The 62,744-nt window shown below is 44.9% G+C and overlaps 6 protein-coding genes across 6 annotated transcripts in view; 2 read left to right on the forward strand and 4 right to left on the reverse strand.

Moving 5' to 3' along the window:
- Nucleotides 1-12,435: 12,435 nt before the first annotated feature.
- On the reverse strand, nt 12,436-13,050 carry LOC123116561 (PAMP-induced secreted peptide 1-like). The gene has a single exon (XM_044537501.1). It carries the CDS (start codon nt 12,922-12,924, stop codon nt 12,682-12,684), a length of 243 nt encoding a protein of 80 aa, XP_044393436.1. The 5' UTR covers nt 12,925-13,050; the 3' UTR covers nt 12,436-12,681.
- Nucleotides 13,051-17,836: 4,786 nt separating this feature from the next.
- LOC123112706 (pentatricopeptide repeat-containing protein At1g71060, mitochondrial) lies at nt 17,837-19,890 on the reverse strand. Its single transcript, XM_044533775.1, has one exon. The coding sequence runs from the start codon at nt 19,631-19,633 to the stop codon at nt 17,936-17,938; it is 1,698 nt and encodes a 565-aa protein (XP_044389710.1). The 5' UTR covers nt 19,634-19,890; the 3' UTR covers nt 17,837-17,935.
- A 26,274-nt stretch (nt 19,891-46,164) lies between these two features.
- On the forward strand, nt 46,165-51,541 carry LOC123112707 (RNA polymerase II transcriptional coactivator KIWI). The gene is made up of 4 exons (XM_044533776.1): nt 46,165-46,405; nt 46,502-46,607; nt 50,812-50,834; nt 51,278-51,541. The coding sequence occupies exons 1-4, from the start codon at nt 46,280-46,282 to the stop codon at nt 51,335-51,337; spliced, it is 315 nt and encodes a 104-aa protein (XP_044389711.1). The 5' UTR covers nt 46,165-46,279; the 3' UTR covers nt 51,338-51,541.
- A 2,219-nt stretch (nt 51,542-53,760) lies between these two features.
- Nucleotides 53,761-57,966, forward strand: LOC123112708 (disease resistance protein RPM1). The gene is made up of 3 exons (XM_044533777.1): nt 53,761-54,014; nt 54,389-57,213; nt 57,639-57,966. The coding sequence occupies exon 2, from the start codon at nt 54,450-54,452 to the stop codon at nt 56,955-56,957; it is 2,508 nt and encodes an 835-aa protein (XP_044389712.1). The 5' UTR covers nt 53,761-54,014; nt 54,389-54,449; the 3' UTR covers nt 56,958-57,213; nt 57,639-57,966.
- A 539-nt stretch (nt 57,967-58,505) lies between these two features.
- LOC123112709 (pentatricopeptide repeat-containing protein At1g05750, chloroplastic) lies at nt 58,506-60,631 on the reverse strand. Its single transcript, XM_044533778.1, has 2 exons — nt 59,183-60,631; nt 58,506-58,967 (listed from the first exon to the last, which is right to left on the reverse strand). Exon 1 carries the CDS (start codon nt 60,615-60,617, stop codon nt 59,235-59,237), a length of 1,383 nt encoding a protein of 460 aa, XP_044389713.1. The 5' UTR covers nt 60,618-60,631; the 3' UTR covers nt 58,506-58,967; nt 59,183-59,234.
- A 721-nt stretch (nt 60,632-61,352) lies between these two features.
- The window catches only part of LOC123112710 (GTPase-activating protein gyp1), a 4,219-nt gene continuing 2,827 nt past the window's right edge, over nt 61,353-62,744 (reverse strand). Inside the window, exons 8-11 of the mRNA XM_044533779.1 lie at nt 62,396-62,667; nt 62,052-62,137; nt 61,876-61,977; nt 61,353-61,733 (exon numbers count right to left, since the gene is read on the reverse strand). Of these exons, the coding sequence (XP_044389714.1) occupies nt 61,572-61,733; nt 61,876-61,977; nt 62,052-62,137; nt 62,396-62,667 (622 nt within the window). The 3' untranslated portion in view covers nt 61,353-61,571. The remainder of the gene's footprint in view (nt 61,734-61,875; nt 61,978-62,051; nt 62,138-62,395; nt 62,668-62,744) is intronic.

Here is a 62,744-nt window from a genome sequence, read left to right on the forward strand (position 1 = left end):
TAATGGTACATAGGATCTGGGTCGTTGGTTCTTTTGGATGAATTGGTAGGACCTGGGATTAATCTACGAATTTAACAAATTGTTTATAAACAGAATGATCTTGCTTTTGGAGAGTTGAATCAGCTCACCTTCACGTAGGAAAAAAAATGATGTGTTACAATCTACAGAGCTCCCCTCGACTATAGAATCCAATTCACTGGCCTCGATCGCTCTGTCGCAGTTCCAACAACCCATCAACAGTGAGCTCTAACAGAGTAACATGGAAATAATCAGACCGGGTGCTTTTCTTCGAGTGATGATGATGACACCATAGTAAAATTGGTTTTTATCAATACTGCAAAAGAGGGGGTACTTCTTGTGCGTGTAGAAGTTTTCAGATAGCAAGCATAAGTGCAAAAGGGTAATGATCAAGGAGGGCATGCAGTCTTGTGGAGGTGATAGAGCTTACTCATCGTGAGAGCTTGGATCCAAACAATGCTTCAACTTGCGATTAGCATGCATCATTTCCTTCATACCAGGTAGATGAAGCTGGTTAACCTGCATATACACATGTTGAAATAATAGAGGCAATGTCAAAGGTACTGATAACGGCATAAATGCTTAAATACCCTCCTAACCAGTGACATATGTTCAACCAAGTACCACCTTGGTTAATCTTTTTTTGTAACACAGAGTGTTCATGTAGACCGGTGAAATGAAACACATAGCTAAAGAACAATTATTGGTTGGACTTTACATGATTATGTTATAAACTGTATTGTGCCAAGCTAGGTAAACATTCTTACCAGGTGATTGATTGTGCTGAATATCTTAAAAAACTGTTCGACCAGACAAACAAAGTGTTGCCTTGAAAAAACACTTTGCAATTATCTATAGTAGCATCATGAAACACAGAGTTCCGACAAATTAAGGTCATAAAGATAAACATTAATTGAAGATTAATCATATTATTTATAACTTAAGCTACCTGTCCAGGAGTATATAGAAGAGGTGCATCAGTCAACATCATTGTCTCAACATGAGAATTTGCAGTTTGATCCAATCCTACAATACAAACATCTGATGCATAAGAGGGCAAAAATTTCTACGCTGGTGTCAGCCCACCGAGCAAAAGTTCCAATGCAAATTCTAAAAAACAAATAGAACTACGCCTAACCAGGAACTGTAGATCGATTGCATCGGAACATTAGAAGGGAAGAAATTTGCATCAAATTGCAGGATGTGCAAACACCTCCTGGTTTGCACGACCTAAAAGTCAGAAATTTGCAAACGAAATTTGTAAGGAAGGATAATTGGAATACCAGTGGATAATCCAAATCGACCTCCGCCATCGCCGTCGGGTGCGTGCAGCATCCGTCACCTTCCAGCCTCCCCGTCCGGTGCGTGCCGCCTCCTCGTGCCGTCGCCTTCTAGCCTCCCCGTCCGATGCGTGCGGCCTCCCGCCATCACCGTGCTGGCATCCCTGTCGGCTGGGTGCGGCCTCCCGCCGTCCCCATCCGGCCTCCCCATCCGGTGCATGCAGCCTCCGTCATCGCTGTCTGGCCTTAGGTGTGTGCGGCCTCCGTCGTCCCTGTCCGGCCTCAGGTGCGTGCGGCCTCTGTCGTCACTGTCCGGCCTCATGTGCGTGCGACCTCCGCCGTCCGACCTCCCCGTCGGGTGCGGCCTCCGCCGCCCGGTCTCTGGTGCGCGCGTGCGTGCGGCCTCCCCCGTCCATGCGCAGGAGTGAAGGGGCGGCGGGGCCGAGCGGGTGGCGGAGTGAAGGAGCGCGGCGGCGCTGGCGGCGAGAAGGGACGGCGGGGATGAGCGGCGGGTGAGGGGGAGCGAAAGATGGTACGGGGGAGAGAAGACGCACGATATGTGTGAGCGGTTAGTGGGGGCGACAGAGGACGTGCGGAGAGAGATGAAGGGATTAGCGTTTCATAAGTGTGTGGTTGGTAGCGTTAAACACAGAAGGATCATGGGCCATTAGATCTTGTTAATGGATGGATCTAATTGTTTGGATCTGCCCCTCTCTTTCTTTTATAGTGGTAGTAGATAGAGTGCATGTGTTGAACCGTTGCTTCGTTTTGAGTGTGCTCTATATGAAACTTGCTTGTTTTTGCATGAAGTTTCATATTATCATGTTGCATTCTTGTTTTGAGGTGTTTGCTTGATGTTTGGATGCATTTAGCATCAATGCCATGTTTAACTTGTTTTGCTCATATCTTCTAGGTCGTAGCTCTGAACTAAATGAACTTTATATGTAACTTGACTAGATTTTCGTGTAGATCCTCTTGGTGCTCTTTAACTTGCTGTTTAACAACTTGAACATAAGGTTTATTCAGTTCTGGACCCATTTCTAAATTTGCATATGAGGACTTACCGGAATTGTTATATGTTGTTTCCGGCCTCGTTTAAACTTGCTTTGATGTGTTGCTCTTGTATGCATCATCTCTTGCCATGAGTAGCTTCATATAGCTTTGTCATGCATCATGCCTAGTTGAACATCATGCCTTGTTCATGTGGTGTGTTTACCATGTTGTGTGCTTCTTTTCGATAGTTCCTGTTTCGTTGCGATCGTGAGGATTCGTTCGTCTACGCTTGGTTCGGCTTCATCCGTTCGTCTTCTTCATGGACTCGTTCTTCTTCCTAGCGGGATTTCAGGCAAGATGACCGCTACCCTGGATCTCACTACTATCATTGCTATGCTAGTTGCTTCGTTCTATCGCTAAGATGTGCTTCCTATCACTTGTTCTTCAAGCCTCCCAAATTGCCATGAACCTCTAACCTTTTTCACCCATCCTAGCAAACCATTGCTTGGCTATGTTACTGCTTTGCTCAGCCCCTCTTATAGCGTTGTTAGTTGCAAGTGAAGTTGAATATTGCTCCATGATGGACAGGATTTTGTTGGGATATCACAATATCTCTTATTTAATTAATGCATCTATATACTTGGTAAAGGGTGGAAGACTCAGCCTTATGCCTGGTGTTTTGTTCCACTCTTGCCGCCCTAGTTTCCGTCATACCGGTGTTATGTTCCTGGATTTTGCGTTCCTTACGCGGTTGGGTGATTTATGGGACCCCCTTGACAGTTCGCTTTGAATAAAACTCCTCCAGCAAGGCCCAACCTTGGTTTTACCATTTGCCTCACCTAGCCCTTTTTTCCCTTGGGTTTCCGGAGCCCGAGGGTCATCTTTATTTAACCCCCCCAGGCCAGTGCTCCTTCGAGTGTTGGTCTGAACTGAGCTGCCTGCGGGGCCACCTCGGGGAAACTCGAAGTCTGGTTTTACTCGTAGCTAGTCTCATCCGGTGTTGCCCTGAAAACGAGGTACGTGCGACTCCTATTGGGATTTGTCGGCACATCGGGCGGCTTTGCTGGTCTTGTTTTACCATTGTCGAAATGTCTTCTAAACCGGGATTCCGAGACTGATCGGGTCTTCCTGGGAGAAGGAATATCCTTCGTTGACTGTGAGAGCTTGTGATGGGCTAAGTTGGGACACCCCTGCAGGGTTTAAACTTTCGAGAGTCATGCCTGTGGTTTTGTGGCAGATGGGAATTTGTTAATGTCCGGTTGTAGAAACTTGACACCAGATACGAATTAAAACGCATCAACCGTGTGTGTAGCCGTGATGGTCTCTTTTCGGCGGAGTCCGGGAAGTGAACACGGTTTTGGGTTATGTTTGACGTAAGTAGGAGTTCAGGATCACCTCTTGATCATTGCTAGCTTCACGACCGTTCCTTTGCTCTCTTCTCGCTCTTATTTGCGTATGTTAGCCACCATATATGCTTAGTCACTACTGCAACCTCACCATTTTACCCCTTCCTTTCCCATTAAGCTTTGCTAGTCTTGATACCCATGGTAATGGGATTGCTAAGTCCTCGTGGCTCACAGATTACTACAACAACAGTTGCAGGTATAGGTTATGCGATGATCATGACGCGAGAGCGATGTTTGCTTGTTTTGGAGTCATTCTTCTGCCTCTTCTTCGATCAGGGGATAGGTTCCAGGTCGGCAGCCTGGGCTAGTAGGGTGGATGTCGTTTGAGCTTCTGTTTGTGTTTCATCCATAGTTGGATGTTGCTCTTATGTATGATGTATTGTTGTATTTGTGTGGCATTGTACTTCCTCTGTCCGAAAATACTTGTCATCAAAATGGACAAAAAAGGATGTATCTAGAACTAAAATACATCTAGATACATTCCCTTTTATTTATTTTGATGACAAGTATTTCCGGACGGAGGGAGTATGACTTATGTATGTATCCCTATCTATTATGTAATGTTGATGTAATGATATCCACCTTGCAAAAGCATCTTCAAGATGCGCTTCTATCCTTGGTGGGACCTTCGAGTTCCTTTAGGATAGGGTTGCATCTTGGGTGTGACAAATATGGTGGAACGGGGCACCGCACACGGCTAAGGAACAATCACGAAGATCAACTTGTGTGTCTATGGGGTGCCCCCCTCCTCCGTATATAAAGGGGGGAGGAGGAGGGGGCCGGCCAAGGGGAGAGGCGCGCCCTAGGAGGGGCAATCCTACTCCAAGTAGGTTTGCCCCCCCCCCTTTCCTATTAGGAGTAGGAGAGGGAAGGAAGAGAGGGGAGGGAAGAAGGAAAGGGGGGGCCGGGCCCCCTCCCAATTCGGATTGGGCTTGGGGGGGCGCGCCCCTCCTTTGCTCCTTCTCCCTCCTTTCCACTAAGGCCCAATAAGGCCCATATACCTATCGGGGGGTTCCGGTAACCTCCCGGAGCTCCGGTATAGTCCCAATCTCACCTGGAACCTTTCTGGTGTCCAAATATAGTCGTCCAATATATCAATCTTTATGTCTCGACCATTTCGAGACTCCTCGTCATGTCCATGATCACATCCGGGACTCCGAACAACCTTCGGTACATCAAAACTCATAAACTCATAATATAACTGTCATCGTAACGTTAAGCATGCGGACCCTACGGGTTCGAGAACTATGTAGACATGACCTAGAACTGTTTCCGGTCAATAACCATTAGCGGAACCTAGATGCTCATATTGGCTCCTACATATTCTACGAAGATCTTTATCGGTCAAACCGCATAACAACATACGTTGTTCCCTTTGTCATCGGTATGTTACTTGCTCGAGATTCTATCGTCGGTATCTCAATACCTAGTTCAATCTCATTACCGGCAAGTCTCTTTACTCGTTACGTAATGCATCATTCCGTAACTAACTCATTAGCCACATTGCTTGCAAGGCTTATAGTGATGTGCATTACCGAGAGGGCCCAGAGATACCTTTCCGACAATCGGAGTGACAAATCCTAATTTTGAAATACGTCAACTCAACAAGTACCTTTGGAGACACCTGTAGAGCACCTTTATAATCACCTAGTTATGTTGTGACGTTTGGTAGCACACAAAGTGTTCCTCCGGTAAACGGGAGTTACATAATCTCATAGTCATAGGAACATATATAAGTCATGAAGAAAGCAATAGCAACATACTAAACGATCAAGTGCTAAGCTAACGGAATGGGTCAAGTCAATCACATCATTCTCCTAATGATGTTATCCCGTTAATCAAATGACAACTCATGTCTATGGTTAGGAAACTTAACCATCTTTGATTAACAAGCTAGTCAAGTAGAGGCATACTAGTGACACTATGTTTGTCTATGTATTCACACATGTATTATGTTTCCGGTTAATACAATTCTAGCATGAATAATAAACATTTATCATGAAATAAGGAAATAAATAATAACTTTATTATTGCCTCTAGGGCATATTTCCTTCATCGACTACTGTTACTCCACACATCGACCGCTATCCAGCATGCATCTAGAGTATTAAGTTCATAAGAACAGTGTAACGCATTAAAAAAGATGACATGATGTAGAGGGATAAACTCATGAAATATGGTATAAACCCCATCTTTTTATCCTCGATGGCAACAATACAATACGTGCCTTGCAACCTCTGCTGTCACTGGGTAAGGACACCGCAAGATTGAACCCAAAGCTAAGCACTTCTCTCATGGCAAGAAAGATCAATCTAGTAGGCCAAACCAAACTTATAATTTGAAGAGACTTGCAAAGATAACTCAATCATACATAAAAGAATTCTAAGGAGATTCAAATATTTCTCATTGATAAACTTGATCATAAACCCACAATTCATTGGATCTCGACAAACACACCGCAAAAAGAGTTACATCAAATAGATCTCCACAAGAGAGGGGGAGAACATGGTATTGAGATCCGAAAAGAGAGAAGAAGCCATCTAGCTAATAACTATGGATCCGAAGGTCTATGGTAAACTACTCACAACTCATCGGAGGGGCTATGGTGTTGATGTAGAAGCCCTCCGTGGTCGATTCCCCCTCCGGCGGAGCGCCGACGAAGGCTCCAAGATGGGATCTCGCGGATACAGAAGGTTATGGCGGTGGAAATTGTTTTTCGTTGGCTACCTGGATGTTCTTGGGGTACGTGGGTATATATAGGAGGAAGAAGTAGGTCGGTGGCCGCCCGAGGGACCCACGAGATAGGGGGCGCGCCTTGTAGGGGTGGGCGCGCCCTCCACCCTCGTGGCCGCCTCGGCTACTTCTTGGCTTGCACTCCAAGTCCTCTGTATCACGTTTGTTCCAAAAGTCATGCTCCCGAAGGTTTCATTCCATTTGGACTCCGTTTGATATTCCTTTTCTTCGAAATACTGAAATAGGAAAAAAAACAGCAATACGGGCTGGGCCTCCGGTTAGTAGGTTAGTCCCAAAAATGATATAAATGTGTAAAATAAAGCCCATAAACATCCAAAAGGGATAATATAATAGCATGGAACAATCAAAAATTATAGATACGTTGGAGACGTATCAACGCCAAACAGGCAGAATTTAGGGATGGGGTCGCACGTTTGTTCGTTTGGGCCAAAACGGACACACATGGACCAGATGGGGTCATTGGAGTTGGCTTGACTCAGCTTTCGTTGTCAAGGCATCTCAAACGCGGACCCTCGAAACGCGTCCAGATCAAACCGGCCGGACCCTTCAAATCATCCAACACGGCACATTATCGATTCATAAATTCGGAAATCACGCAATCCGGACGCAAATCAAGGGAAGGTTTGTGGGTGTCTAGACTCACCGCCACATACGTGCTTGACCACCATCACATATGCGTCCGACCTCTCGGTCCCATCTAAAAATATCTCCCGCATGATCGCACCTCCGCTCCCTAAGCTGCATTCATGTCAGGCCAGGCTGGACGCGTCCGGTCATTGGAAGCGGCTCGCCGGCCAAGACTGTCGACCGTGTCGCGTCCCAGTCTCTATATTGTTTCAATGTTGGAGAAACGTGACCGGACAGGACAACTCTCTACCGCACTCCACTACAGGAAAATACTTGTAAGTTGATTATCACAAATACTCGGTGAATGACCTTTAGACCTCAACTGTTGGTAAGTTGAGTGTTGCGCTCGGCTTACGCTGGTCAGCTTAGATAATATAGAAAATTCAGTGTAAGCCAAGATCTTTTTCATGGGGACTCGGCTTACCTATAAGTCGAGCTCAAAACCCTGGCTCTCGACAACACAAAGGCACATGACAGTCACCCAATAGAATGGAGGTGCCACGTGGACCCTCTGTAAGCCGAGTGCCCCTCTTGGCTTCATTTTCCTGCTTGGAGCAATCACGTGTCGCCACGTGCCCAAGAATAAGCCGAGTGTATTTCCATTCATGCACGGCTTATAGGTAAGCTGAGATCCTCCATCCATGCACGACTTGAACATAAGTCGTGTGTCGTGCTCGGCTTTATTTCCCTGCCTGGAGCAACCACTTGCCTCTGTGTGCACATATAATTTGAGGTTCCCTCTCGGCTTATACCTGGCATTTGGTCCTGGGAGTTCCTAGGAGCTGACACGTGTCTAATAACCCGAGGTTTTATGCTTGGTTTACATGTGTGATCCGAGTATAATACTCAACTTATATCCTGAAATGTTTTTTTGTTGGGACAACCCTGCAATTCAGACAACATATATGGAGCCATTAAGAACTTGCCAATATATAAGAAGTTCAGAACCTAAAGCATGAGTCCAAGGTCACAACCAAGCATGAGTTCCAAGTTCATAAGTAAACAATCATACAAGTCCATATATTAGCATAAGTTCACAACCAAGCACGAGTTCCAAGTTCACAAATAAGAATAAGTAAGATATGAAGTTCAAGAACAACAAGCACCACACACGCTCAGACTAGGATGATCTTCGTGGACACTAGCTCTTAGATATGCTCTGTCATAGCATTCATATTTTTCCGAGAGCATTTGCAAAAGAATCACAACAAACAATTTCATCAGATAATGGTGTTGGTTATGTCTTATAGAAAAGAAGTAGCATTCGCTCCTTTGTACTAACCATAGAAACGATAACATAAACACCATAATAACGACGAACTAGACGAAGATTATTAAATTCTTTAGCCCACCAAACCCGATTTATCCTACACCAATGCCTACTCCAACATTGCTCTTCGCTTTGAGCATGAACTTAATGTAAGAATCATCTGCCTCATGCGTAGTCTTAAACCCTTGAAAGGAGTTGTTTTTGTAACCAGACATACATTCATGGCATGTCTGCCATGGATCGTATGCTCTTGGACACCTCCCTATGTGCACCACATACCACTTCAATCAAGACAGAAGAACAAGATTTGAACAAGCAGGAGGAACAACACAAGGTTAGAAGAACACATGGAACATAAGCAACGTTGATGATTCATATACCCAAAAGCATCACAAGTTCTACTCATGTTCAACTCCGAGTCGACATCAGCAGCTACATTCACTACATAGACTTCAAAGTATCTAGTTAGGCTACTATGAGAATGGAGCTCTACCCAGACTGGTAGTCGGTGAAGCCGGTGATCATGGAGTCAGACCAGGTGGGCATCTCCCACTCAGTGGAAGACCCATAATCCTCGACACTAGCGTATAGTGAACTCAGCGGGATCGGGTCATCGCTCTCGTCTGGCGGTGCTTTTTTTTGTCGAGCTCCTTGAAAAACTTCTGCTACTCAGCATGAAGGCAGGCCATCATCTAGCAAATACCCTTGGCTTTCCACTCGTCCTTGAGGGACTCGTAGACCGCATGGTTCTCGGCGAGGAGCTGCGGGTTCGCTTGAACGAGCGTGGCCAAGTAGTCCTCAATGGCACACTCGGTCATGACATGCGTCGTGTGGTCCACCTCCTCCTTGACTAGGGAGTCGGACCTAAAGGAAGGAGAGTCATCGGGCGGCGCCATGTCCTCGAGGTTAGTGCTAACAACTAACAATTCATTAACAAAATTCACATCACAACATTCTTGTAGAGCCGAGTCTATGACGCCTGATATCATGTTGCACTCATGTGCAATTCCTACAAAACCATTAAGTTGGTGTCTGAACTTTGAAGTAGTATCACAGAAGCGATGAACATTTTGGGTGACAGGCATCCACACAAAATAAGGAGGTGGGGATTGTACCTTCAGACCTCTGAATATCATGACACTTGGTCAATAGCAGCGTGCTTCTTACGAGGACTACGTTTTATTACCAAAAAACCATTTGAAACAAATAGGTAAGAACTCCGACGATGATTGTATCTAACAACTCAAGCTCATGACAAAAAATGTAATTCCCCTATGGTACAATACCAGAGGAGAACCATAGATTGAGATTTAACAAATGAATTAGATTGTCGGCTGGTTAGCAAATGATAACATTGATGATGGAGGGTAATCAAAAGTTTTTGTTAATGGTCTAATATGAAATGAAAATGAACAAAACAAACACTTCACTAAAAAGTTCAGAACAATTGTCATTGTCTAGTTGACACATAGAGCTACCTTTGGATTTCCAGTATGCTAGGAGCATACGAACTATATTATTGCTTGTTTTCAGTGGTTGTCACGGCTATGTGGAGTACTGTTCAATGCCCTTGTTCTGGATATTAGAAATGTAGAGGGACTAAAACATAATTTGTACATTGTATATATAGGGACATGAATTGATAGGCTGAAGCAGCCATCGAATCTTCATGATGGTGGAGGTTGAACACATACACCTTTTCCTTTTTAGATGAACCCTAATGCAATGTGAAAAACTTGATACATCAGTATGTCATTAGAACCATAGGAGAGATCTCACAACGGTCATTGTGTTCGATGGTCGTGGGTTATTGCGGAGGCGTGTATCAATTTTGTGAATGTGCCGGCAGTGGGTGAGGTGGTGATTTGACTACTGAGGTCGCCCAACGCAACAAGGAGAATGATTGCTGGGAGTGTTAGAAGGTCAGAGAAGAGGAACAACTACAGGAGCACTTGGTGGAGAGATATGTGAAACTTGGCTGTAGTACGGAAGGGTGTTGGCTTGGAGACTCATGCAGCTTTCCAGAAAGTGTGTAGTAATGGTGAGCGGAAGTAAGTTATCAGAAGGGAACAGTAACCATGGATGATAACGTTGATGCTCCAGCAATACAGGGCAGCTTGTCATAGTATTGCGGTCCTCGTCCTCTAACATCAAATAGTTTCATTGTTTATACTAAACTTTTTTACTTGTTATCTTTTTTCTAGCCATAAGATAAAATTTCGTAAAAAATATCAGCATACATTATTGAATGTTACAAAGTTCTAACATCTATCAGTGCAAGTAGATTTACATGGATTAGAACCACATTTTTGCAACATGGTTTATGTTATTAATTTCATACATTGCCCTTAAATAAAACATATAATCCAGTTGAATTCTCCAAGATAGACGAAATGTTAAAATCTGCAAAATTTGTATTGTTTGGTAGATTAGGTTGAGTAACTTACATAGATTGTAGTATAGCTATACGCGCTAATATTTAAAAATATCTTTGTAAAGAAACCTATAACATATATGCATAAAATGTATCTCGAGAGATATTTCTAATCATCTTAAGATTGACGAAGTCATCATAGACATCTTCTCCCACTGAATGAACATCACCGAAAAGGCTGAAATAAATACAGAAAAATGCAAGCATCAATGTCAAGTCTAAGACTTGACCCTGGTGGGCTGGTTTCACCATAAAGAATCTAACCACCTGAGCCAGCCTGAGTATATCCCAAGGTCTTTTTCTCGTTCGCCTCCCACCTTTTCACATTTTCCATCATCAAATGCTGCAAACTTCAGAAAAGACCGTTCTTTTTTTAGTTAATCAAAAGAATGGTGTAAGAGACGAAGAACCATGTTTCTCAGCCAAGGAAATTATGGGCTTTAACGTACGGTTTGGGCTGTCGTAGTTCCATCGACCAAAGACATGTTAATGTATTTTACTTCCCTGGGGACAAGTTGTAACATTAACATACTCTTCATCAGCAGCGGTTACTGTTATGGTGCGTTAATTCTATGGACTGTCTATTACAAAAAGTTTTGTCTGGCTCCAGCGAGGGAGGAACGATGACGGCGGCGCGCCTTCGACTCGCTTTAGTGCTTGTAATCGTCGCTAGATGGTCTACGAATTTGGATGTAACTTTTATTATTTCTGGTGTTCGTTGTACTGTCATGATTGAACGTGAATAGACCGGAAGATTTTTACAAAAAATATTGCGGTCACTGAAGTCTTAAGTCTTTTCGCAAAGAGAAAAAGGTCTTAGTCTTGACGTGGAGACACTATGTTGCATGTTGGCACGTGGTGTGAGCAAACCTATCCAAACGGGCCGGTCTTGTCGGGCCAGCACGATAGTCCGTGTGCCTGGCCCGTCACGGGCCGGCACGGCACGTCGTTTAGTGGGCCGTGCCTGGCACGTGGCCCGGCTAGGGCCGTGCCTGGGCTGCCTTGCCAGGCACGCGTGCCAGCCCGGCACGGCACGACTAGCGAGCGGGGAGGAGTGTCTCGTACAATCGACAGGCAAGTCTAGCGGAAGGAGGATTGTTTTGTCTAAAAAAAGACTAGCGAGCGGTGGGAGCGGCGCTTCGTACGATCGATCGAATTCATGCGCTAGTGCGCTCCCTTTTTTTCTTTGAGGCAACGCTAGTGCGCTCCTGGCAACGAGCAGTCGAGGGCGTCCCATGCTTGCGTGCCTACCGGGCCAGCGTGCCAGCACGTTTAAGTCAGGGGCCGTGCCTGGGCCTCGGATGTCAGCACGCGTGCCGGCCCGGCACGGCCCGTGTACTAAGCGTGCCTGGCCGGGCCGTGCCTTGCCTGGCCCGTGTAGCTCAGGCCGGGCCGTGCCGTGCCGGGCCGGCCCATTTGGCCAGGTATGGGTGTGAGGAAGTGACAAACATGCGAGTTCAGACTTTGACAGTTTCAGAGTTTAACAGCCTCAGCAATGTCGATATATACAGGGTATGCGTCCGATTATGAGACGTATGGCTGGCAGGTAACATCAGGCAGCAAAGCAGATAATAACACGTATAACATGAACATTGAGCAAGTTTCTACCGTCAACAGCCACAACTCATCAAGCGCGACCTAGGTGCCAATTAGTGAGTTCAAACAAGACCGAGTGTGCCGCTCTAGGGTCATACTCCATATACAATCTTGAATCTTCGTATCAACAATTTCCAAAAAGAAAAGGTAAAACAAGAAGAAAAGTATCAAAGAATCATCATACTATGTAGTATGTGAAATTAGTATAACCTTCGTGTGTCTATGTACCCTGAACTATTCACAGGCAGATGAGACCAATCGATCGATCAGCCCGACAGCGACGCCCTTGCCGTCCGTGCGTAGCTAGTGGCCGGGGCCCTTGGGGCTGGGCCCAGCCGGCAGCCTCGCCATGAGCATCTCCACCGTCTCCCTCGCCCTGTCCGCCACCACCACCGCGGCCGGGTACACCGCCGAGTACATCGCGCCGTCCCCGCTCCTCTCCGCCGGTGCCGGCCGCGCCGCGCCAGCAAGGCCCGCTCCGGCGACCAGAAAGACGACCACGAGCGCTGCCAGAGCCACCGCGCGCCGACCCGAAGACGATGCCATCACAGAGAACTGCCGAGAAGCCGAGAATCGAAGACGCTGCTTCTGCGGAGTGCGCCTGAACTCTGAAGAAACTACTAGCGCGTCTGCTTTAGGACGGTTGACTGATTGGTTGGTGTGGTTCGTCGGGTGCGCGAGCGTGTATTTATAGAGTGGCGGTGATAGGGTCGGGTCGGTGAGGTTGACTGACGTGTTTGCTGAGCTCGCAGTCGCAGAATGTATAAACTTGGTGGAAAGGGAGGAGATTCCAATGGCGCGTGTACATCTGCTGACCAATCGATCGGCATGGAGAAAAGGTGTAGGGGCTGCCGAGTGACCGACCGACGAGCTGAGAATTCCTGCCTCTTCTTGGCCTGCAAGTCAAGGAGACCCGGCATTTCCAGCCGATGGTGTCACGGCTGGCGGTGTGCAAATATGATACGTGTACCGCTAGCTCATGGGAAAATGGATGGTCAGATTCGAGGGCTCGGATTATTTTACGTACAAGGAAGAAAGTGCATACGTATGTAGTAGTATATGTGTGAATACGATCACCGGGCTTGGCTGGATGGCTTTGCCGTTGGCTTTTGCAGAATTGAGATTCTTTTCTTTCTTTGCACCATGCAAAAAAAAAAAAGATTCTTTTCTTTGCCTAGGTCCTGAACCGTAGGGTGGCGCGCGTGCGAACCAGAGAGACCAAGTCGTTGGTAGTATCATGCAATGATGCAACCAGAGACTGACCTTCTTCCTGAGGTGGTACCGAAAGTTCCAGGTGCCTGCCCGGTTGCGGACCATGCGTCCTCACTCTGGCTCAGGTTTTTCGTTATAAAAGAGTCATGGTTTAGAGCATTTTCAATAAATGATGTATATTTTGATGCTCCAAATTGGTGATGTAAGAATTTACATCACCAAAAAGTGCTTCTTACATCTTTGAAAAAGACTCAACTCCAAGAGGTGGTCCAAAATGGAGATGTAAAAAAGCAACTCCAACAGATGGTTCAAAACGAAGATGTAAAATTCTGAAAATGACCAACTACTACTTGGTCTCAACATAGTTCAAACATCAAATTCAAACATAGATGACATAAACTTAAACTAGCAGAACTACTCGTCGTCCGAGGGCATCCAGTACGACTCTTCGGAGTCATCCGAGAGCCCCCAGAAGCCGGCCTCGTCCTCCTTCTTCTTCTCCTCGGCATCACGCTTCCAGTAGAACTTCTGCTCGGCCTAGACGTACTCGGGATGCTCCCGCGCAAACCGAGCCATCGCCGCCTCGTCGCTCTCGTTGGGAGTGACAACAACTGCCGGTCTCTTCTTCTTCTTCTTCGTCGGCATCTCCTCCATCCGGATTCCCTGCGGCACGAGCCACTCTGTCGATCTCCGGGAAGTTGAGGTCCGTCTTCGGCCGTCCGGCACGCCACACCGCCACGTCATAGGCACGCGCGGCCTCGTCGACGGTGGGATACGTGCCGAGCCACCAACACCGCCCGACGTCGGAGAACTCAACTCCGAAGTTCCCGAAGGGCTTCGCCCTCACGCCGAAGAAACCCGACTTGCCCTTCGGCATCTTCTTCGGCGCCATCGGGTGGCGGCGGCGGTAGGTGGAGAGAGGTCGGGGCGGCGGCCGAGCGGAGAGCGGGTGGCGGCGTGTGCCGGCGAGGGTGGGTGGGGGCGGGTGGAGGCCGGAGTGGGGCACAGGCGGGCGGGGCCGGGATGGGGCTGAGGCGGCCGAGGCGACACGGTGCAGGGCGGCGACGGCCCGATCCGCTCGTACAACGGCGGGCGGCGGCCCAAGCGGGGTGGAATCGGCGACGGGGGTAGTGGCGGGGCTGGATCTGCGCACGCGTGGGGGGGGGGGGGGGGAGCTGCGGCGGGCGGGAAATGAACTGAAGAGCGGTTGGGCGTCCGCGCGAGGCCTCAGTTTTTACATCTCCTGCCTCCGGCGATGTAAATTTGCACCGCGAGGTGTGGTATTTTACATCTCTAGGAGGCGGAGATGTAATTTTTCTGGCATATGAATCATTAGTTGGATAGCTGTTTTTTGCCTCGGATGATTCAAAAGTTGATTATTTTTACATGTGGACGGTCTATTTGAGAGAAACTCCATATCGAGTCGTGGGTCGAGGGCAGAAATGGAGGGTTGCCGGTTGGATTGGTGTCTGCGCTCGTTCATGCTTGCCGTATCGATCATGGATAAAACATGTTTCTTTTTTGCCTTGGATCATCCAACTGCTCTTCTCGTCAACAAATTAATACTTGGACGCAGAGGAACCGAGTGACGGCTCAACAAGTCCAACATGGGATCGGGACGTACGACGGTTAACTAACAAACAACGGTCAATGGCTCAACAAGTCAGACATGCATCATTGGGTCAGCAACTCGATACCGCTGCAGGGAGGGTCAGAATCGAGGGCTCTCGTTTCAAAACAAAAAAAATCGAGGGCTCAAACTCTGTCGCGGTGTGCTGTACGGGGAGATCGACGAGGAAAGTGCATGCGTATACGTGCGTGTGAACGGTGACCACCGCCCGTTCGCCTCGATGGCTTTTGTACCAACTGAGAGGTTCTTTTCTTCAGATCGCCTGAGGGAATCTGAGACACCGTAAAGTTTTTCAGGAGCCAAGCCTGCGGAAAGTACTTCACTCTAGCTGCCAGGTTCGGTGTCATTAATAAATAAACGAAACGAAAAGAAACATAGCTTCACTCTTGACGTACGTACGTGTTCCCACTGTCCAACCCAGCAACGCGCTTGCTAAGCTACGAGCTTTAGTCATGTTTTAGCATTAGTACTTGGGATCGAGTGAACGAACCCTCCACAGCAGAAAGGGAGCACATGGGGTTCTCAGCCATCGAATCCTTGGCTGTATTGTTGCCGGTTGGATTCAGTTTAGTCTTTTGCGGACTGCGGTCATGCTTCACTTGTGTATCATCGACTAACACATGGTGTTTTTGCTCTTTGGACCATCCAACTACTTTTTTTTTCAAGTGGAAAAGGGTTTTATTCCGTTATAATAGGGTTACAATCCAGAGGCAGAAGTTCCTCTAACAGTGGTCCAACTGCTCTTCTCGTCAACAGATTATAATTAAGACACAAACGCAACGAGACGGCTAACTAACAAGCAACAGGCAAAAAAAAACTCTGTTGCACGTTTTCCACGTATGTGGTATGAGGCTAGGGTGCTACACACACACACACACACAACAACGAATCATCTAGAAATCACTGCATAACCTAGGATTCATTAATCTGTTCTTTGTATACAATCGAAACACGTTAGTACATGCAACCAAATTATTTTTCTAATAATGTTTAGACCAAACCAGGAGCCCATTTTTTCAGTTGGAACCTGAGTATGTTTTAGCACGAATAGGATGAAGACAGTATAGAAGACTCGCGGGTATTAGATCAAAGGTGACCACCTCAGGTTGTGAAACATGGATAACAATAACCTGAAAACAAAAGCATACGCATATGAATATGGACGGCAATAACCTCTGATAGGAGGTAGGACAACACTTAACCATGCATTGCGGAGAAACCTCTATCAGGCCATCGTCCACTCATTACTGTATAAACGATAGCTTGATTGCACAGAATTAGCTCACGAAAAGCAAGATGGCAGCAACGGAAATAAAGTTGTATCACTTCATATACACCAAAAGAAACAGAAATAAGTAACGAGACCAGATTCAGTTGGCTGAACAGATCAAGCAGAGATGGGGCCTAATATTTTAGCTCACCTTCTGGCCAGTACCCCCACAGATGCAGCAAAGACCCCTGACGCTCCTCCTGTCCTCCAAGCAGCAAGGTCACGACTGACAGCAGCGACACACAGAAGGACCTGTGCATGGCAAAGAAAGTGAGTAAAGCAGCCTGGACATTGGCCTGCACCAACCCAACCAAAGAAATGTGGCCAGCGAATCAAGGCAGAACGAACAGTGAGCTTCTTTTACTGATAAGTTAGATTGAACACCGTTAGAAAAAAAATCTTAAAAATCATATCAAAGCAATAAAGGGAGGTGCTTCAGTACTGGCTTCTATCTGAACTCTAAACATGGGAACACCGAACTTCATGTGAAAACTAAACGGAAGGCACAGTATGTAAGGTTTTGACACTCTACAAACTATAGTGATGATCTGCTGATTACGACGGGCATCGATATAAAATGCTTATCTATTCCATGAAAACCTAAAGGCACCGCCACCAACAGTGGCAGGATAATGCTGGTTAAGTACAGTGTGATTCTAATGGTAGCGAAAAAACAGGGAAGAATAAGAAGGAAAGCAATTGACGGAAAGTTTGCAACCTGACTGATAAAATAATACGCATGGATGCTTATATGAGATAATGGCTAAATGAACTTTGCTCAAGGACTTTGTTAAGCTGAAGGGATTCATTGGCCAATATAACATAAATGAAGTTGTCATGCACTTCAAATTTCGACCAAGCAAAAGTAAGGTGTACATGAAGCTGAAATGAGAAAGTCAACAACTCATGATAAATTATCTACCATTAGACCATATTCTTGATGAACAAAAACAGAAATCCAACCAGATACAGTTTTTTCTTAGTTACCAGTTTGAAGAATGTGCTCCTGCTTTGCTGTATATCCCAGCCTCTTGTCATTTTTGTGTGTATTGTCAATGCAAATAATCTAAGAGCAACCCGACCTGTTGTTAATCTGTTCCAGACCATGGTTCGTCTATCTATGGTTGTAGTTGCTAATGAGAAGAATAATAAGCGTTGCACAATTTTTTACCCTGCATTTTGTAAAGGATTTGGTTATCTCATCACACCACCTTAGCTGAGCTTGTTCAATGCAAATGGATTTAACCGCGTAACTCTCTCACCCTACATTGATGCTACTGAAACTAAATTGGCCTTCATAAAATACTATAAAATTGAATGGAAATGTTAATGTTGAAGATCAGCAATTCTGAAGTTTTCTTTGTTACCACAATTTTGACTGAGCTACATCGTATTCTAATAGCCAAAAGCCATATGCTGCTGCAACAGATCATTTGCATGATTCCTCAACGACGCATAGGTGTTTTCCGTAATCCATCCAACTTCAAAGCCATCTCCTGTGCCAGACTAATTCTTCCTCCCTCAATAAGAGCTTCCTTCAAATTACTGAAAAGCTGACCAGGTGGCCTGATCCCTTTGTCCAACATCTCCTGGAAATATACGCAAGCTTCTTCCAGCCTGTTCTCAAAGCATAGCCCATTGATCAATGCAGAAAACATGTGCATACATGGCAGAACACCCTTCTCCTTCATTTGGTTCCACACCTTCAAGGCCACATCAACCCTTTCATTACTGCAGAACATACTAACCATCATTGTATATGTGTTGAGCTGAGGTTCACAACCATCCTTGCCCATTCCCTGGAACACATTATAAGCCTCTTCTATCTTCTGAGACTTTATAAGATGGTGAAGAATAATATCATAAGTCCGGGAATTTGGACCGATTCCACTCTTTCTCATCTCATCAACCATCTTGAAGGCATGCTGGAATTTTGAGGCTCTGCAGTAAGCCCCAACAACTGCATTACATGTAGGTACCTCCATGGGAAACCCACTGGCCTTAGAAAGCTCAAAATACTTCAAAGCCTCATCCAGCCTCTCCTCTGAGCCAAGCCCATTGATAAGCATGCAATACACATGAGGGCTCGGCATGCAACCAGTGGCTTCCATCTCACAGAACACCTTGATGGCCTCATCACATTTGCCAGACTTGCAAAAGGAACTAATGAGCATCCCGTATGCCACGACATCAGGCTTCAGGCCTGCATCAAGCATTTCTTGGTACACCGACTTAAGCATCAGCAAGTCCTTCTCATGGCCCCAACCTTCCATGAGGACGGTGTAGGTCTTCAAATCGGGAACAAACTTTCCGTTCCTCTTCATCTCCTTGAAGATGGCTTGCGCCTTCTTGACTTGCTTGGATTTGCTCAGCACATCAATCAACCAGTTGTAATCTGATAGGTCTGCTTTGAGCCCAAAGCCGGCCATCTTCTCGAACGTCTCGACAGCTTCCTTGACCTTCCTTGCCCTGGCGTACCTCCTGACGATGAGCCTGAACGTGTCCTTGGAAAGCAAGCCGCGGCACCGCATGGCCTCCACCAGGCTCCAGACCAGCCTGAACTGCTTGATCTTGCCGAGCGCTTCGATGAGGTTGTGGAAGCTCTCCGCCGTGTACACGAAGCCTTGCTGCCTCTCCGCCCACCGGAAGAAGGCGAGGGCGAGGATGCCAGCGTTGCTCAGGTTCTTGAGCACCTCTGCCACGAGCTGAGGCGACACGGAGGCCCCGAGCGCGTCGAGGGCCAACGCCACCCTCGGCTCGGGCACGGTGGACAGCACGCGGCAGACCCTCTCCGCCTCCTCAGAGACATCGAGGCCCGGGCCAGGCACCACAGTGAAGTCCTGGTCCACGGCGAGATCGTGGGCGCCGGTGAGCCCCGCCGCCTCAGAGACATCGAGGCCTGGGCCGGGCACCACGGTGAAGTTCTGGTCCACGGCGAGGTCGGGGGCGCCGGTGGACCCCGACGCCGTGCAGAGCCACTGGCCGCGCATTCCTCCGAGCAGGTGGTGGGCGCGCGCGCTACACGGGAAGGCGGCAGGCGGCGGAGGCGTCTGTTCGAGGGCCATGCGAGCGTGCTTGGAGGGGCCGCTCCTCGTGGAGCGGAGCAGGTGGGCGGCCGCGCCCGCGCGGCGGAGGCAGCGCATCCTGCCTGGACGTGGAGCGTGGCGGCGACGAGAGATGTTTTGGTGGGGAACGATTTCGGAGGAGAGGGGAGGCGATCGACCTGGCCGGCAGCTGGGACCCCGGATGGATGTTTTGGCGAGTTGTAAACTCCCGCAGCCGCAGGGCGGATGACGGACGATGCGGCGGCGAGCCTGGGCGGGAGCTACACGGCGGCGAATCCTGTCGGTGAAGTGAAGAGCCGAGCCCGTCGAGGTGTATGCTGGAGCGTTTGCTATACGGACAGACTTACTTCGTGTATGCAGTACAGATTTTCTTAAAATTTAAACTTATATGATCAAAATTATCGAGAAAAATATTTGTAACTTGAAACCAGGCTTTCACCCAAAAATGCTGAGGCTGGTTGTAATGGGGAGTATCATATACCATGCACATGATACTAGTGTATGATACTACATCTGTAGTGCATAGTATCATATGTTAGTATCATAGGATAGTTTGGCTGAATTTGAGACCCAACGCGATCGTGATCGCGTGTGGGACGGATCACCATGGCATGTGAGCAAGCATGCTGTGATTCTTACTGAATTTAAGGAGAGTATGCAGCCGTTAGAGCTGCAGTTTGACAAACTTCAGATCTGGGCTAGGGTTTTAAACCTCGTGTTCAATCAGAGGAGCAATGCAAGGGGCAAAGCAGTGGCAAGGCAAATAGATGAGAACGCATCTGCTGTCCAGTTCGATCCCGTTGGGGGCTACCTGCGAGCAAGGGTGACCATTGACGTCAGGAAACCGTTGCGCAGGTGGATCTTGATTGACTCTGCGGCGAGAGGCAGCAGGGACTGGTACGACATTCAGTATGAACAGGTACCCAATTTCTGCTTCTCATGTGGACGTTTGGGTCAGTCTAACCTTCATTGTCCGACGCCTGGTTCGAGGGATGAGAATGTTGATTTACCGTTCAAGACTAGTCTGAGAGCGTCGGAAGAGAAGAAGAAAGCAGTGTCCAGTGAGGGCTCGTCGGAGGAGCAGCAATCCAGTCAGAATAGCAACAAGGAGGCTCGCAGACAAATGCAAAAACAGATACTTATCCCGAGGTTGTTTCCCTCCCAAGAAAAACAATCATAAGAACAAGAGAAAGGGACGTCCTCAGAGACAGAAGCAAGTGTATAGGCAAATAGCACTGCCACCGGTTTCTACCGAAGAGCAGGTGCAAGATAAAGTGGCCACCGATGCCATGGTGGTGTTCAGGGCTGGAGAGCATAAGTCGGTGGGCGAGGATAGAGATGTCGTGTCTGAACCGGATCCAAAGAAGAAGAAACCTACGCCTACCAGTTCTCATAACTCGGAGGGATCGGCGGCGGCGGCGGAGCAGCCCCGCCAGGATCAATGAGTTGTTTAAGCTGGAACTGCTGGGGGCTTGGGAACCCCGCGGCAGTTCATGAGCTTCACAACATTGTGAAGCGGGAAGGGCCCGATCTCCTGTTTGTTATGGAGACGAAAATTTCTGCACAAAGAGTGGAAGGTTTAAAACTCCTACTAGGGTTTGCAGGCTGCTTTGCAGTTAGCAGCGTTGGCCTAAGTGGGGGAATTGGCATGTTCTAGTCCGGGGAACTGGACGTGGATTTGAAGAGCTATAGTTTCGACCATATTGATCTTATGGTGCAAAAGAAAAGTGATGTTACGAAGCAATGGCGAGTGACGGGTTTCTATGGAGCCCCCAAAGTTGAAGATCGTCATCTCAGTTGGAGGTTCATGAGGACTCTACATATGGTTTAACATGATGCGTGGATGTGTATTGGAGACTTCAACGAGACTTTGTGTGGTTCGAAGCACTTTTCAAGGAGCCGCAGGCCAGAGTGGCAAATGCGGGATTTTAGGGAGGTGACGGACGAGTGCTCTCTTATTGACTTGGGCTGGTCGGGGACTGAATATACATGGGGTAACATGCAACCCGGGGGATCGAATGTGAAAGCCCGGCTAGACCGAGCGTTTGGTAATTCTGCTCTTATACAGATGTTCTCAGACATCAAGGTGAGACACATTGTAACAACAGAGTCGGATCATTGCTTTGTGTTTGTGGATTTCCGCGAGCACTTGGGGACGGCAGTGCCTAGAGGGCCTAAACCATTTAGATATGAGGACATGTGGCAAACACAGTGGACTATGACAAACTGGTTCTCGATTCTTGGCAAAAGGGTGCGGGCCGAGCAGGTTTACAGGGTGTGGTCCAAGCTCTTACAGCGCTACAGGGCAACCTTGCAGCGTGGGGAGCGAAGGAATTTGGATGTTTGACACGCGAGATTAGGAAGCTGCATGAGCAGCTTTCCCGTCTGCGCGCTGCATCTTTGCGAAGGGGGCCATCAGACGAAGAGAAGGCAGTGGCTAAGAAACTGAAGATAGCCCTGCACCGAGAAGAAATTTGGCTCCCTCAACGATCACGTGTTCCATGGCTGCGGGAGGGGGACCAAAACACTGGCTATTTTCACGCTCAGGCCGCCCAATGCAAGCGCATGAATAAGATAGAAAATCTTGTCCGTAGTGATGGTACGGTATGCAGTAACCTGGATGAAGATCGAGTGGAGGTCCAGCAATTTTATGAGCAGCTATATACATCGCAAGGTTTCCATCAGATGGAGGAGTTGTTAGATGTTGTACCGCCCCGGGTAACCCCTCTCATGAATAATGAACTTGGCAAGCCTTTTACAGAAGAGGAGGTGCGCCAAGCCCTCTTCTAGATGGCTCCATCGAAAGCCCCGGGGGTGGATGGTTTTACGACGGGTTTCTTTCAGCACCATTGGAGTCTGCTCAAAGATGATATTGTTCCAGCGGTGCTTGACTTTCTTAATGGAGGAGAACTACCCACGGGGATGAACGATACTTCTATTACTTTGATCCCCAAGGTATGCTTCCCACAAAATATTACTCAATATCAACCTATTTCTCTTTGTACGTTTCTGTACAAGATTGCCTCCAAGGCCATTGCTAACCATATTCGAGAGTTCTTGGATGATACTGCCACTGTTGAATAGAGTGCATTTGTCCCTGGTCACCTGATTACTGACAATGTAGTAATTGCACATGAGAGTGTGCATGCCATGAGAAGAAGGAAGAAGGGGGGAATGATGTCTGTGCCATCAAAATGGACATGATGAAAGCATATGACCGTGTAGAATGGCACTACTTGCAAGCAATCATGATGAAGCTTGGTTTCTGTGTGGAGTTTGTTCGCCTAGTCATGAAGTGTGTTACTTCTATCAGATTCTCAATTCGTGTCAATGGTGAACTTCTTCCTTTTTTCACTCCCTCAAGGGGGCTACGACGGGGTTGCCTGGCATCTTTGTATCTTTTCCTACTATGTGCGGAAGGATTGACTTCACTCCTGAATCATTTTGGTGGAGGGAGAGTGGACAAAGGCATTCGAGTCAGCTATCGATCTCCGTGGATTAATCACCTCCTATTCACGGATGATAGTCTTATATTTATGCAAGCAAAGGTGGGAAATGCTCAAAGGCTCAACGAGATACTGAGAATCTTTGAGAGAGGTTCTGGGCAGGTTGCTAACAAGGAGAAAAGTTCAGTTTATTTCAGCACGAATACCTCTGCTCCGGACAAGCTGCTGATGAAGCAAATTTTGAACATTTCTGTTGAAGCTTTTAGTGAGTGGTACCTGGGTCTGCCTACTGTCGTGGGTAGGATCACAAGCGGTACCTTTGACCACATTGGGGAGAGGATCCGAAGTAAACTCCAAGGTGGGTCTGAAAGAATGGTTTCTTGTTGAAAGATCGTGGATGTTGCCTAGAGGGGGGGTGAAAAGGCGCTTTAAAATAATTACGGTTTAGGCTTGAAAAAATGCGGAATAAACCTAGCGGTGAATTTGTCAAGCACAAAACCTACAACAACTAGGCTCATGTATGTGCACCAACAACTTATGCTAAGCAAGATAAACAACTAAGTGATAGCAAGATATATGACAAGAAACAATATGGCTATCACAGAGAAAAGTGCATAAGTAAAGGGCTCGGGTAAGAGATAACCGAGGCACGCGGAGACGACAATGTATCCCGAAGTTCACACCCTTGCGGATGCTAATCTCTGTTTGGAGCGATGTGGAGGCACAATGCTCCTCAAGAAGCCACTAGGGCCACCTAATCTTCTCACGCCCTCGCACAATGCAAGATGCCGTGATTCCACTAAGGGACCCTTGAGGGCGGTCACCGAACCCGTACAAATGGCAACCCTTGGGGGCGGTCACCGAACCCGTACACTTTGGCAACCCTTGGGGGCGGTCACCGAAACCCGTCAAATTGCTCGGGGAGATCTCCACAACCTAATTGGAGACCCAGACGCTTGCCTGTAGCTTTACACCACCAACCGTCTATGGCGCCCAAGCACCCAAGAGGAACAAGCTCAAGGGTACCAAGCACCCAAGAGTAATAAGCTTCTCAACTTGAAACTTCCACGTATCACCATGGAGAACTCAAACCGATGCACCAAATGCAATGGCAAGGGCACACAGAGTGCCCAAGTCCTTCTCTCCCAAATCCCACCGAAGCAACTAATGCTAGGGAGGAAAATGAGAGGAAGAACAAGAAGGAGAACACCAAGAATTCCAAGATCTAGATCCAAGGGGTTCCCCTCACATAGAGAAGAAAGTGATTGGTGGAAATGTGGATCTAGATCTCCTCTCTATTTCCCCTCAAAACCTAGCAAGAATCCATGGAGGGATTGACAGTTAGCAAGCTCGAAGAAGGTCACCAATGGGGGAAGAACACGAGCTAAAGAGATAAGGTTCATTGGGGAAGAAGACCCCCTTTTATAGGTGGGGAAAAATCCAATTGTTATCCTCACAGCCCGCACAGAGCGGTACTACGGCTCCAAGGAGCGGTACTACCGCTCGTCCTCACAGCACTACTGCTAGGGATCGCGCTACTACCGCAAAGGGTAGCGGTACTACTGCTTGCGAGCGGTACTAAAAAAATACATCCGTGCCTACCACCGCATGACTTGGGACGAGTTTTTGGTCCGGAGCGGTAGTAAAAAAATATTGGAAATATGCCCTAGAGGTAATAATAAAAGGATTATTATTATATTTCCTTGTTCATGATAATTGTCTTTTATTCATGCTATAATTGTATTATCCGGAAATCGTAATACACGGGTGAATACATAGACCACAATACGTCCCTAGTAAGCCTCTAGTTGACTAGCTCGTTGGTCAACAGATAGTCATGGTTTCCTGACTATGGACATTAGATGTCGTTGACAACGGGATCACATCATTAGGAGAATGATGTGATGGACAAGACCCAGTCCTAAGCATAGCACAAGATCGTGTAGTTCGTTTTGCTAGAGCTTTTCCAATGTCAAATATCTTTTCCTTAGACCATGAGATTGTGTAACTCCCGGATACCGTAGAAGTGCTTTGGGTGTACCAAACATCACAACGTAACTGGGTGACTATAAAGGTGCACTACAGGTATCTCCGAAAGTGTCTGTTGGGTTAACACGGATCGAGACTGGGATTTGTCACTCCGTATAACAGAGAGGTATCACTGGGCCCACTCGGTAGTGCATCATCATAATGAGCTCAAAGTGACCAAGTGTCTGGTCACGGGATCATGCATTACGGTACGAGTAAAGTGACTTGCCGGTAACGAGACTGAACGAGGTATTGGGATACCGACGATCGAGTCTCGGGCAAGTAACATACCGTCTAACAAAGGGAATAGTATATGGGGTTGCTTGAATCCTCGACATCGTGGTTCATCCGATGAGATCATCGAGGAGTATGTGGGAGCCAGCATGGGTATCCATATCCCGCTGTTGGTTATTGACCGGAGAGCCGTCTCGGTCATGTCTGCATGTCTCCCGAACCCGTAGGGTCTACACACTTAAGGTTCGGTGACGCTAGGGTTGTATGAATATGAGTATGCAGCATACTGAAAGTTGTTCGGAGTCCCGGATGAGATCCCGGACGTCACGAGGAGTTCCAGAATGGTCCGGAGGTAAAGAATTATATATAGGAAGTGATGTTTCGGCCATCGGGAAAGTTTCGGGGTCACCCGGTATTGTACCGGGACCACCGGAAGGGTCCCGGGGGTCCACCGGGTGGGGCCACCTATCCCGGAGGGCCCCGTGGGCTGAAGTGTGAGGGGAACCAGCCCCTAGTGGGCTGGTGCGCCCCCCCCTTGCCCCCTCCCCTGCGCCTAGGGTTGGAAACCCTAGGTGGGGGGGGGGCGCACCACTTGCCTTGGGGGGCACTCCACCCCCCCTAGCCGCCGCCCCCTTGGGAGATTGCATCTCCCAGGGCCGGCGCCCCCCTGGGGGCCTATATAAAGGAGGGCAGGGGGGAGGGCAGTCGCACCCTATGCATTGGCGCCTCCCTCCCCCTGCTACACCTCGTCCTCCTCCCGCAGCAGCTTGGCGAAGCCCTGCCGGAGTTCTGCTGCATCCACCACCACGCCTTTGTGCTGCTCGATCATCATCAACCTCTCCTTCCCCCTTGCTGGATCAAGAAGGAGGAGATGTCATCCGCTCCGTATGTGTGTTGAACGCGGAGGTGCTGTCTGTTCGGCACTTGGTCATTGGTGATTTGAATCACAGCGAGTACGACTCCATCATCACCGTTCTCTCGAACGCTTCCGCACGCGATCTACAAGTGGTATGTAGATGCAATCTCTCTCCCATGACTCGTTGCTTAGATAAACTCATAGATGGATCTTGGTGAAAACGTAGGAAATTTTTTAATTTTCTGCATCGTTCCCCAACAAAAATTACATCCGCTCCAATTCGCGGTAGTACCGCTGTAGCCTTTTCAGAACACCAAAACTGCCACAACTTCTGTAAACGGACTCCGAATTCAATGAAACCAAGTTTATTGGAAAGCTAGCGACAAGGACTAACACAATCTTGATAGAAATAACAATAAGAAGCAAATTATAAAAGGCCCAAAAGGAAATGCTGAGAACCCTTCCTCGAATAGGACCGGTAAAACCTCCAACACCGAAAACGCAATAGAAGAAGCATGTGAACTCCGTTTTCGATGAACTCGAGCTTGTAAAGAAGATGACCACAAGCTCTAAAACCTCAAAAAAATACAAATAAGAATCAAGAAAGATGATGCAAGGATGCAATGGTTTGAGCTCTCGACGAATGATACGATCAAGCTAGTCACTTGAGAGCCCCCCTTGATAGTACGGCTATCGATCCTATAACCCAGTCTCCAAACTATCTCCATGAGACCGGTAAAATATAAAACCTATCAAGGGCAAACCTTTGCCTTGCACGAAGCCCACTTGAGCTAGATGATGATGATCTTGACTCCCTCAAGTTGGACCACCTTTCTAGATAGTGCTCGCTCGACGAAGACTAGTTGATTGCTCCCCCATACTCCACTATGGGCGAGCCACTCTTTGGCACATCTTCACAAGTTGATTAACACCAAAATGGACGGCAAGCTTCAAGAACTTGATCTCTTTGTGATGCTCCACTTGAACTTGCACACGACAATCTTGATGATGATCACCACTTGATGTCATCCTCTCCATGGGTTGAGTGATATCTTCCTGTTTGCGCAAGCCCATGAACATGTACCTAACCCCACATAGAACTCTCACGTAGACCATGGGTTAGTACACAAAGCACAATGGACAATGATTACCATACCATGGGATCACTTGATCCCTCTCAGTACATCTTCTACGCTTTGTGAGTTGATCAACTTGATTCACTCTTGACTTAGTCTTGATTAACCTTGAAACTTTCCAACTCTCTTCATTTGGATGATGTCTTGAAGGTAAACATGAATGATCACACAATTTTCTTCTTCAAGACATTCTTGCAATAAGCTCAACACTCGCATGACCAATCTTTGTATAATTCCTTAATAGCACCTTGGTCAACACATAAACTCCTTGAAACCAACACATGGACTTCAAGAAAAGCATATGGACAAATCCTTCCAATATAACTCAATGCAACCATTAGTCCATAGAGAATGTCATCAATTACCAAAACCACACATGGGGGCACCGCATGTCATTTCAATCTCCCCTGTTTTGGTAATTGATGACAATCATTTTCAAGAGAGTTTATAAAAGGAATTATGCATCACCATGCAATGCAACAACCAATAGTGCATGCGTATGAGATGCAAATGCTAAGGAACAAAACCAAAGCAAGAAGAGATATCTCTCTAAACTTCTCCACAAAACTCTCTGAAACTTCTCCCCCATTGGCATCGATTGCCAAAATGGGTGAAAAGCTTAGAAGGCCAATATATTGTATTCCTCCATAAATTGTGTATTTCTCAACAAGAGAGTGGAATGCCATACACATATCCAAAGGTAAATACTTGGAGGAAGACAAACTATATTAAGGCACAAAGATTGTTAAAGAAAGATATGCCACAAAGACAAATCAAAGAGAGAGACACGCAATCAAGCAATCAAAAGATACCAATTCAAGCAAGCAAACAAAATATATCAATTGAACCAACTAGACCAAGGATCCTATGAGCCACAAGAATAAATGATATTATGATATGAGTAGAGGAGTGTTCTAAAGAAACTAGAGAAGCTCCCCATGATTTGTGCACAAATAAGAATATTCGTATTGGATACAAAGTGCACAAAATAGGATCATAGCTCCCCCAAAATCAATAGAAACTTACAATAAGTGCAAGTTAGCATATAGGAGACAAAGCCTAGCACTTGCAACAAAAACATGGTTGAGCAACCTATAAAAGAGGCAACTTAAGAATAGGCTCAACCAAAATGATGTGTGTGAGTCATGGCAAAGCACTTGAGAAGACTAAAATAAGGATGAGCATTAATCATCAACATAGTCTTGGATAAATGAGATACATGGTGCATGACATTCCTCCCCACACACCCAACAAGAAAATGGGTTCAAGAGCACACTAAAAATGCAAAAATAATAACCAACACTTGTGACAATCGATGGTGAAGAAAGAAAAAGAAAGCCTTATCAAGACGAGGATACCAATTAAGATGGCAAAATCCTCGTAAAGACAAGCATGAGGAAAATAATCTTCACCACACAAGAATGCATCAGGATGCAACAAGAAATAAGATCCGCACTCAAGACAAAAGCTTTCATGGAGCCGCCAAAGAAATAACACAAGAAAGACAAGGTGGACGTGAAAGAAAGGATATCATTTAGAGATGTAATTTCTCTCAGGTGTATAAGGTTCTAGGTAGAAGAAATCATGATGATATATGTCTACAAAGAAGGATGTACACCCGACATAGTTACAACACGCAGGAACAAGATATCCACAAGGAAGTCATACATATACCAATAAGATATTTGATTGGATAGCACATGGCTAGATATGGTCTTGTTGTATATAAATGAATTCCTACCACACAACCATCAGAGACATCACAACTAGCAACATGAGATCATCGTTGAGATGCTTTGAGAAAGGAAACAAGTATCATAAAAAAGAATGAATTACATGCCATGATACAACCTACACAAGGTTGATGCAAGAAATGTGTGCATGAAGTAGATGATGATACTTGTTACCAAGATACCATTGGAAGGATGTAGTAGATACCGAATGAAGGTAGATGGTAGTTCATTGATCATCCTAGCTTGACACTAATAAGCACATGGTGACAACACCTTCCTTGTGAGTGAGCCGAGCATCCAATGCATCTCCAACCGTTCCTAGAAGAACAACACAAACTAAACGGTACCCAAACTCATTGGGACCAAATAGTTAGAAACACCAATACATAGGACAAACTCCACATAAATATGTGCATATAGATATGGAAATGAATTTCATGCACATCTCATCCAATTTGAGACTTGGTGGAGTTTCCCCTAAATATTGGGTCAAAGAAAGAAAGCATGCCAAATAAAATACATGAAGTAAATATGCATGCTCGAAACTTTCAAGAACCGAAACCAAATGAAAAAGAAATGCCAAGTGAAAAGGATACCAAATGGAGAAATCATCACTTGGAAGATATCATTAAAGATACATCAAGGAATGAGATATCCATTGATACACACTAAATTAAAGATGTCAAACTCCCAAATAGAGGATGGTTCCAAACAAACCAAGCTCTCAACAAAGTTTCATGATGGCACAAAGTACAAAAAATAAAACGGCTTGCCTTCCACCAACACACACTTGATAAGGATCACAAGAAGAGTGTTCTAAATAAAATAGGATAGCTCCCCCCACGAGTTGTGCATTATAGAGAATTTGCATTTGATTACAAAATGCACAAGGTGGGATCACCAATTTCAATATATCTAGAAAAGACTAGACAAGAACAAGAAATTAACAAGATCCACAAGTGGTATGGAAGACAACGGGAGTTGACACAATCCTTGGCAAGAGAAAAGGCAAATAAAAACAAAAATCAATGTAAAGATGATCAATAGATTCTACCACACATAAGTGAATACCAATTGTCAAAAGACAAGAAGTATTTGGAAATAATTCCCGGTGGTAGATAACAAGGATATCCAACATCATCTTCACAACAAACACAAGCAAGCTGCAACTTGTAGAGCTAACATGTCACCTAGGAACAATATAATTACAATATCAACTCTAAGTGACAATATCTCAAATGTACACATTTTCTAGGCTTGTAATATGCCCATAGCATATTACTCCCCCATAATGTGATACCAAAGAAAACTTAACAAGAGGCAATAAGAGGAACCAACGAGAGATAATCAATGGACTTTTAGAATTTGAAATTCTCATGAGAGATATACCACCTAGCGACTAGATAATCTTGTAATATCAATACTAGATGGTATTCCTCATGTACACACATTTATAGGATTGTGAGGTGCACAAAGCACATCACTCCCCCAAAATGGGATGTTCCACTAATCTCTCACACGAGCCAACTAAGATATAAACAAGAAGCATAAAGGCTCAACGCACGACACACACGTACATGATGTTCAACCCAACACACACATACTTGATTGCTCAAGATAAGCAAGTTGGAAGCACAACATATACAAACACATGCAAGGAACAAAGCCAAAACATGCAAGGGGGCAAGTAACTTTCAATGTAAAAAAATTAAGTACAAGTTACCGCAAGGAGGCACATTGGATATAAGATAGAAACTTGATAATCCAATTGACTTGGCTTGGGACAATAAGAATGATGAAGTCCCCTTACTTCTTCATAATGTAGACAAGTCTCCAATGCCCTCCAACAACACCTATTGATCAAGTTTGAGCTTGGTGGTCCCCAACCAAGTTGGGTCCTAAGAGGTTAGTCATATAGGCTTGGCTACCCAAATGGTTCTTTTCTTGACACCACTTTGAGTACCAACAAACTTGGCAAACACATTGCCAACCTTATCCTTCCCAAGAGAATAGATATCATCAATAATAATTGGGTTGGATAAGTTACCACTAGTGCATGAAGAAGCAACATGACCTTTCTCACGACATAAGTAGCAACGTCTACTCTTCACTTTCTTCTCACTTGATTTCTCAACAAGAGAAGCATTAGCTTGAGTTTTCTTGGGAAGAGGCCTTTCTTCAACTTGAGGTTGAGCATGAGAGTGAACTTTTGGCCGCTTCCTTTGTTGCTTGTCACTAATGGGCTTCTTCTTCAATGGGCAAGATCTAACATGATGCCCTTCTACTTTGCACTTAAAGCAAATAATCTTGGCCGAATTCTTGACTTGTTCTTGGCCCTTCTTCTTGTTTCTCTTGGAATTCTTATTGGAGTTGAATCCAAGTCCACCTTTGTCATTGGGGGATTTTTGCACACTCAAGATATTGTTGAGCGTGGATTTCCCTTCACGACTCTTTTCCAAGTCTTTCTTCAAAGAAGTGACTTGGGCCTTGAGCTCTTTGATTTCCTCTACATGGTTAGTCTCAACACAAGTACTAGAGGAAGTATAAGCTTCATCGTTAGAGCAACAAGGCAAGGAAAGCAATCCATCACAAGATGTACCAATGTTATGCATGGATGAATACAAGGACTAGCACAAGGCAATATAGCATTTTGACTAAAAATAGTGCTAGTATCCACATAAGGCTCACTTGATGTTACCTTAGCAATCATGGTGTCATGAGCTATCTTTAGCACATTATGGGATACTAGTACATCATCATGAGAGCTTGAGAGCTTTTCATGGCTTCCATCCAATTTCCCATAATTGCTAGATAGCAACTCAAGGTGAGCCCGTAGCTCAACATTCTCCTTCAAAATGGATGCTTCACAAGAAATAGAGTTAGTAGCACAAGCATCATCATTGACAACAAGAGGAGAAGGCAACTTGGCAAGCTCTTTCAAATAGGAAGCTTTAAGTTGAGCATGAGACTTGGTGAGTTCGATGAGCTCACTCTTAATGACCCTAGAGCCATTTTCGAGGTGCTCAAAGTCCTCAAGGAGTCTAGCATGAGCAACTTCAAGCTTAGCATTTTTAGTTTTGAAATCATTGGCCACCTCAAGAGCTCTATCATGAGATTCCCTCACTCTAAATAATTCTAGAGCAAAAGTCTCCTCAAGAGATTCGGAGGTGGTTTGTTCATGTTCAATAGCTTGAGATAGCTCCACGATCTTATTTGCGTAATCTCGCTCATGAGCTTCCATTTTCTCAATGGTGACCTCATGCTCCTCTAGATGAGATTCCAACTCCTCAATGTATTTCTTGCCTTCAATGGCAATGGACATTATTTCCATGAAGTTGGAACGAGCAATTTTATTTTTATGAAGAGCTTTAAAAATCATTTCCCCCTTCTTTTTTAAGGAGGCAACATTATCATTCTCTTCATCATTATCCTCATCATCATTAGCATCAACATCATCATCAAGAGACATATTGGGGTTAAAGGTAGGAGATACCTTTGAAGCCTTAGCCATGAGGCAAAAAGCAATAGATGATGATGTTGGATCCCTTGAGGCACCATTAAACACCACATATTGTTCCATGGAGTGTTGGGTTTCCTCTACATTGTTAGCACAACAATTCGAGGAAATATATGCATTTTTATCATGGCAACAAGACATAGCAAGCATATCATCATGAGATTTAGTCAAGCAATTTCTACATGATATGCAAGGACTATCAACACAAGCATGTGAAACATTTGGAGTGCTCAAAGTGTTAAAGCCCAAAGAAGGAGCATTGCAATAATATAGTGATGAAGGATCATCCACAATAAGCATACTATCATCATTGCAATGACCAACACTACTCACCATATCATTACCTTGTGGCAAACCACATGTAGGTGAAGTAGAAGAAGTTGAGAAGACTATATGACCGGAGGTGGAAGGAGAACAATCATCCCCACAAATCTTGGACACACCATATTTATCTTGAAGCTTCGTCCACAACTCATGAGCATCCCAGAACGGCATGAGTTGAAAAATAACTACATTGCTCAAAGCATTGAAAAGCACATTAGAAGCTTGAGCATTGAGATAAGAGTTTTTTTCATCCTCTAAATATAATCTTTGGGGATCCTTTGGAGGAGAAAAACCCATATCTACAATTCACTCTAAATTTGGGTCCATGACCCTAAAGAGATTAAGCATGTGAATTACCCAAACATCAAAATTTGTGCCATTGAAACTAAGAGTGTCAGAGAATCCTAATCCCCTAGTTGACATCTTTACTCTCTAGGAGGTAAAGTGTAATAAAGAGAGACGAGGCTCTGATACCAATTGAAAGATCGTGGATGTTGCCTAGGGGGGTGAATAGGCGCTTTAAAATAATTACAGTTTAGGCTTGAACGAATGCGGAATAAACCTAGCGGTTAATTTGTCAAGCACAAAACCTACAACAACTAGGCTCACGTATGTGCACCAACAACTTATGCAAAGCAAGATAAACAACTAAGTGATAGCAAGATATATGACAAGAAACAATATGGCTATTACACAGAAAAGTGCATAAGTAAAGGGCTCAGGTAAGAGATAACCGAGGCACGCGGAGACGACAATGTATCCCGAAGTTCACACCCTTGCGGATGCTAATCTTCGTTTGGAGCGGTGTGGAGGCACAATGCTCACCGTAATCTCCTCACGTCCTTGCACAATGCAAGATGTTGTGATTCCACTAAGGGACCCTTGAGGGCGGTCACCGAACCCGTACAAATGGCAACCCTTGGGGCGGTCACCGAACCCGTACACTTTGGCAACCCTTGGGGGCGGTCACCGAAACCCGTCAAATTGCTCGGGGAGATCTCCACAACCTAATTGGAGACCCCGACGCTTGCCCGGAGCTTTACACCACAATGATTGAGCTCCAAACACCACCAACCGTCTAGGGCGCCCAAGCACCCAAGAGGAACAAGCTCAAGGGTACCAAGCACCTAAGAGTAATAAGCTTCTCAACTTGAAACTTCCACGTATCACCGTGGAGAACTCAAACCGATGCACCAAATGCAATGGCAAGGGCACACGGAGTGCCCAAGTCCTTATCTCCCAAATCCCACCGAAGCAACTAATGCTAGGGAGGAAAATGAGAGGAAGAACAAGAAGGAGAACACCAAGAACTCCAAGATCTAGATCCAAGGGGTTCCCCTCACATAGAGGAGAAAGTGACTGGTGGAAATGTGGATCTAGATCTCCTCTCTCTTTTCCCTCAAAAACTAGCAAGAATCCATGGAGGGATTGAGAGTTAGCAAGCTCGAAGAAGGTCAACAATGGGGGAAGAACACGAGCTAAAGAGATAAGGTTCATTGGGGAAGAAGACCCCCTTTTATAGGTGGGGAAAAATCCAACCGTTATCCTCACAGCCCGCACAGAGCGGTACTACGGCTCCAAGGAGTGGTACTACCGCTTGTCCTCATAGTACTACTGCTAGGGATCGCGGTACTACCGCAAAGGGTAGCTGTACTACTGCTTGCGAGCGATACTAGTTTTTGGTCTGAAGCGGTACTATCATTGTAGGAGCTGCGGTAGCACCGCTCTGGAGTGGTAGTAAAAAATTACATCCGCTCCAATTCGTGGTAGTACCGCTGTAGCCTTTTCAGAACATCAAAACTGCCACAACTTCTGCAAACGGACTCCGAATTCAACGAAACCAAATTTGTTGGAAAGCTAGCGACAAGGACTAACACAATCTTGATAGAAATAACAATAAGAAGCAAATTATAAAAGGCCCAAAAGAAAATGGTGATAACCCTTCCTCGAATAGGACTGGTAAAACCTCCAACACTGAAAACGCAATAGAAGAAGCATGTGAACTCCGTATTCGATGAACTCGAGCTTGTCAAGAAGATGACCACAAGCTCTAAAACCTCAAAAAAATATAAATAAGAATCAAGAAAGATGATGCAAGGATGCAATGGTTTGAGCTCTCGACGAACGATACGATCAAGCTAGTCACTTGAGAGCCCCCCTTGATAGTACGGTTATCGATCCTATAACCTAGTCTCCAAACTATCACCATGAGACCGGTAAAATATAAATTCTATCAAGGGCAAACCTTTGCCTTGCACGAAGTCCACTTGAGATAGATGATGATGATCTTGACTCCCTCAAGTTGGACCACCTTTCCTTATAGCGCTCGCTCGACGAAGACTAGTTGATTGCTCCCCCATACTCCACTGTGGGCGAGCCACTCTTTGGCACATCTTCACAAGTTGATTGACACCAAAATGGACGGCATGCTTCAAGCACTTGATCTCTTTGTGATGCTCCACTTGAACTTGCACACGACAATCTTGATGATGATCACCACTTGATGGCATCGTCTCCATGGCTTGAGTGATATCTTCCTATTGGCGCAAGCCCATGAACACGTACCTAACCCCACATAGAACTCTCACATAGACCATGGGTTAGTACACAAAGCACAATGGACAATGCTTACCATACCATGGGATCACTTGATCCCTCGGTACATCTTCTACGCTTTGTGAGTTGATCAACTTGATTCACTCTTGACTTAGTCTTGATCAACCTTGAAACTTTCCAACTCTCTTCATTTGGATGATGTCTTGAAGGTAAACATGAATGATTACACAATTTTCTTATTCAAGACGTGCTTGCAATATAAGCTCAACACTCGCATGACCAATCTTTGGATAATTCCTTAATAGCACCTTGGTCAACACATAAACTCCTTGAAACCAACACATGGACTTCAAGAAAAGCCTACAGACAAATCCTTCCAATATAACTCAATGCAACCATTAGTCCATAGAGAATGTCATCAATTACCAAAACCACACATGGGGGCACCGCATGTCCTTTCACTTGTGCTGGTAGGGAAGTTTGAATTAAGTCTGTTGCCCAAGCCATCCCTACATTCAGCATGAGTTGTTTCAAGTTAACAAGGAAGGTGTGCAAGGGCCTTGTTTCTTCTTTGGCTAAGTATTGGTTGAGTAGTTCCCTGGACCGTAATTCTATGCATTGGAAGGCTTGTGGTGCTATGACAACACCGAAAGAGAAGGGGGGCATGGGATTCCGGGATCTTGAGGTGTTTAACATAGCTCTTCTCGACAAACATGGATGGCGATTGATGACAAATCCAGACTCACTTTGCACCATAGTTGTCACAGGTAGATATTTTCCCACCTGTGATTTTATGCAAGCTACAGCCCCACGCTTTTCCTCGGCAATGTGGCGTGCTATAATCGCGGGGAGAGATGCTTTGCAAGTCGGTCTTATCAAACGCATTAGAGATGGCAGGACGGTCTCTATCTGGGATGACATGTGGATCCCGGACACCATTTCTATGCCTCCGACAGTCAAAAGTAATAATGCACAGTTGCATTCTATTTCAGACCTCATTGATACTGCTAATTGGTCGTGGAAATCGGATGTGATCCGTCAAAACTTCATCACTCCTGACGCAGATGCTATTCTTAACATCCCTCTGAGGCGAGGTGGGGGCGATGATGTGCTTGTGTGGGCTCTTGAAATATCGGGCTGCTATACTATAAAATCAGCATATCATGCTCTAATGACTCATAACGAGCATCTTGCTCTAGAGGAAGGGACGACCATCGAAGCTTCATCGACAAACAAATAGTTATGGTCCCGATTATGAAAGCTCAAGGTTTTGCCAAGGGTGAGAGTGTTTTGGTGGCGGGTCTTGCATTCTTCCGGTTGAATTAACTCTCATGTATCGTCACATCACAAAGGTTGGCACCTGTAAACTATGCCTTCATGCAGAGCAAGACATGAATCATGCGCTATTGGATTGCACCCATGCCAGACGTTTCTGGAACGCAGCACCGGAATGGCTTGATATTAAGCGACCGGAGCTGCACCACTCACCTGGTCACGGGATGACATATGCGATCCTATGTTCTCCGAGTCTGAGAGAGCAAAGTTGGTAACTGTCATGTGGGCAATCTGGACCTCTAGGAACAATGCCACACATGATAAGAAAGAACTTGATCCTGTTCAGTCCATGAAGAAAACCCAAGAAGCTCTAAATGTGCTTGAGCTACCCCGTGATCATGCACGAATTCTTCCAGGACATGGCTGGAGACCACCGAACTTGGGTTGGATCAAGATCAACACTGATGGTAGTGTGGCAATGGAAGCTAGAAGGGGTGGGACAGGAGGGGTCGCGAGAACCCGCTCATCCTTCCTAGCTGCATGGTGTAAACCTTACCCGGGAATCATAGATCCTCTCATAGCCGAAGCTCTCGCTCTACGCGATGGCATTCTTTTTGCACATCTCCGAGGCTATGTTGAAGTGGTTTTCGAGTCTGATAATTTGGAGATTATGAATCTCTGGAACTCGTGTCACAATGATCGTGCAGTGGTGGCGCCTATCTTGTCTGAAATTGGGGAGCATGTTCTCTTCTTTAAGTCTTTTGTAATTCAGCATGTTGGTAGGTCAGCTAATGTTTCTGCTCACCTTTGTGCTAAAGCAAGCTAGCACTCTAGATGCACAGAATGTTGGATTGACTCTACACCGAGTCTTCTTGTAACCAGCCTCTCAGCTGATAATGCTGGAGCTGTATGTGTTGAATTAAGAGCTCTCAGTTTCCCTGCAGAAAAAAATAGTATCATATGATAGTTAATTTATTGCCATGCATGACACATAGTAACACATCATTTAATACGATACGGTATCATGATATGATACTCAACTCTCTCTTTCTTCATTTAATTTTATGACACCTCATCAAAATTGCCTAGTTTGCATGCATGATACTACCTATGATACTCACATTACGGGTAGCCTAATGATGATCGAGCATGTATTAAAAAAATTGTATTGAGCGAGGAGGTCCACCCACATGCAAATGAATCTAGGAGCTCCCCTTGCCGCCTTCTCTCCTTTTGCAGTTTTTAGTTATCTAAGTGAGTAAGGCATGTTCGGCGCAACCGCCAGCTTCTTCAACTTTATAGTTGGAATTGTGTCGAACGCCCTAACTTTGTGGAGCTGCAGAGGAAAAGTTGGTTGATCACTAGTGCATTTTTTAAGGAGTTGCATCTCTAGGATATCAAGAAGATGGAGCTGAGACAGATAACGCAATAACTGTCAGCAAAAACGGTTCACACACTCTCTCATCTCGTACCGCCTATTCCCCTCACATAGGTAGCTCACAACACTGGTCATCAGAGCATCTGATAACCTAGCCGGCGGTTCTCTCCCACGTCCATCCCATATCTCACCGCCTTCCTTACTTGCCACAAACGGAGCCACACGAGCTGCCATCGTACACTCTTGAGTTGGTGCAAGCATCTACAACCGTGAGGCAGCACGTTGCTGCCACATTACCAAGCCGCCAGGAACCGCCTCCTCGGGCCTTCGCCAAGGTCACCGAGTCACGACATTGGGCGCATCACCGTCCCCGGGCTCGTTCAATTCCCCCTAGTCGCCAACAATTAACCATTTGCCCCACCTTTACTCTGACTATGTCAAAATACCGTGTCATATATTGCAATTGGGTACGTGCCATATCTTTCATACGCCACTTGACAAAATGCCCGATATTAAACATAACCAACAGTTTCTAGTTGATATTGGCAAGGACACCCCCCATCCCCCCCCAAATTGAAATCCAACAAAGGCACGCACGCAACACACATGCAACCCTCTATTGGTCGGGCCGCTGGACTGCTCCTCCAGTAATGCCACCGTATGTACTAGTTAAAAAAAGTGAACAATAATCCCATCCATTATACTTGATTTTCTGTATTTTCTCGGATTTTTCTGTGGAGTTGATTTTTTTGTCCAAAATTTGGATGAAAGATAGATTTTTTTGGGCGAAATAATCTAGATAGAAATTTGAAATGTTGTTTTCTCATTGGTACTTGTTCACAATTGTCTGAAATTTCAAGAGTGCCTTACTATGATTTTTATTGTTTCTCTGTAAATTTTTCACGTTTTTCTAGACAATTTAACTTTTTAACCAAAATTAGACAAATCTGGACAAAAATTTGGAATTTGGTTTTCTCTTTGGCTCCTTTTCCAGAATCAGAAATCTGATTTTTTTGTGCAGCTTAGTTTTTGGACAAGATTTTAATTTTTTTTTTGGGGGGGGGGGGCATTCTAGATTGCATCTGGTACTATCGTTTTGTTTTTTGTTAAGGGTATTTTCTGGTCTTATTCACCCTCTGATTTCTGTTATCTGGAAAGATAAATGTTTATTTTTAATGTGTGGCACCTCGTCTAGAGACACTGGGTAATGGTGGGGCATATGATCAAGGGCCAATTCCAGTTCTGCCCCTAACTCGAACCCACTACTCAGTTTTGCCCCTAGTTTTCGGGTATGCTCAGTTTTGCCCCTCTGCCGTCAGTGCCACTTATAAAAATGCCCCTTCGCTCCGTTTTCGTCTAGTCAAGGCTGTTTGACCGCTAACTTGCCGTCAGTTTGACATATTTGCCCCTCTTTCTTACATGTGGGACCTCTCTTACCTCTTCGCTTCACTCTCTCTGTTCTTCTTCAACCTCTCGACGACTCGATTTGGAGAGGGGAGAGAGCGACCGCAGCAGGATTCAGAGGCCGACGGTGGGTCGATTTGGAGGGCGGCGGCATGTCGACGTCGAGCTCGTCGGTGGCTTGTGAGGTAAGTGTGGCTCGTCGATGGATCGATCTGGGGGGATTTCTGTCCCAATTAGGGTTCATCAGATTGGGGATTTCCTGCGTTTAGGTCGATGGTGTTGGGATTGTTCAGTTTCAATCCGAGTTCTACCTCCTCCATCCGTCATTCTCTGGGCTAGAGATGAGCACGACGCGGCGGTGCGCAGGGCACGGTCTCATCCCCGCTCGTCGCTTCGCCTGGGTAGGTGCAAGCACGGGAAGAAGATTCTTAGGCTGCCCCCTAGATGTAAGATTAACTCTCATTCCCGCTCTATCTGTCCTCTCTGCTATCATTATTTGCCAATTTTTTGTTGTATAATGTAAGATTAATTCTGCAGCTCCCTGATGAATGCGACTGGGTAGTTTGGATTGATCCCCCTCCCACAGATTGTGTTGCTCGTGCATTTGAGGAACTTCATGCTGGATTGGAGAAAAGCTGGCTAAAGTCCCATCATTTAGAGAGGAGGTTGATGTACTTAACGGAGAAGAACAAGAAACTCAAGTTGAAGATCAAGAAGAGAAATGAACTTATGCAAACATGGGGATTTCTCATAGTAATTTGCATTAGCATTTTGGCATCAGTTTTTTCTGAGTGGTTTAAGAATCCATACTAGCTGGATTATGGTATGTAATGAAATGTAATGTATTGCTGTGTGAGCTATCTTAATTATTTCTATTTGTTCCAAAGCACATTGGAAATGAGTTTCATCTGGTGTAATGTGACAAGTTTTAACTGGAGATGAGTTTGCTATTTTGAGTAATTGTGTTCCATTTTGTAGCAATGTAGTAATGTGACAGTGCAGTAGTAATATGACAAAAATGACAGTTAAATGGGCACACTAGCAACTGGACCAAACATAGGACATGATCACATTGAGACATAAGAGAGTTCATAGCATTGTGCCACAACAAACTTCAAATCTAGTACATGACCTTACAATTTTCACAGCATTACAAGTACTACCACATCTACTTGTTCTTCTTGCTCCTGGTATTGCAAGCTGGGTTTGAAAAGAGCCTAGAACTCCTCCTGGTGCTCATAGTTTTGCTCACAGCCTTGTTTGGAGTAGAAGAACTGGTAGGATTATTGCTTTCAGTGACAGAACCTATAATCTCGTCTTCTACAATTTTGAACTTCTTCTTATGTGGTGACTGTCCCCTCTCAGCTGGTCTTTTGTAGTTCTTTCTTGGGCTGCAAAGTCACAAATAAATGGGAGAGGCCAGTTAGAAAACATTGAAGAATTTAGGAAATAACTGCAAAAATAAACCAAAAAAGTACCTGACTGCACTACTGACTGTTGTTGCATCTCCATCACCTGCATTTTTTTCACTTACATCATCTCCAGCAGTTGCATTTGCATTTGCAGCATCTTCAGCACTTGCATCTGCATTTGCATCATCTCCAACACTTGCATTTGCATTTACATCATCAGTAGCAGCATCTGCCATAGTTTCATTAGTAGCAATTGTTGCATCAGTAGAAACATCAGTTGCTTCATCATTTTTAGCCAGAGGTTCATCATTGGCATTATCAGCACCCCAATGTTCTTCTTCTCCAAATGCAGGGTCAATGGACTCTTTGCAGTGGCTGCCTTTGTGCCCAAGCTTCCCACATCTTGAACACTTATTCTTTCTTCCTCCAAGTCCTTTTCCCTCTGATTTAGCCCTAATTATTGTCTTCCTAGGTCTACCAGGTGGCCTATTTTGCAATGGAGCACTCAATTTAAATCCTGGGTCTACAACATCCCATTTTTGCTTGCCCTCCAGAAGTGGCAGATTATCAGCATAAGTAGCCTTGAATTTTGCCACAGAGAAATACTCATGAACATACTGATCAGTCTCACTAACTGTACCTCTCATTGAAGTGATAAAGTACAATGCATGAAAAACTTTCCTCTAATTTTTTTTGGAGAAATTAGCTGCCAAATGCCTCATGCATTCCCTGTGCTCAACTCCTGTGAATACATCTTCAACAGCAGTCTCTAGTCCTTTGCATGCATCTGTGTGGATGACAAGACCTGGTGGATGTCCTATTAGTTCTTTTAAATTCTGGAAAAACCATGTCCAACTATCTGTATTTTCAGACTCAACAACTCCAACTGCTACTCGGAAGATCCAGTTGCAAGCATCCACTGCACATGCACTCACAAGTTGGCCTTTATATCTGCCATTCAGTGTTGTGCCATCTACTGCAAGATAGGGCCTACATACATCTAAAAAACCCCGCCAACATGCTTTGAAAGAAACAAACACTCTTCTAAAGCACTCTTTTTGTCTAGTTTTTCTAGCTATTTTGTACTCTACAGTGTGCTTGTCAATGTTAACTACACTTCCAGGAGATGCTTTCTCAACTTCTGCCTTGTAAGTGTACAACAATTGAAATGAGTCAGTCCACTTACCATAAATGTTGTCCAGTGCCATCTGCTTTCCATAGAACACTCTCATGTATGGGACTTGCAGGCCATATTTTTTCTTCAGGTTCTTTTTCAACTCTGTAACTCCAACCCTCGAATCCTCTAAAACCCAATGCTTCACTGCATCAGCAACCCATCTGCACTTAGCTGACTTTAGTCTTTGCCTTCTGCTTACACTTGGACAAGTATGTGCAGACTGGTTCACTTTGACCTGCAATATTGAAAGTTCAATTACATGTCAGACATACTTGCTGCAACAAATAACTGAAAAATATTTGCAATGTAACTACATATGCACCTACTGTTTGTACCTGAAACAATGAGCTATTTCTCATTAAGGAGGCATGCATCCTCCATCTACACCTCTTATAAGCACAATGAACAGTCAACCTGGTAGGATCACTCTTGTCTACTACATACTCACTCTGAGTTTTAATTGAAAATGTAGCTAGTGCATTCCTACAGTCTAAAGCACTGGAAAATACAGTTCCTTCTTTTAAAGAAGGATCATCTCTGTTGTACTGCACATCTGGCCTTCCATCATCAGAATCCTCACTATATCCCATGTCCTGGTCCTCCTCCAACTCATCTTCACCTGGCTCATCAAACATTCCTTCTTGTGGTGGCATATAATCTTCATCCCCATCATCATTTGTCTTCTTGGCCTTCTGTTTTGTAACAAACTGAGGGAAAAGCCTTTCATCCTCATCATCTGTAGGCCAGTCATCAGGAAGTCCCTCCTCAATATTTGGATCAACAGAGTCTCTGCTCTGAGTAGGACCTGCATAAATAGGCACTTGCTCTGATGGTGTTCCTAGTACATGCATAGAGCTCTCTCCTGCATCTGAAGCCTCTTCTGACTGCTAACACTTGTTTTTCTCCCCCTGGATATTCTGCTCCTACCTCTAGAACTAGTAGATTGTGATTTTCTGCCACTGCTCTCTGTCAATCCTCTTTTTCTTTGTATGACATTGATTTCCAATTTGACTGGGAAATGAGCATGATTTCTAAACATTTTTTCTAACTCAGCATCGCATTGGACCGGGACCCAAACTGAACTATCAATATCCCAGTACCCGAATTCAACTGCATCATGTATTCCCCACGGGTATTTAGCACAGATATGAGATCTAAATTGCACAAACTTTAGTGTGCTCTCCATTACCAAAGGAAATGAAAATCCTGTGTTCCCTGCTTTTGTACCAGCAGGAACTAGAGAGTTGTTTCCATTCTACAATCCAAACATATATAGTCCACCCTATGAATGACAATGAAAAACGGGAAAAAAAATCAAACCAAATGAGCACTACGAACGCAGATGAACACTAGGAATCAAATCGAACTACAATATGTATAGCACTTCACATCTGAAAGTACTGCACTTACCCCTTCGGATTTGTGCTCCCTTCATGGCCGCCGCCGGCATTGCAACCACCGTCGACCTCCATCCGCAGCGGTTGGCTCCGAATCGCAGCACAGCTCACATAAAGAGTCAGGTCGACCGAATCTCCACCGTGCCGGCCATTGATCTGGAGTTTTCCATGGTGGGGATCGAAGCCGCTAGGGTTCACGTGAGGGGGCGATTTGGGGAAGAGAGAGCTAGGGTTAGGGTCGAGCGAGAGAAAGAGCACAAAGAGAGAGAGAGTGAAGCGAAGAGGTAAGAGAGGGCCCACATGTAGGAAAAAGGGGCAAATATGTCAAACTGACGGCAAGTTAGCGGTCAAATATCCTTGACTGGACGGAAACGGAGCGGAGGGGCATTTCTATAAGTGGCACTAACGGCAGAGGGGCAAAACTGAGCATACCCGAAAACTAGGGGCAAAACTGAGTAGTGAGTTCGAGTTAGGGGCACAGATGTAAATATCCCTATGATCAATTGCAATATAAGCTGGGCATTTTGGCCCAGACATAGCAAAGGTGGGGTAAATGATAAATTAACCCATAACCTCAAAGAAAAATGATAAATTGACCCTAGTCGTAGTGGTCTCCACAATCCAGATCGGGTCAACCCGCCGGTTGTTTTTTTTAGAAGAAGCCGCTCTTTGTTTGTTGAAAAAAAAAGAACATAATGGGCCACATTTGAACCTGATGGGCCGCCAGCCCAGGCGAGCGGTGGCAATCGAATGCTCCCGAACGGTTTTCCGGGAGCTCCTATGTGCCGCTTATTGCGGCACACAGTCGGGACTTCGCACAGGGGACCGGCCAACTGGGCCGGCCCATCGGGGCGTGCCATACTGTAGCGTGTAGCGGGGCGTGTGGATACTGTAGCGGGCGAATAAGTCACAAAAAATTGTACGCGATGCAGTGGGTTCGAACTGTAGACCTCCCGCTACGGTTGATTGTCCATTGCCACCTGACCTAACAACTGTTACTGACTTAAACTGCAGCGCAAATTCTTAAGAAGGAACGCCAACAACAGATCTGATTTTTGAATAAAGTTCAAACGCAACCTTTTCTCTGCAAACTTGCATATTATTATGAAACGCGCCTTTTTAAAACATAGTAAAGAGTATTTCAGAAAAAGGAACTCAAACAGTTTTCTAAAACATAAAATATTTTTGGAAAATCTTGATTATTCTTGAAAACATCAACATTTTTTTAATCATTGATCAATTTTGAGAAACGGGAACATATTTTCAAAACTTTGAATGAAGTTTGCAAAAACAGGAATATTTTTTAAAACTTTGAACAAATTCGAAAGTACGAACATATTTAGGGTCTACGAATTTTTTTTAAATCGGGTATTCTTGAAATTCCGAGAACAACTGGAAAAGGTTAACATTTTTTGAAAATGGGAACATTTTAAACTGCTGAACAAAATATTAAAACGCGAACAATTTTTAAATACACGAAGATTTTTTTATACTCCGGAACAAATTTTGAAATTGGTAACATTTTCCAAACTCCTGATTTTTTTAGAAAAACACGAACAATTTTGGAAGCACATACATTTTTTTAAAACGGGAACATTTTAAACTCCCGAACAACATATTAAAATGCGAACAATTATTGAAAACACAATCTTTTTTTTTTAAATTCCGGAACAAATTTGGAAAATGGAAACATTTTGTGAAACTCTTGATTTTTTTCTAAAAACACGAACAATTTTGAAAACACAAACATTTTTTGAAAGCGGGAACATTTTAAACTCCGAAGAAAATAATAAACGCAGACAAAATTAGAAAACACAAACATTTTTTAAACTCGGGAACAAATTTGGAAAATGGGAACATTTTATGAAATTCTTCAAGTTTTCTAGAAAACAGGAACAATTTTGAAAACACAAACATTTATTGACAATGGGAACATTTGTGCTTTAAAATTCCAACTTTTTGTTCCAAAATTTGAGTCATTTTTTGAATGTACGTTTTTTTTTGAAAAAATGCGAACAAATTCTATGAAAACGAACAAATTTTAATTTTCCCAAACATTTTACGAAAACATGAACATTTTTGGAATTTGAGAACAATTTTTTAAAGCACGAATGATTTTTGAATCTTGAGAACAAATTTGGAAGTGAACTATTTTTTAAAGCACGAACATTTTTTGAATCTTGAGAATAAATTTTGAAATGAAGAACAATTTTGAAAAATTCCGAACAATTTTGTAAAGCATGAACATTTTTTGAATCTTGAGAACAAATTTTGAAACAGGGAACAATTTTGAAAATTCCCAGACAAATTTGGAAGAGCGAACATTTTTTGAATATGTGAACCAAAAGTTGAAATCTGGTACATTTTCTAATTTTCGAAAGTTTTGAACTTTTTTGTGTAGAGAGAACAATTTTTGAATTTTGAGAACATTTTTTTGAAACACGAACAAAACTTATAGTTTCGATATTTTTGAAAAAAAAGAGAAGAAAAGAAAAAGAAATAAAAACTAAAATCCTAAACATTTTGGAAAACTGCGAATATCTTCCGAAAAATACAAAAAAAAGAAATAAAAAAAGAAACAGAAAACGAAAAAAAAATAGAAACGTGAAAAACCAATAAAAGAAAAAAACGGTTCATGGAACCTACTAGAAGGTTCACAAAACCTGAGTGGGAAGCTCCTAAGTGGGCCGGCCCAAAAAGCATCGCTGCGCGCTCGTCCCTGTGCGAAGCGGGGGCAGTTTGCCGCAGTGAGCGGCGAGTAGGATATTCCCGGTTTTCCAACTCGGCTGGGGAGTTGGGCTGAGCAGTTGAGGATTTGAGGAAGCCAGACTTGGCGGAGAGATCCAGGGAGATGGGGCTCAAGGGGAACAAGCGCTTCGGCGGCGGCGGCGGCCGCGGCCAGCCGCCGGCCAAGCGCCAGGCGGCCGGGAAGGACGGTCCCTCCGAGGAAACCGACGACGGCATCGTCGTTGCGCAGGTTCTGGCTCCGTACTCCCGACCAACCAACCGCTCCCTCTCAAAAGGCAGATCCCTAAAACCCTAGCCCCGTGGATTTTCCATTCTTGATCTTCAGATATCGAAGAACAAGAGGGTGGCCGTGAGGAACTGGAACGGGAAGGTCATGGTCGACATGCGCGAGTTCTACGAAAAGGACGGCAAGAGCCTCCCGACCCGCAAAGGTATCCTGGCATTTCCTTCTTGTTCCGAAACACCCATGGGTGTCAAATGTCCAAAGTGCGTGCTGTGTGGCCTCGGTTCATCAGTTGGATGGGATTGCATTTCCTTTCCCTAGCTGTCGGCCACTCGTGCGAGCAGAAGCGGCATCATGTATATTGTATAATTGTTGGTAGTAGTACTAGTACGTTTGAAACCTGATTGCTCTCTGACACTCCAGGCTGCATGTTCGAAACCTGAATGTTTGCCTGTGCGCCTGCATATCCATAATCCATGTGGATCTGAAATGTGTGTATTGTCTGAATGCCAGCACGATTGCATTTCTTTTGTCTACGTGGGAGGTACACATATGTTGAATCTTGCGGACACCTGATGCATCTAGTGGTCAAGTACATAACATGTGGCCTGTAATTACTTCTTTTATTGTTCGTGCTTGGTACTGGTACTCTGTCAAGTGTAAGGCACTATTAAGTGAATGGTTTATGAATGAGCCAGTAGGAAGTGCAATAAAAAATTCTTTCCTTTAAGAATTAGTTGGATTACACCAATAAAACGTGTTCAGCCTTGATACGACTTGCCTACCCACTTAAAATCATAATGGATGGATGTCTGTATCTTGAAACAGGCATACAAAATGAGCATCGTTCGGTAATCTTAGCATGCTATGTTGTAAGCTCAAGCAGGTGATGAACATGACATTCTGTAAAATACTTATCATGGCTGTAGGTAGAGACTACCCCCATTTATTCTGTGTCTTACATGTTGGCGTTAATCCTTGACTACCTTTTGTCTCTGCACTTCTTGGATCAGTTGAAAATGCAATATTTGGTCAAGTGATGAAGCAGGGGTTTGTCATACTTCCGATTACAAATATTTCATTGCCCTAGTTGATAGATATAAAAGATTTTGTGAGAGTATAATAAAAGTTCTGAATGTGTACCTATGCAGCTGACTTTATTTCCAAACTCAGAACGCTGTTCCATGTTCTATTCGTTCAGTATCATTAAATGCCAGTTGCCAGAAATGATACTCCCTCCATCCAAATATAATGGGCCTAATACATTTTTTGAGGCTGCCTTTGACCAACAACAACAACAAAGCCTTTAGTCCCAAACAAGTTGGGGTAGGCTAGAGGTGAAACCCATAAGATCTCGCAACCAACTCATGGCTCTGGCACATGGATAGCAAGCTTCCACGCACCCCTGTCCATAGCTAGCTCTTTGGTGATACTCCAATCCTTCAGGTCCCTCTTAACAGACTCCTCCCATGTCAAATTCGGTCTACCCCGCCCTCTCTTGACATTCTCCGCATGCTTTAGCCGTCCGCTATGCACTGGAGCTTCTGGAGGCCTGCGCTGAATATGCCCAAACCATCTCAGACGATGTTGGACAAGCTTCTCTTCAATTGGTGCTACCACAACTCTATCTCATATATCATCATTCCGGACTGATCCTTCCTCGTGTCGCCACACATCCATCTCAACATATGCATCTCCGCCACACCTAACTGTTGAACATGTCACCTTTTAGTCGGCCAACACTTAGCGCCATACAACATTGCGGGTCGAACCGCCGTCCTGTAGAACTTGCCTTTTAGCTTTTGTGGCACTCTCTTGTCACAGAGAATGCCAGAAGCTTGGCGCCACTTCATCCATCTGGCTTTGATTTGATGGTTCACACATCTTCATCAATACCCCCATCCTCCTGCAGCATTGACCCCAAATACCAAAAGGTGTCCTTCTGAGGTACCACCTGGCCATCAAGGCTAACCTCCTCCTCCTCACACCTAGTAGTACTGAAACCGCACATCATGTACTCAGTTTTAGTTCTACTAAGCCTAAACCCTTTCGATTCAAAGGTTTGTCTCCATAACTCTAACTTCCTATTTACCCCCGTCCGACTATCGTCAACTAGCACCACATCATCCGCAAAGAGCATACACCATGGAATATCTCCTTGTATATCCCTTGTGACCTCATTCATTACCAATGCAAAAAGATAAGAGCTCAAAGTTGACCCCTGATGCAATCCTATCTTAATCGGGAAGTCATCAGTGTCGACATCACTTGTTCGAACACTTGTCACAACATTATCATACATGTCCTTGATGAGGGTAATGTACTTTGCTGGGACTTTGTGTTTCTCCAAGGCCCACCACATGACGTTTCGCGGTATTTTATCATAGGCCTTCTCCAAGTCAATGAACACCATATGCAAGTCCTTCTTTTGCTCCCTATATCTCTCCATAAGTTGTCGTACCAAGAAAATGGCTTCCATGGTCGACCTCCCAGGCATGAAACCAAACTGATTTTTGGTCACGCTTGTCATTCTTCTTAAGCAGTGCTCAATGACTCTCTCCCATAGCTTCATTGTATGGCTCATCAGCTTAATTCCACGGTAATTAGTACAACTCTGAACATCCCCCTTGTTCTTGAAGATTGGTACTAATATACTCCGTCTCCATTCTTCTGGCATCTTGTTTGCCCGAAAAATGAGGTTGAAAAGCTTGGTTAGCCATACTATCGCTATGTCCCCGAGACCTTTCCACACCTCAATGGGGATACAATCAGGGCCCATCGCCTTGCCTTCTTTCATCCTTTTTAAAGCCTCCTTGACCTCGGACTCCTGGATTCGTCGCACAAAATGCATGCTGGTCTCATCAAAGGAGTCGTCCAGTTCAATGGTAGAACTCTCATTCTCCCCATTGAACAACTTGTCGAAGTACTCCTGCCATCTATGCTTAATCTCCCCGTCCTTCACCAAGAGTTGGCCTGCTCCGTCCTTGATGCATTTGACTTGGCCAATATCCCTCGTCTTCCTCTCTCAGATCTTGGCCATCTTATAGATGTCCCTTTCGCCTTCCTTCGTGCCTAACCATTGGTAGAGGTCCTCATATGCCCGACCCCTTGCTTCACCAACAGCTCGCTTTGCGGCCTTCTTCGCCATCTTGTACTTCTCTATGTTGTCTGCACTCCTATCCAGGTATAGGCGTCTGAAGCAATCTTTCTTCTCTTTAATCGCCTTCTGGATATCATCATTCCACCACCAGGTATCCTTATCTTTGCTTCTCCTTCCCTTGGACACTCCAAACTCCTCAGAGGCCACCTTACGAATGCAAGTCGCCATCTTCATCCACACATTGTCCGCATCCCCTCCTTCCTCCCAAGGGCCCTCCTTAATGACCCTCTCCTTGAACGCCTGAGCTACCTCTCCCTTGAGCTTCCACCACTTCTTTCTAGGGACTTTGGCACGCTTATCCCGCTGGACACGAATCCGAAAGCGGAAGTCAGCAACCAGCAGCTTATGCTGGGGTACAACACTCTCTCCAGGTATCACCTTACAGTCTAGGCACGCATGCCTATCTTCTCTTCTCGAGAGGATGAAATCAATCTGGCTAGAGTGTTGGCCACTACTAAAAGTCACCAGATGTGATTCCCTCTTTCTAAAGAGGGTGTTAGCTACAATCATGTTGTAGGCTAGAGCGAAGCTTAAGACATCTTCTCCTTCTTGATTCCTGATGCCATAGCCAAAGCCCCCATGCGTCCCTTCAAAACCTGTGTTAGATGTACCCACGTGGCCATTGAGGTCTCCTATGAAGAGCTTCTCACCAATCGGTACACTCCTAACCATGTCTTCCAGGCCTTCCCAGAACTCCCTCTTGGTGTTCTCATTGTGGCCTACTTGCGGGGCATACGCGCTGATAACATTGAGAACCAAGTCCTCAACTACCAGCTTGACCAGGATAATCCGGTCCCCACGTCTCTTGACGTCTACCACTCCATACTTGAGGCTCTTGTTGATCAAGATGCCTAGGCCATTTCTGTTTGCAGCCTTTGACCATTGATAAAAAATTAATATATGAGATGTATGATATAAAAAATACTCCATCTATCATTAGAAACTTTCACGTACAAATTTAACGGTATGCTTTGTGTAACATGCATGTCATACATTATTGTTCTAACTCATGGTCAAAGGTAACATCAAAGAACGTATTAGGCCCTATATATCTGAACGGAGGGAGTATCGTAAGTGTGGGTGCATTCTATTGGAATTTGGACGTCCTCATGCTGGAAAAAAATTGCTTATTTCCCTCCAGCTCAAGTACTATTCTGTAATGTTTTCAGTTAAAAAGAGTGTACTATCTGTAATAATTGTTCAAGATGATGCTGTAGCTTCTTGGCTTATTATTTTGTTTCCCTTATTTCAGGTATATCGCTCTCAATGGATCAGGTAAGATGCATTTCTTCATCTGTTTGTATCCTACACGCATAAAACAAATCTGTTGCCCTGAAAACATAGATCATGTATGCTGCATTAGAATATCTAGTAGCCCGGGTCAAAATTTCTTGGCAAGCTTAGACATCCTTTTTTGACATGAAGATGTCATGAACACATCAGAAGATACTCCTTTAGTTTCAGTACCCATTTCTCATGATGTCTGTTACAGGAACCTGATCACAAGTATCTTATAACATGCTAAATTATCGTGCACGTAACGTCGAGTTCGGGCCTATTGCCACATACATGCCCTGATTGTCTTTGTTGCCTGTGATTGACTGACTTATTGTATAGGTGGTACTCTTGTAGCTACCATTGTGATATTTTACTTGGGTTTGCAGCAGCAAGTCATCACTTACTTCCCATAACAGCTCGCTTGTTTTTTACATGTGCAGTGGAAAATACTGAGGGACAACATCGAAGCTATAGACGAGGCCATCAAGGAGAACACTTGATCAGAAAAGCGGTTAAGGAGATATTACTGGGCAAAGTGTTGCTCATTCGCTGCTTAAGTATGCTAGTAGTCTAGGGCTGTTTCTAGTCACACCTTATCTGGAATGTCGCACTTATGGTGGACTGTAGCTACTGTTGTCGTGAAGGTGACCTAATGCTGATGGTAAAATCTAGTAGAATGGTTAAGTAAAGTACCTTTTCTGCCCTTTGTGTAATCTTTAGGGTGCCTTACCCTATCGACGTGGCATTGCTCTTCGTTTTTGCTTAAAAACTGTGTTAACTAGATATATACCCGCGCGTTTTCGGCTGCCTTCTTCCAGCGCTAGGCCTGTCGGGCGCCCCTCTTGGGCTGGCTGTAGGCAGCCCAGTTCGGCTGCTGGCTCTTAAGAGGCCAAAACGGAGCGCAAGAATGAGCTGGGCTGCATGACTTTCTGTTAGTTTGGGCTGAGAACATGCACAGTTTTCTTTCACATGAGCTATTGCTGCGACTTTTTCAGTACAAAGAGATGTACAGAGAGCTTCTCAATAGTGCATGGAGCGCCAAATATGCATCAATGGCGTTTCGGTGAGGGGACTCGGCCGTTGGGTTGCTGCTCCGGGCTCGGGCGGCCGTCTCTGGCGCGCAAGAGGCTGGGATGGGCGAATCTGTAGGTGGAGGAGGATCCAGCCGGTGACGGGGGAGCGGCCCTGGTGTCGCGACTGGTGATGACGGGAGGGTGAGAGAGAGAATGAGGAGAGGGTGCACAAATGAGGGAGAGAGGAAAGGGAAACCGGTTCAGTTAGAAGCCTCGAGGGGTCCGTGCGCCTGTAAGTGGAGGCCAAGTCATTTTCATGGGTGGTGGCATATTGATCGTAAATTGGTGAAATTCTAGATTCTTCTAAACGCGGAGCTCAGTTTCCCTTGCTTCTCCAAATTGCACTACAACCCGGATAGCTTCATATAGCTTGAGCTAATGTTGACGTGGCGTAGGGCTAGGTAGTGAAGGATGCCCTAGTTAGCAATGTCGACTAGCAACATTGCTTTTCTATCTTAATCTAGTATTGTAGTGTGTAGTGTATGAAAATATGACGTCGAGTTTCTAAGCTCAAGCTCAAATGCTCTTGGATGAACAGTAAATTCGTAAAAAAAAAATCAAGAAATCTGATTTTTCTTGTGGCAAACTTTAAGGAATGTTTGGAGTGTATGCAAAAATTCATCATGAAATCACATCGGTGCAAGGCGTGGTAAAAAAACAAAATTGATGCTCAACACCTCCTTCATATCAGAGGCTGGTAAAAAAACAAAATTGATGCTCAACACCTCCTTCATATCAGAGGCGTGGTAAAAAAACAAAATTAATCATCACACCAATTATGTGGCGCATGGATTGCTAAGTTTAGGGGTTTTTTTGGTTTTTTTTTGCGAAAATGCTAAGTTTAGTTTTGATACTAGGCCAGATGGTCTTTTGTTTTCCGCCTGCCTGATGTATGGTGTAATGAATGATTGTAACAAAATCTGAATTAATTAATATATGGGGGTGTTCTTTTAATAAAAAGAAATGTTGAGTTGTGCAAATAAAATAAAGAGAGAAAAATGGAGGCAACATCTTGGGAGCTCTAACTTTATGTAGGACCGGGATCCTCCATATTTTCGGTATCTGACTTCGATTTTTAAGCATGGTAAATCAAACATTTTATGGCAATTTATGTTGTGTAGAGCATGGCAAGCGAACACGACAATTTTCACGGCAAACCCTTTTACCAGAAATTGCCATGTGTCCTAAAGAATTTGGCACACCCCCACAACGTAATTTGCCATTAAAAATGTTTTATTTTCCACGATAAAAAATTGAGTTATAGCAAAATCTTTTGTTTTAGAACGCTCTGATACATTAGGCTGACCACAGTGGGGGTAACATAAGTAGTATCATGCATTTGGGACTTGCAAACATACTTATGTGGCAGGCAATTAAAAAAATGATTATAATAACATAAATAAATATCATAATATAATAAATGTGATGCTTCTATAGTACTCCCTCCTTTCCAGTTTATAAGGCTCAATTCAAAAATCTCACCAACCAAGGTAGATGGTGAGTGGTGGAATACTTTTTGTAGTTTGCAAAAGCACCTAATTAATGCTCTTGTTTTTTTCAAAAAATTATGTTTATCAATGCATTAATTGCAATGCATGCATGCATAAAGTACATGCATTAGTCATTTTTCTCTCAATACTTGTATGCAATGATTTAATGCACCTTGGAATCTGAACATGTGATGGGAAATAACCAAATTGAGCCTTATAAAATGGAAAAACTAAAAAATTTTGAGATAAGCCTTATAAATCGGAAAAGAGGGAGTATAACATATTTACCCATTGTGACCAGCCTTACGGAAGGCTATAGAGAGTTGTTGCTCAAGCCACCGCCTGCCGCGTGCTCCGCTGCCCGCTGGCCGTCTGCTGCAGCCCTTCGCTGGCTGACCATTCAACGCCCCGAACCAAAGCCGTCCCAGCCGCGAACCAGCGAGCGCCTCCCGCTGCGCAGACCACCGCTCAGCGTTGACAACTTGACATAGAGGCTTGAGCAAGTGGACCTCCAGGTTACCCTTTCCGGATCCAAGGGGAACGCACTGCGAGCTTCAAGATTCTCTTCTACTTGAGACTAGAGATGGCCAAATCAGCCCAGCCAGTTTGATCAGGTACGGAGAGGCGTTTCTCCCTTTCAATTTTCTCCGGAATAGCAATGTTTTTCCAAGCAAAGTTTTTTTCTTCAAGATCCAATGGGAACACTCTGCAAGTTAAAGATCCCCTTCTACTAGAGATACGTCGGGGATGATGTTGATCTCTCTCTCACAGAATCTTTGGATTCTTTTATTTCTTATATCACCCACTTATTCAACTAATTTCTAATTTCTACTTTCTGTCATCCAATTTCAACGCTAGCATCTTTAACCATCATCTGATACTTTGACAAAAAGTTTCTGCCAAACATTACTTTAGGATTTACTATGCTTTCCTTATTAGTAAAATTTGACCAGCGGCTTCCACTTATTTGACAGAGTTTATTTTGTAGTAACTCTGCAGGGTGGAACTGTGACCTAAAATGGAATGCTGATTTATCATTGCCTGTCACCATGGCCGAGACTGCTATTCTTCTGGCCGTAAAGAAAATAAGCATCGCTATGGCAGGGGAAATATTGAGCCTAGCAAAGCCCATGTTTAGAAACAAGTCTGAATTAGTCGCAGCCCTCCCGAGTAACATGGAGTTGGTGAAAGAAGAACTTGAGATTATACATGCATTTATCAAGAAAATTAGCACAACTCAATGCAATGATATAGTCTTGGAAACATGGTTACGGCAAGCTAGGAGGTTGGCTTATGACGTTGAAGATATTGTGGATCAGTTTATCTATATTGTCGGTGAAAGCCAGGTGGCATCATGTGTGAGCAATTTGAAGAAACTTTTCAAGAAACCCCAGTCCTTGTTTTCACTGGATAGGATGGCTACCGAGGTTGAGAAAGTAAAACATAGACTCAGGGAACTGTCGGCTAGGCGAGACCGCTGGGTGCAATCAAACGCTAGTGCACTCGATGTTGAGATACCGAACTATGACAACAAACAAGAAGCATACCAATTCAGACACAGCCAATCAGACAACGAGGATGACTATGTAGGTGTTGACAAATATAGAGAAATCCTGAATAAGTTGTTGTACTCTGAAGATTGCTCTCTGTGTTTCATTGCTGTTTGTGGTATGGGTGGATTGGGCAAAAGTTCTCTTGTTCACAGTGTCTACAAGAGGGAACTGTCCCATTTTGATTGTCGAGCATGGATTTCTGTTTCACAATCATGTAAAATTGATGATATTCTGAGAAACATGTTAAAACAATTCCGTGGTAACGATGACAAAGTACAATCTGAGGTTGGAAAGATGAACATTGAGGAATTAAGAACAGAGTTGAAGAAATTTCTAGAGCAAAAGCGCTTCATGATTGTATTGGATGATGTATGGAGAGGTGCAGTTGCTTTGGAAATAAGGAATCTCCTTTCTAACTGTGGGAGGAGAAGCAGGGTTGTCATCACAACTAGAATTGACGAGGTAGCTTCTATTGCTGAAGATGCATGCAAGATCAGGCTTGAGCCTCTAAACAAGCAGGACGCATGGATTTTATTCTGCAGAAAGGTGTTCTGGAAAATCCAAAATCATATTTGCCCTCCAGAATTGCAGAGGTGGGGTGAAATGATAGTGAACAAATGTGCAGGCTTGCCATTAGCACTTGTGGCATTAGGGGGCTTATTATCACTAAGAGATAAGAGTGAAGCAGAATGGAAGTCTTTGTACAGTAAATTAACATGTGAATTGCATGACAATCCAGATATAAATCATGTGGAGTGGATTTTGAATTTAAGTTACAGGCATCTACCGGATTATTTGCAAAACTGTTTCTTATTTTGTGCTATGTTCCCGGAAGGCCGTCTCCTTAAGAAGAAGAAGTTGATTAGACTGTGGATTGCAGAAGGGTTTGTTGAACAAAGAGGGACAATCAGCCTGGAGGAGGTTGCTGAAAGCTATCTCATAGAGCTCGTCCATCGAAGCATGCTTCAGGTTGTAGAGAGGAACAGTTTTGGTCGGATTCGACATTTCCGTATGCATGATCTTGTACGCGAATTGGCCATTAAACTCTCCGAGAAGGAGTGTTTCAGTTCACGTTATGATGACACCTCAGGAGTTACACAGATTGTGCCAGATTCACGCCGAGTGTCAGTACTCCGATGCAAGACCGACATCAGATTGACCTTAGAATCATCGAGACTTCGCACCTTATTAGCATTTGACAGGACCATGCTGCATTGTTCTTGGTCTCATTACATTCCGTCCAAATCTAAGTACCTTGCAGTGTTGGACTTATCAGGCTTGCCTATTGAGACTATCAGCCATTCAATTGGGGAATTATTTAATCTCAAGTATTTGTGCCTCAATGACACCAATGTGAAATCACTCCCAAAAACTGTCAGCAGACTTCAGAATTTAGAAACCTTAAGTCTTAAAAGGACTCAGTTAATAAGTTTCCCTGCTGGGTTTGCGAAACTAAAGAAGCTGCGGCATGTACATGTCTGGAAATTGCTAGATAATGCACAGTCAAGTTTCAGTCAGTCCTTGGGTGTTCGAACAACTGATGGCCTTTGCAATTTGAAGGAACTGCAAACCTTGGATGAAGTCCAAGCAAATGAACAATTTGTGAGCAAAATGGGAAATTTAGCCCATCTAAGGAGTCTTTATATTTCAGATGTAAGGAGTAAGTACTGCTCACAACTCTGTTTGTCTACATCAAAGATGCAACATCTTATAAGATTGCATGTGAAAGCAAGCAACCAGGGCGAGGTGCTCCGGCTGGAATCATTGACATTGCCTTCTCAACTTCAGACACTTGAGCTGACAGGACAGTTGTTGGGAGGGGTGCTGCAATCTCCATTCTTTTCGGCTCATGCAAACACCCTTGTCAGATTAAGTTTATGTTGGTGCAATTTTGCAGAAAATCCAATGCCACATCTCTCTAAATTATCAAATTTAACAAGCTTGCGTCTAAGAATGGCGTATACTGGGCAGCAACTGGGGTTCGGTGCAGGTTGGTTCCCATAGTTGAAAGGGATGGCCTTGATAGACATGGCACGTGTTTGTCAGATATTCATAGAAGAGGGAGCTTTGATCAGTCTCGAGTATCTGAACATTGGTGGTCTTGGTGAATTAGCTGATGTCCCTGATGGCATCGAATTTCTCCCATCCATTCGGGAGGTACATTTTGGCACCATGCATCCTGATTTCAGTGCCAATTTGCAAGAAAGTGCTAGAATGGGAAGGCTAAAACACATCCCAGTCATGTATATGCGATAAGAAGGTAAACATGTCCATCTTTGATTATCACAGGTTGTGCAATTCAATACTATTTCCATTGTTTTCTGATTTTCATTTTGGGCCTCGACATGGTACCGGTATACACTTTTCACCATTAGATCATTGCTTTTCCTTTTAATTTAGTAAAATTATTTTAGAATTAATTGTATGATAACATTTGCACTTGATAAGGAAATACTTCCATATATATTGGTGGTCAAATTTGATCTAGAGCGATGTCTAAAAAAGAATGGAAGGAGCATCATGTTGCATGTAGGCGACTCCATGGTTTTAGACTTTGTTTGACATCCAAAATTAGTACTCCTAGAAATTACCAGTTCCATATTTTGTTATTGATTTACCATTTTGTAAAACTTTGAGATTGTTTATCTCCTACCTAACTGCCTAGCTTCTTCTAATATAATCCAGCCGACGATGGGCTGCGACATCCGGATGTGGACATAGTCGCCCCATAGCTCACCTCTTCAGAAGTGTCGCCGCCTCGGACACGACATCAGCGGCTCTTTTTGTTTATTCTGGTAGTTAAACTGGACTTGATCAGAAGTGCAGAACTGGCGTTTAGCTCCTTGTAAATGCGACTGCACTTGTAGTAGATAGGGTTAATAGTAAACACTTAGCACATAACTGAATGCTAAAATGTGAAGTGTAATTCAGTTTCACCTCATGTTGTATGTGGGATTCTTGGCCTTGGCCTGAATAATGTGGAACGTTTAACTGAATGGAATTGTGGGCCTTGGTCTGAAGAATGTTGAATGCTTAACTGAATGTTGCAGTCCAGTTTCGCTTACATAGGGTTTAGCCAAATGATAAAATGTTGCAGCATGGGATTGGGACGACTTACTTGTAATCAAGAAACTGTCACTGAAGTCTTCTTGCCGTGGATGAATATACGCTCTGTTCCTCGTTAGCGGATGGTGCGAGACTGGGACTGCATGCGGGTTCAGAGTTCAGCTTGACAGTTTCAGACATCCTTGGCCCAGTAGACATACGTGTTCATGGAAAAAAGCAGATACTCCCTCCGTTCCTAAATATTTGTCTTTCTAGAGATTTCAACAAGTGACTACATACAGAGCAAAATGAGTGAATCTACACTTTAAAATATGTCTATATACATCCGTATGTGGTAGTCCATTTGAAATCTCTAAAAAAACAAATATTTAGGAACGGAGGGAGTAGAAATTAAGGCGCTGGCCATCAAGCAAGCTAATTTATACTGTTAACGGTGACAAGCTCGACCAGGAATATGCCTCCAAATTTTTGAGCAATACCACAAAATCGAGACCCAATGCCATATTGCCATGTATTCATTATCACAGCAAGATATACAAATCGGAGCAAATGTTAATAATACAGCATTCAAAACGAACATAAAAATTCCCTCAAGATCCCTCCCTGAAGGGATTGTGTGAGTCTAGAGTACAACGGAATCTGGACTGCTCCCAGGCATGACCAACAGCCGCATGCATAGTCCTCCTAGCTGGTGAGATGGCTGGGTGAGCTCTTGAACATCGCTGTGCCACATGTATGCCCCAGAGAGGACCGTCTCAGATCTTGTGGTGCGAGCCCAGTTCCTGGTCGGGAGGTGCTGGAGGAACATGACCATCTCTTGAAAATCAGCTTATGTAGATTCTCTGACAAGCATTATTGAGGTGCATATGCCAATCTCTTCTCCAGGCTCTCGTTCTACGCAAGAATAAGTTGCAGTTGAACAGCGGCAGCAGTCGCTGCAGGTAGAAACTGGAGCAGAAGAATAAACATTAACATGTGCAGAAAAGGCGTGATGGGATTCCCATGAGGCCATGACTAGCTTGTGTTCTTTCCACCGGAGGACATGAAGCTGCCATAGATAGCCTCACAAGTGACAGAAAAGGTACTATTGTCGACATCGAGGCAGATTCCTCGTCTTGCTCACTCACAAGCACCTACACCAGTACGAGACATTAGTATCTTACCAAGAGTGCATAGATCTGGCTTGTCCGGGGTGTAACTCATGGAGCAACCATTTCACTCCATGAAGCTGAAACCCAGCTCTTTCTTGGCTCCCTTCTCCACCATCATCTGCCGAATGGCTCTTGCATCTTCCCATCGACCATTGACTGCATACAAGTTGAACAGAACAGCATACCGCCCACCATGTTGCGGCTCTAGCTCAATGAGCCGCTTCCCAACCCGTTCGCCGACAGTAATATCATTATGCATCCGGCATGACGACATCAGCGCACCCCATTGCGACGCATGTGGCTCCATTGGCATATCCAACAAGACAGTCTCAGCCTCCTCAACATGTCCCGCACGCCCAAGGAGATCAGCTAGGCACCCATAGTGCTCTCTCTGTGGCTCGATCCCGTGGTGCCGCATCGACTGGAAAATCTTCCTCCCTTCCTCCAGACGACCTGAGTGGGTGCACGCGCACAAAGCAGCGACAAACGTCGACTGGTTTGGCACAAAGCCGTTTCCGAGCATCCTTTGGAACAACTCTAGTGCACGCTCACCATGGCCATTCATCGCAAGCCCTCCGATCATCGAATTCCACAGCACAACGTCACGGCAGCGAACAGAGTCAAAAGCACGCCACGCCTCCTCCATGCACCCACACTTGCAGTACATGTCCACCAGGGCGGTCTCGGCCATGACATTCCTTTGCATCCCTGCAAACCCCTCTGTTTCCAGATACCGATGGACCCAGCGACCCCTCTCGACGGCACCGAGATGGGCGCACGCCTTGAGCACGCTCACCAGCACCACCACATCCGGCTTGAAACCCTCCCCCATCATCCGATCAAACACCCGCAGCGCTTCGTCAAACTCTGCGGCACGCACAAGCGCGTCGACCATGGCGCTCCAAGACACCAGGTTCCGCCCGGGCATTCTGCCGAACACCTCCCGCGCCCCTGCCAGGTCGCCGCTCTTGCCGTAGCCGGACACCATGGTGTTCCAGGAGGCGGCGTCCAGAGCGGCGCCCGAGTCGAACACCCTGCGCGCGTGGGGCAGGAGGCCGAGTGCGCAGTAGAGCTTGAGGAGGGAGTTGGTGACGACCGGGTGCGCGAGCGCGCCGCACTTGAGCGCGTGCGCGTGGGCGACGGGCGCGGCCAGGCGGGTGCAGCCGCCGGAGGCGGACGAGGCGAGGGAGGCGAGGAGGAGGGAGAAGGTGTAGGCGGTGGGCGGCGTGGCGGCGCGGATGCGGGAATAGAGGGCGAGCGAGGCGGCCGCGGGGGCGCCGCGGCGCGCGAGCTCGGCGTGGAGCGGGCAGCCGTGGGAGGGCGCTGTGGAGAAGAAGGCGACGGCGACGAGTCTGCGGAGGCGGCGGGGCGCGGCAGCGAGCGGCCACCACGCCATTTGGTCTGGGGGCGTCGCTGAGGTAGAGCCACAACATGGTGGCACCACCATGCATGAGGTGGTGGGCTAGGGTTCCAGGGTTCAAAATTTCAATGAAAATTTCGGTGATTATCAGAAATTCAAAAAAATTGTAATCCCAAAACTTCGAGCCAGATTCAAGCATATTTAAATTTTTAATCAAAAACGTCAAAAGTAAGTGAATTTTGATATATCAAAATCTGAAATAATTTCCGAAAGTTTGCATACTTCTGTGAGGTCTGCAAATTTTCTGTTTCTGAAATTTAAAACCTTATTTCTACTACCCATATTAAATCCGGTGCCTGGTTCCTGGGACCCCTTTCATAGTTGCACCAAAACATCGAATTGGCTGGCTCGCTCAACCTCTCGAACCGGGACAAAACTTTTGCAGATTTGGTGTGTGTGTGTGTTTTGTAGAATCCAACTATTTCTTCTCATCAACAAAGATCAAGATTTGGCGTTTTGGGTAGAATCCAATTACTCTTCTCATCAACAAATATCAGCGAAATGCACGCAACTAATGACCTGTCGAATGCTCGAGTCCAGCAAAGGGATTATAACGGCAGCCAAACACTGTCATAGAAGTCTTGATATCTTTGTTGTTGATAGACATTCTATAGTGTCTATAACACATTGCACATGGTGTGAGACTAGGCCTGCGTTTGCGTGTTCAGACTCGTAAAAGTTTCAGAAAGTTTTCGTCCATGAACTCTAAATAACTCAAACAAAATGTCAAATTGGCCACCAGATTTGAAAAGAATACAGTAATTGCATAAAAAACCAATGAGATATATTCATAATCACCGAGACGGTAGTTTCACAGTGAGATATACAAATAGGAGCAGATATTAATAATACAGCACTCAAAATAAACATGAAACTCCCCCATTGTTGCTCCCCGAAGGGTATATGTGAGTCTACATTACAACGGAAGCTGGACTGCTCCGCCACCTGCTCCCAGGCATGATCAACAGCCGCATAGTCCTCCTAGTTGGCGAGATGGCTGGGCGAGCTCTTGAACATCGTGTGCCACATGTACGCCCTCGAGAGGACCATCTCGAGCTCGTGGTGCGCCCAGTTCCTGGTCGGCAGGTGCTGGAGGAACATGACCATCTCCTGGAAATCCAGCTTCTGCAGCTTCTCTGACCACTGGGGAAGAAAGAGACAGAGGGAACATCACTCTGAATCCAAATCTTTAGTGGAAATCCGTAAGCTGGATTGCACACAATGAAAGCAGGGAACATGCTAGACAGCCGCAAATCAGTACAAGGCAAGGAGTACTTTCACTTACTGTTAACAAAAAGCTAGCTGATATGTACACGAGAAAATCTGGTAGATAATCTCCTTCAGCAAGATAGGTATCCCACAAGCGTGTCACAAGATGAAAAGGAACCTGCAATGATGAGCGACATTAAGGGACATGAATGTGCAGATTACATATATACAATGCCCATTGACTAGACTAACCTCACGTATCAAAAGACAGTTGAACCAACGGAAGGCAAACTGAAGGAACTCCAATCCTTGTTCCTCTATGTGCTTGGATAAAGGTTCTGTATACATGGAAGATGAACGAGGACGATATCAATATTTCAAGTATTTAGTCAAAACTGTTAATCTAGTATCAGCAGATCCCATGGCATGCCAAATTAATGACAAGGTACTTAACACGATGTTTCTCTATAGAATTGTTATTATTACTATTCCTTCAATCCTAATTTCCTATAATTCCTTAAACTTCCTTTATCATGCTATACTTAATTATTTATAGTAGGAAGGGCCATCATATATATACATCGACGGAACGTTACCATCTATTCGATGAACCAACTCTTTCAATCTGAATACAAGGCGTTGTATTCCTGGTTGTGCAAAGGTGTAATGGTCCTGCATGCCATCAAGAAACTTTGAGAGACACCAATAGCAGTCTGCTTCTATGTTAGAAACGTCCTGCAAAGAAAGGTTTTCCATGGACCAAGTGTCCAGATTGCCTTCTAAGTGCTCTGATAAGAACACAATCAAGAACGGTGTAACAAGGTCGTTTATTCCTTGGACGTATCCACTTGCAGGGTGCCGGATGGCCCTGGAAATGAGGAGGCATCATTGTGTCAAGAAATATTGGAGAAAAGCAAAGCACAATCATTATTTTGGCAGCATCAG

The sequence above is a fragment of the Triticum aestivum genome, chromosome 5B (genome assembly GCF_018294505.1).
Source record: "Triticum aestivum cultivar Chinese Spring chromosome 5B, IWGSC CS RefSeq v2.1, whole genome shotgun sequence".
In the NCBI taxonomy this organism is placed as follows: domain Eukaryota; kingdom Viridiplantae; phylum Streptophyta; class Magnoliopsida; order Poales; family Poaceae; genus Triticum; species Triticum aestivum.

Coding starts and splice junctions, on each gene's coding strand:
- LOC123116561 (XM_044537501.1), bottom strand. CDS start 12,924: ATGGCATCGTCTTCGGGTCGGCGCGCGGTGGCTCTGGCAGCGCTCGTG.
- LOC123112706 (XM_044533775.1), bottom strand. CDS start 19,633: ATGCGCTGCCTCCGCCGCGCGGGCGCGGCCGCCCACCTGCTCCGCTCC.
- LOC123112707 (XM_044533776.1), top strand. CDS start 46,280: ATGGGGCTCAAGGGGAACAAGCGCTTCGGCGGCGGCGGCGGCCGCGGC. Junction 46,406..46,501: donor ACGGCATCGTCGTTGCGCAG/GTTCTGGCTCCG, acceptor CTTGATCTTCAG/ATATCGAAGAACAAGAGGGT. Junction 50,835..51,277: donor TATCGCTCTCAATGGATCAG/GTAAGATGCATT, acceptor TTACATGTGCAG/TGGAAAATACTGAGGGACAA.
- LOC123112708 (XM_044533777.1), top strand. CDS start 54,450: ATGGCCGAGACTGCTATTCTTCTGGCCGTAAAGAAAATAAGCATCGCT.
- LOC123112709 (XM_044533778.1), bottom strand. CDS start 60,617: ATGGTGGTGCCACCATGTTGTGGCTCTACCTCAGCGACGCCCCCAGAC.